This window comes from Peromyscus eremicus, chromosome 4 (assembly GCF_949786415.1).
Source record: "Peromyscus eremicus chromosome 4, PerEre_H2_v1, whole genome shotgun sequence".
Taxonomy (NCBI): domain Eukaryota; kingdom Metazoa; phylum Chordata; class Mammalia; order Rodentia; family Cricetidae; genus Peromyscus; species Peromyscus eremicus.
The window spans coordinates 13,573,255-13,644,544 of record NC_081419.1 but is presented as its reverse complement, the minus strand read 5'-3'; the positions used below and the strand labels follow the sequence as shown (position 1 = coordinate 13,644,544).

Genomic DNA, 71,290 nt, shown 5'->3' with positions numbered 1-71,290 from the left:
CTTTTAATTCACAGCATAACTAAACTTGTAGAGCAGAGGACAAAAGTATGTGTAACTGAGCAGCCTTAGTCAAGATGTTAGCATTGCATCAGTCCTGTCCTCAAGAAGTCTGAAGAAGTCCCTATGTCCTGGGAGAAAATTACAGGAAGAGATAATAAGACCCAGATAATCCAAGTTAACTTTTAAATTTGGTTGTGGGGTTGCTGGAGAGATGGCTAAGAGGCTAAAAACGCATACTGCTCTCTTAGAGAAACGGAGCTCATTGCATTCCCTATAATGGGCAGTTCACAGCTGCCTGTAGGGAATCTGAAGCCCTCTTCTGGCCTCTGCAGGCACTTGAACTGAAATGCCAACAGACAGACAAACAGGGAGACAGGCATTTGTATGGGTGGACAGGGACACACACACACACACACACACACACACACACACACACACACACTCACACACCCCAAAGAAAATAGATCTGAAATAAATAAATAAATAAATAAATAAATAAATAAATAAATAAATAAATAAATAAATAAATAAATTTGGCATTTGGTGATTCCAAAAACAGAAACAAAATAAAGATAGCTAAGGCCCAGAGGAAGCAAGTTACAGGCTCACTTGATAGCTTTGCCCCAGGGAATGAAATATTTCCATAGACAGATAAGCGCTTACTACCTTAAGCAAGCACTAGATTGGAGAAAATTTATACAGAAACAATACTTGCCACAGCTATGGGAAAGCATGGTGCTGGAAAGGAGTTGCCCTCAGTAGGGAACTAGGAAACATCTTTTCACTTTCTGCAAAGAAAGAGGTCCTATTGTTTGAAAGGAGGCTGGGATCCCTTCAAAGATCAATGACACTCATGGCTCCCTAATAAAAGCTCCCCCACCCCAAATGTAATTTCTTTCCCAATATCAGGGCTTTGTTCTCTAACTTAATTGGTGACTCAGGAACTTGTATAGTAACCAGTGTTAGTAAAAAATTGCCCCAAAGCCAAAGGAGCTAAGGGCATCAGTCCCTTGGGAATTGCCCCATACCTGTTACAATAACAGTGGACTCCCTCATTGGGAGTGTCAAAACTCAGACCCGTAGCTTACTTCACCACCTGGAATTTGTAGCAAGTGAATATCTAAGATGCTTATAAACTAGAATAGCTAAAGCAGTTCTGATAGATGACTCTTGTCACAAATATAAATGCCTTCTAATGTTTACTGACACCTCTTTAGGGTGGATAAAGACCCATCCTCCTCCAACTAAAAGAACTCAATAGCTACGCTCTGAATTCTTTACCTTTTTGGTTTCTACAGCCTCGGGGACACCTTAAGGACAAGGCCACTTGCACAGACAGCTAAAAGGCTAAAAGACTTTGAGATTCTCTTCAAACAAAAGGATATCTTAGCTTCTTCTCCTCCTTCTTCTCCTCCTTCTCCTTCTCCTTCTCCTTCTCCTTCTCCTCCTCCTCCTCCTCCTCCTCCTCCTCCTCCTCCTCCTCCTCCTCCTCCTTCTTCTTCTTGTTCTTCTTCTTTGAGACAGGGTATCTCTGTGTAGCTTTGGTGCCTTTCCTGGAACTTGCTCTGTAGCCCAGGCTGGCCTCGAAATCACAGAGATCTACCTGGTTCTGCCTCCTGAGTGCTGGAATTAAAGGCATGAGCCAATGCCGTCTGGTTATTTTAGCTTCTTAAATACAAAGATGGGATCTTTTCATAAGCAAGTAGCTATAAACTCACAGTGTTTTACTTTTATTTATGTATTTATATTTTGATACTGTTGATATTCTGTTACAATCCCACACTAGCTTCCTTTTGATTTATTCTACCATTAGATTCCTTTTTAAAAATTGTAGGTTTGGGTTTTTCCACATTCTCAATCATTAAGTGTTTTTCAATAGTCAAAGGGACCATGCCCCTATGAATAACCTAATCAAAGATGGCTCTTCTGGACCAAGCATGGCAGTGGCTTCCTTGGATCCTGTCTTTTCAGGAGACATAGATTGGCATACCTATGTTACTCTTACTTGGGGCTTGTACTATTGATCTTGTAAAATTTGTGTCTTCCAGGATATGATAGTCTCAAACTAGTTCTTCATGATGCAACTTCTACTAGCTGTGGTTCAAGCCCTCCTCTCCAGTTAGGAGATAAAGTATGGAGAGAGTTAAACAGTTGCTCTTAGGTGGAGTCTCTGTCCCTCATCAGCACAGACAAAATTATAGAAGACTGAGCCTATCATTCAAGTGCCCCCCCAAATATTTCTGGGCTACAGCTCTCAGGGTTGGAATTGGGTCATGAGAGCAGGATGTAGAGAGACATCAAGATTGATGTGTCAAAGAAGCCAGCAGAAGCCTGGACATCTCTCCTAGATGGACTATACGAAACCGAATTGTTAAAAAAAAAAAAATCCTTTGAATTCTGAGTGTGGGAAAATTGGGTGCTATTAAATGACACATAAAGGATTAGGGTGCTGCTGTGGCAGGGGCTTCTGAGTCCTGGTCCAGGCCACTTCCATTCTCAGGAGTGTGTTTCCTCAACAAACTGCTTCCCTTTTGTTCACTACCTGTGTGTTCCCAGCCCAACTCTTCATCCCATGACATAAAAGCTTGGAGATCTTTTAGCAGGTGTCCTCTGGACTCAGATACACACCTATAACAGCATGGTGTCTGTTGGACTTGTCTTTGGAGAACAGTGCAGCGGCCACTGTGGCGGCAGCAGGGTGGAACAGAAAAGAGCACGCAAGAAAGATCACAGAGAACCCATTTCCCATACAGGCATGACCCTTCAGTGCAGGGTTCTTTAAAATCAGTTGGGAAAATACATAGCTAGGAGACACTTGAGTCTGCAGCCTTCTGTGTGGACAAGCTCATGTGGGAGGAAGGTGTATGTGTTGTCTGAGGACATCTGTGCCAAAAACAACAAAAAAACAAAAACAAAAACAAAAACAAAAAAACCCAAAATGATACTAAGAGCGAACTAAGAGTGAATTTGCGTTTTAATATCACAGACACAGACACATGCACACACAGACACAGACATAGACACAGACACAGACAGACAGACAGACAGACAGACAGACACACACACACACACAAGGCTTCAGGCTTCTAGAGAACAGGTCTCTTGTCACAGGCATGGTGTGAAACTTTTTAATGGCAGAAACAGTGAGGCAGAGCTTCTTTAGCGATGTAGAGCTACACTTCCTGTTTCAAAGCGAGGCCGAGATGGGGCACAGACTGAAAGACAGGCGTTATGAAGCGTTCAAAATAAATTTGGTGAAATTGCTCACCAGGACTCACAGCCTCCCAGAGCAAAGCTGAACTCTGTCGCCACCTTCAGTCCAAATGGTAAATTGCACATTCCCCATCTTAGAACTAGGCTTCAAGGATCCGACCTTGCTTAGGAGTCAGCACCTTGGTAGGCAGAGATGAGACTGGGATTTCTCTGGGAGGTAGACTGTTTGTTCACATAGCATCACAGTAAACTGTTTAGTTATGCAAATGTGAAATCCAACTTAAAATGTGGCCAAATAATCCAAATGCCAATACATCAGCTTTTTGATTTTTGCTGTCTGATACCCAGGATAACATGACGCTCCTTTACTTACTTTTTCTTTCCTAAGCCTGGATTGCCTTCGCTTGACCTAACGTGTGTCATGTATCTAAGGGATGTTTTGTGTGTGCTTCATGTAGTTGTTCACTGCGTCTACAGTGATGCTCAAGTTGATTTCTTAAAATAAAAATCTGGTCCAAAGAGAAATATCAGTCAATGTAAAATTTGAATCTTGGTTTGAATGATTTAGGAGACTTTGAACATATTGCCCTCTAGGGTAGAGTTGATCTAGAACCTCTTGAAATGAATCCTGTAAATGAATTGCTGCATACATTAAATTCTTTGGCAGATATACACAGTCTGCATCCAGGGCACTCATGTGTGTGCGCACATACAATGCACACCATACACACACAGCCACATGCATTTCCTTGCCAACCCACCAAGTTTCTGTGTGCCACCTAAGAGGTCTTCACGCTGTGTACCAGCCACTCTTCCTGTCTCCACACCCACCATTCTAAGATGTAGAAGAGTGGATAAGATCTTGAGTGTGCCTCTCCCACACATTTACATAATTATAACATCTGTAGCCTGGTTGAGAAGATGGTGTGGTTTTTCTAGGGAGGAGAAGGAATTTAAGTACGAGTCTTGGTATATGGCAGAAAAGCATCCCTGGAATTCCTGAATTCTACCTGTCAGAAGTAGCTTCCCCCGGTTTTGATTTTTGACACCCTTTCCCCCCCCCCCCCCCCCCCCGCCACTAATTTTACCAGAGCTCTGCAGGACGTGAGTTTTTCTTGATTTTTCTAATTTATTTATTTATCTTGGTGTATTGGGGTGGCAGTAGGGATGCACCATGGCCCACATGTGGAGGTCAGAAGACAACTTCCGGAAGTTGGTTCTCTCTTCCCACCACATGGGCTCCAGAAATCAAACTCAGATCATCAAGCTCATGAGCAAATGAATGCCTTTTCCAAGGAAGCCACTTCAACATCCCCAGAGTGTGTTTTTTTCCCCTAGCGTTGGACATGTCAGCCAAGTGATCTCCCACTAAGCTAAGCTCTCAGCTTCAGTCCTACCCAGTCTGAAACAAGGTGATCTGCTTTATAATGTCAGCTCTCCTTCCTGTACACTGTGTGTCCTTGAAGGGCAGAGGCCGTGCTTTCAAGACCTTTGGGTCTTCTTCCCAGCACCAATGTAAACTTAGCAAATACCAGATCCTGAAAATATCTTTTGTCTGTGCAGAGAATGGGGTTCTGCTGGTGCCAGGAGGCCTGATGTGCCTGGGTGGCCCACGGGCACAGATCACAGAGGCCACCAAGAATGAGTGATTATTGTTAAAATAATTAACTGGGAGCCTATTCTAAGTCTTGAGTTCCTACTTTACCACACCAATGTGCAGCTCAGAGAATGGCCATAGTCTAAGAAAATGAAACTTAGATTAACTAACCAGAAACTGCCAACTAACCTCTAATTAGAAGCTCAAACAATTAGAAACTACTGACTAACATTTAAGCTGGGACTTTCCACTTGAAGCAATCAAATTTTTCTTCCCCTTGTTTCCTGAATGCCTTCTAAAACTATCCCCCATCCTCCAATGAGCCCCCCTTGGTAAATCCCTAAACAACTTGTCATTTGGTGCCGCCTGGCTCACGAATCACTCAGATAAACTCTAACATGCCTAGGCTTATGATTTTATCGTCTAGCTCACAATAGAAGGAGGCATGCACCACTGTGAGAAGATGGGTCAGGGCTACCCATGGGGCCAGAGCACAGAAACTGACCTCTGGAGGTACCTGATTGTGGGGTGAGGTTGCGGGGCTGAGTGGAGGCTCTGGTAGCATCTAGGTCAGGTCAGGGATGATCACAGGAGCCCTGCTTGGAATACCAGATGATTCCTCTGGCCCTCCCAGATACGGCCTAAAGTCCTTTGCAAGTCATTCACAGTTGGACTCCACCCATCTTCCTGTTTTAATTTTCAGCTACTCCTTAACTGCAAGCCTTGGGTTCCAGCCAAATGGATGACACATCATACCCCAGACATGCCTGGGGCTCCCCTCCATCACACCTTCCTGAACTGTTGATTCTACCTAGAATGCCTGACCCCATGTTCTCTGACAGGAAAACTTGTTTTCCTTTGAGTCCAGGGTTAGATGTCCCTTTGTGCAGCCCTGCTCTTCCCGGGTACTCTCCTCATCAGTCCACCTTGCACTGAATCTCCTTTTGGATCATATCCTGAGTATCTAACGAGAACCTCACGGTCACCTTCCCAGTCAAGATTTTGTATGCAGAACCTTTTGTACTCCAGCACTGCTCTAGACACTGGTGACACAGAGTGCCAGCAGCTCACCCCTCACTGAGCCAGGACAGTACAGGCTAGGTAGTGCCATGTTAGAGCAGGGACACAGATTTTCTAAGAAATGAAAAATTGCTGGGGCTCTTAGGCAAAGGGTGCAACTATAAACTCTCAGAAGAGTCCAGCCTGATATTCTGGGTTGGGACATCCCCTCGACACAGGGCCTCCACTGGACCCAACATCCAAGAAAATTTGTGGGTGTCTTTCCAAGAAATCACCAGGGTACCTGTACCCTTTGAATTGCATATGAAACACAGGTCTTACTACGGCTGCTTCAATAAACTACCACAGACTCAGCGGCTTGAAACAATGGAAGTATATTATTGCACAATTCTGGAGGCCAGAAAACTCTGAAATTGGTGTCAGGAGAGCTCTTGCCTTTTCCAGTTTCTAGAAATAACTCACATTCATCATCTCATGGTCCCTATCTCTATCCTCAAATTTAGTAGTGACGTTTATCCCAGTCTCTTTCCGACTCCTTCTTTCTCACGAGGCCTCATATGATTTCATTGGGTCAAATGGACCACGAAGGAAACGTCCCTTTTGCCATTTAATGTAACATAGTTACAGATTCTGGGGATTAAGGCTTTCAGACATCATTGGTGGACCATCATTCTGCCTCCCACAGACTCTGAGCAAGATGGGCTCAGTTTGGGGGCACTAGGTTGGACTTCAGTCTCATGCCTCCTTACCGACTCTGTTCAAAGTAGAACTCAGTGCGGGTAGAGGGTTCACTGTCTTTGGTAAGCTGCACCGGCTGCTGGGGCTCAACGGGGCCACAGAGGAACCAGCCAGGGCAAGCAGCAGCCTCGAGCCTGAAGGCAGAGCCCAGGCTTCTCTGGAAAAAGGTGAAACGGGAGGCTTGCTCACCGCCCTTGTATAGGTCCTCGATGCTCACATCCTGTGGGGAGAAGAGAGCCAGCTGTGAGGTGAGATGAGTGCTCTGTTTGGGGTGTCAGGTCCTAACGGCTCAGGAGCTTGGCCAAAGAACTCAATAGAAAAGAGCTTTACTCAAGGATGTTCCTCCTGTAGATACCGAAAGGCGAGGATCCCCTTGCTGGAGGCAAAGAGAGAGACGGAGGACAAGAGAGGGGACATGCAAGATGCTATTGCAATCTGGGGGCAAGACTGACTTTGTGTGTCCTCCAGAAGGAGGAGGGGTCTCTCACCTCCAGCCTCAGGGATGGCCCTTCTCTTGTCTCAACACACGCCAGGCAGCAACTTCCTCCCTGGATCCCCAGGAAGATGGGCACCTTGGAGCGGTCCAGGCCTCGGTTAGGAAGGATACAGATCTTCTCTGGGAGGTAAGAGAGAGTGCAATTCAGGCAGTGAAGGGACGGCAGATGGAAGGCTTTTTAGCAAGATATGACTCAGCAAGGAGCAGCTGGACCTGGGAACACCCGGCCTGTTTCTGCATGGAGACAGTAGGGTGAGCAGAACTCACCAGGACAGGCTGGAGCTGCCCCTCACCTCTTCTCATTATCATGGGGACAGCATTCTCATGTCTCTAAAGACATGAGAGAAGAAATGAGTGAGGGCCTGTAACAGGCAGAGACTGGGCAAGTCCCAGAAGAGAGGCCCCCGGAGGCTCACCTGGGCTACAGTTGTCTGAATCAGGGTCTCCCATCAGGAGCTGGCCATTCCGTGTATACAAAACCTTTTGATGCGCATCTTTGATTCTGAAATAGGAGGGCAAGGTTAATGGCCTGCTGCCTTCAGGGATCACTGTGTCTTTCGATCCCTGCACTCTGGACCACCACACTGAGCCTTTGGTAAATTCATTATTTCCAGAGAGGAGAGAGACACTGTCCAATAAGGGCAGAAACAGTTCCTAGGCTAATGATAGTCAGAGGCTCCCATAAGTGACAGTGGCCAGTGCCTTCTCGTGAAGAGATAGAGGATGTTTTTATGGCTGTCTGAGTAGTTGCTTTGAGACTCAGGTATCCTGGGGACACAGTGAGTCCTATCCCAGATTTCTGGGCCTGCATTTTTTTTTTTTTGACAGAACCACTCATTAACGAAGGAATTGAGGATGTAATAAGTGTGATTTGCTTTGTAAACTTAAAAAAAAGAGAAATCTGAAAATAAAGTCTATGTCACTAGATTCTGACCCCATTCCGGCCATGGTGAGGTAAACTCTGGGTGGACCAAATGTAGGAGGCCGAACCAGAACTAGATCAGGGCCTGATTAGTCATTGGGGATGGCTGTGTATCTAATGACCTGCCTGGGAGGGTAAGTATGCATCAGGGAAGCTGGGGAGAAACTGTCACGCACGTGAAACATCAAAACCATGCCTGTTATTAGCCTAGTTGCCCAGCTGGTTCCAGAGATGCCCATCAATTGCTCTCAGAGCCCAGGGAGCTCCCAATACCTTTGAGAGCAGAACATCTGGAACAATGCCACCACTTCCAGGAGCCCTTCTGACTCTGCCACAGCTGGTAATGGCGGTTTAAGAACAGATCCACTATTGTTTTTAAAGCAGGCTCACTTGTTCATTAAGAACAAAGGCCAGTGAAGACCTTGCCACCTGGCGTTCTTTGCAGACTTGGGGAACTGGGTGGGACTTAATAGTTCACCTAATGGAGCATTCTATTTAGACACCACTAAGTGTGTCAAGGGAGCAGTATGGTGGTAAATTCTTTAATCCCAGCACTTGGAAGGCAGAGGTGAGCAGAGCTCTGTGAGTTTGAGGTCACCCGAATGTACATAGCAAGTTCCAGGCTAGCCAGGGCTATAGTGAAACTTTTTTTTTTTTTTTTTTTTTTAAAGAGCCAGGTATCAGTTAAGGTCACCATAAAAATGCTTCCACTGGGACTCAAGATTGAGCTTTCTAAGAGCTAGATATATCAGTTCAGAGAACATGGAGTCTGAGCCCACCCTCTGCTTCTGGGTAGTTGTATGGCATGGAGGAAAATTATGCAACCTCTTGGAGTCTCAATTTCCAGATCTGTAAAATGGACTTAGCAATACTCTCCTTACAAATTTCTTAGTCTGCCACCAAGAATGAAGAAGGATGAAGAGTGATTATTCAATGCTTGAGTTTTTGCGGCCAGAGGGAGCTTCGTTCCGTTGACTCAGCCTTTTCCCTTCTCGTGTGATTCCCCCGACCCCTTGACTGAGAAAAATTACTTACATGTAGTATCTTGCCATGGGAAGGGAGCACATTCCTTTAGTTACAGTGTCTGGTCTTTACTGCGGAAAAGAAGAAGAAAGCTGTCAGAAAAACAGAGGTGTGTATTTGGGGGCAGCCATCCTGGGGCTCAGAGTTACCCAGCCACAAGCTGTCCCCACCCCTAGGCATTACGGAATCCACTATGGTCTCCCCACCCTCCCAGCTCTAGGCAGCTCTGCCTTTTCCTTATTCCTGGCCATTAGATCAGGTTTTGCCGGCAGAGGTGCGAGCCTAGGACTCATCCATCTGCTGATGCCAGCTCTCAGAATCTAGAGAGCAGATTCACCTGAATAGCCTACCATCTCACTTCCCAGGCTCAGAGGTGGGTGCCCCACAGATTGAGGATAACCTCAGTGCAGATTCAGTCCCATTTCCCAGCTTGGCTGGACAGTCACCCTGCTCTGTCCCAGTCACCCAGCAGGGAGTAAGACACTTAGCCTAGGGAAGAACAACTTAGCTGGGGAGGATAAGCAAGGTTTGAAGATTAGGAAGCATCATTCCTGGGAACTGGAGCTGCTGACATGTGTGAAGAGTCTGTCCAAATGCCTCTCTCTTTTTTTTCCAGGTGAAAATCAGAACAGGGTTGATAAACCGAGACTTGTGCTTTTGAAAATGAGCACTGTGATGTGAAGAGAGTGACCTATATAAACCCCAAGCCACAGAAGATTCCCAGGACTGTGTTCTTTCCTGGAGGAGTATTCTATCCCAGAGTTCCCAGATAAAATAATCACCCAGAAAGTCCAATCCAGAATAGCACACAAGAAACTTAGAACAGATCTAAGCAGAGCAGCTCCCAAGAGTAAATACAGGGATGACTGGGCCTGAGGCTTACTGAGTAGATCTGATTCACGCCAAGCAGGAAGGGGGATAAAAAAGAAGTAATTATGTAAGAAAGTAGAAAATGAGATAGAAAAGAAGAATGTGGGGAGAAAGGAGACTTGGAGATGGAAGAAGTGATACTGAGGAAGCCAGGTAAGGAAGACAAGGTGGATGCTGATTGCAGGAATTGACACCTTGGTGTCACTGAGATCTATGGTCTGATATGATAAGAAATGGGGCTGTAGCCCAAGTGGCTTTTATTACTGGTTATATGATTCTGTCACCATGGGAAGTAACTGGGCAAAAGTTTAAGACCTGTTGAGAGTGAAGGATAACAGGGCACTGATAACAGTGACGATTCTGCACAAATGCTGGTGTTGTGAGTCAGGCACCAAGCACTCGGTCTATTCTGTGATTGCATGTGTTGTTGCCCATGTTCCAGGGTGAAGTAAGGGATCGCCCAAATGTCTAGTTATAAAAGAGTTCAACTGAATATTTTTACAAGGTTGGGATGTTGGAAATACCCTCAATGTCTAATAATAGGTAATTGGCTGAAAGGGAACGACACATTCAGTAAATAAGAAGTATATGCTTGTTAATGATGACATTTATGGCACAAAATTTCCAAATATATGAAGTGAAAAGTGTAGGTTATAAATAATGTGCTCATTATAATTACAACTAAATTCATAGCTGTATAGAGACACACACATGGGAACAAAGACTGTTGGTACTCTCACAGCACTCATTCATGACTGACAGCATTGTCAATGATTGCTAATATTCCTTAACATTTTTCCTGCAGTAGATTGGATTCTTTTTGTAATGTAAGTATTATTCTTTAAAAATAGGAAGTGTTTAGTTAAAGTCATAGACGCCAAAACATGCCTGCACATCTGAATCACTCGGTAAGTATTTTTTCCCCTGTCCTTAGTCTCTAGTGCTTGAAGTGACTCAAATAATGAGCCAGGCTTAGGAACTGATACATCAGGTCAGTCGTCCTCACTCTGTGGGTTTCATATGTGTGCATGTGTGTAATGTGTTTGTGTGTGTGAGTACAGGCACACATGTGCCATGCTGTGCATGTGAAGGTCATGGGACAACCTTGGGTATTGGTTCTTGCTTTTCACGCCATTTAATATAGGGTCTCTTATTTACTGCTATGCATGCCAGGCTAGCTAGCCCATAGCATCTAGAGCATCTCTGGGTTCACTTCCCATTTCACCATAGGACCACTGTGATTATAGATGTGTTCTACTGTGTCCAGCTTTGTGTGGGTTCTGGGGATCCGAACTCAGATCCTCACATTTGCATGGCAAGTGCTTCACCCATTAAGTCATTTCCCCAGTGCTCACTCTCTAATGCGTATTTCTGTATCCTGCATTCTTGCTAAAATAGTGAGTCTTGTTCTCCACGTCTGGCATGAAGCCTGAGACTGCTTTTTAAACATTCAGCCGGGTCTTGATAATGCTGCTGGTCCCCAGACCACACTTGGAGCAGTAAAGAACAGAGAATTCCTCTAGCCCAGGTAGACTAATAGCAGCACAGCCTCAAGGCCAGCCTGTTTGATGACATGCTCCCTCTGAGCCAGACCACTGAGGCTCCTCTGGCTGTGGCAGAGGAAGTCTGAGCAGCCAGGAAGCTAGACTGAGGTCCAAGAGGGACCAATGAAGTAGGTAGGTGTGTGTGAAGCTGCATATCCAGGCTGAGGGCTTCAACTCTTGGTCAGTGTCAGCTCAAACAGGCAACAGAAGTCTAGTGTTGGTCTAGTCAAGCTGGATCCTCGGGGCTCGAGAACTCAACCTCTTGGCACAGCTCAGACTTCCAAAGTTTCCTATAGACACCCATGTAGCGTCTCTCTGCCTAGGTTATGGCTAGACTGTGTTAAAAGAGTAAGAAGTTACTTGCTTGTGCTAGTTTGTGGTCACACAGGAAGCCTGGGGGCCTGATATTCTTCCCAATGTGCCACACACTGGATTCCCAAAGTTTTCCCTTCCTTGTTAACCCCAAACAGCCGTTCACTCAGTTTGGGTCTGTGCCCCCTTTCCTTTCTCTAATCTATTCCTGGCTGTGGACCTTGGCTGACTCAGACTTCTCTAACTCTTCTGTCCTGGATCAAGTGCCACCAACAGATAGTGCTGAGATCCTTCAACATTCTCCTCATTCTCCTGTACGTTGTCTATACGAAGCCTGTTGTCTCCAAGGACAACATCAACTTTCATGGAGCCAAACCAAAGGCATCTTAAGAGTTGTTTTTCTATTTCTCACTACCTCCTTGGAATCTGACATCAGTTGATTTCTTCACCTTTCCCCTTCTATCTGTTGCAGGCACATGGTAGAGTCCCTTTCATCAGGTCATCCCAGGGTTGACAGTCACAAGGAAGGTTGAGTTAGCTGTCTTCTCCTCTCAACCCAGTTATCTCTCTCAAGTCTGCTTGTCTCACTTTCATAACACTCCTCTCAACAGTGAACCTCAAACCCTGGGAAGCTGAAGATCTGCCTCTCCTCCTCTTCGGGAATTCTTCCTTTCAAATGTAACTTTCTTTTTGTTTTCAGTCACTACTGTAAACATGCTAGCATTCCTGGTTGCTGTAACTTCAACCCAACCTATGTAAAGCATATGGAATTAACTCTTTAAATACATCTTTGACCACATTCCTGCCCAGTTCTAGAATCCACAATGGTCACCTATTTTGCTACCATCTGGCCCTAGTTTGCTTGTGCAATAGTATCTCATTTCTCTTTCCAGGACTCCTTCCTCATCCTCTCCAAGGGCATACAACGCACTGACTTTGGTTTCCCTGCTCAAAAGCCATCCCCTTCATCACTGACCATTCACATCATTCATACTAAGGTCACTACTGGACATGGCTTCAACACACATGGGCTCAGTATCTTGTCGGTCCAGTTACACAGCAGTTGAGAATGAGAGCTCAAGCACACAAGGTCATGACCCCTCATGGCCAATCCTCAGGTTCATAGCATTAGATTATGTGGTTGTCAAGGTTCTTTCTAGGTCAAACTAAGGTTCCATGACTCAAAATTTAACAATTCTCCTGTTTACTATTGTAACACTATTCCGAGCTCCTATTAAACTTTGCTATATTGTTTATTAGTGCACATTAAGGCAATTGTTTGTCTTATGAAAGTTGATAAGATCTTGAAATCATGAAGCATGGCGTAAATAGCTCATCTGAAGCTCTATCCAACCACATGATTGACACACACAGGAACTTAAGACTTAAGACTGGATCAGGCTTTGACTGCAAGGCTGGATTCCAGAAGTAACTCTTCTACCAATTCATCTCTATTCTTTTTGTCCCTGGGCCTCCAATCTATTCCCATTGGAATGAGATGTTGGGTGAGATTATTACTTTTTCAAAACTGTTTTAAATTTCACAAGATTTCTTTCTTTTCTTTCCTTTCCTTTTCCTTCCTTCCTTCTTTATTTCTTTTTTAACAAAGAAACTAGTTGGACATATGATAGATAAAGGGTGATGGAGACAGCTTCAGAGGAGGTAATGGAGACACTAGCACCTTGGTGGCATTCCTATTGTCTACTGAAGTAGTCACAGGATATCTCTAAGGAATGTCCATGTGTCACAAACAAAACACTGAATACCACTGACCTAGATGATTTTTTTCAAGATGATTTTCAAAACTCTGTGGTTCCATATATATAATAACCTTGCTTTGACCCAATCTATACTTCTTAAATTTTACCAAGTGCTCCTAGACTTGTAGAGCATCACAGAACATTCTATAAAAGGCATTCCTTGCTCCTTAGAGAGCCTAGGCATTTTGAAGGCATTAACAAAAAAAATGTGTGTGTGTATGTGTGTGTGTGTGTGTGTGTGTGTGTGTGTGTGAAAGAGAGTAAGAGAAAGAGAGAGAGAGAGAGAGAGAGAGAGAGAGAGAGAGAGAGAGAGAGAGAGAGAGAGAGAGTCTATCTGTCACCACTGACCTGTAGATCCTGGTGTCTGGACCTCTGATGCCTGGAACCTTCAACTGATTTCTTCAGGGAATCAACACTGTGTTTATAATGTCTGGTCAGGGTGGGTCAGGCCTACAGCAATCTGTAATTGACTCCAGATCAGGAAAGAAGAGGCCAGAGATTTCATAACATCTTCAACACAGTACGAATAATAAGGAGGTGGGGAGATTAATGAGTGTTTGTTGGAAGGGGAGAGAGTCACCCATAAAGCCTTGACAGAGGCCAGACAGTGACCTCCTGTCTCTGTAGCTACTGTCATTGACTGTGTTATTAGTGGTTTTGCTGCTAGATAAACAATGCTGGGGTCAAACATCTTTGATGCTCCATCTGAGACTTGGAGATGTCTGAAGGACCAAGAATAGAAAGTCTACTGCTTGCTGGATGCCAGCAGCATCCAGAGAGCCATAATAAAGCAGGTGCTGATTACATCATGAGTGTGGCTCTCTTTGGGAAGATGAGAAGGAACCCTTTGCTTTTCAGATTTAATTAGTTGATGCAAACTTACTCAGACAGAGTATCTAAGGAAACACAGGTGTAGAAGATATTGGTCTTAGATTTGTATGGAGATTGTACAGGAGCCATGTGCCCTGGATTATTAGGGAGTATGAGAATGTGAACAGTGCAGGGTCAATAGACTCAATTCTCTAGTTGACATTACATAACTCTGTCCATCTGTCCATCCACTTCCCCAATTTATCCACTCACCTGCCCAGTTAATTTTCTATCCATCCAACCATCTACATATTCATCTATCCATCTGTACATCAAACCATTTGTCCATCTTTTATATATCTGCCACTAGGGGTAAAATATTGGACAGAATGTTCTCTGGAGATTAACTGCCTTATTGAAATTTTTCTTTTTGGTTCATTTGCAAATTTCCACAAAGGACTTGATGAGGAAGACCCAGATGACCATAGAATAAGAAATGAGGAAAGATAAGATCTCAAATATTAATAAGTTTTGTTTTTTTTGTTGCTGTTACTATTGTTACTGTTTTGAGTTAACAATTTATCAATGACATATATGTCTAGAAACATTTATTTTGTGTGAGGTAATGGAAGCTACTATAGAACTTTGATAGGTTTTCATTATTCTTTTAGAACCCAATTAATGTTTTCCACTATCTTAAGCATTTTTGGAGAAACAAAATCCTTATTCCTTGTTAAAAAATTACACTTTCTCCTTGAATTATATTTCGCAACCATTCATTTCCATGTACTGTGTTGTTCTGAGGAGATAAAATGTTTAATGTATGATTGAGCATCCTTTGGTACATGCCCAAGAATGATATGACTGGTATAGTGGTATAGCTGGGTCTTGGGGTAGATTGATTCCCAGATTTTTGAGAAACCGCCATATTGATTTCCAAAGTGACTGTGTAAGTTGGCACTCCCACCAGCTATGGAGGAGTGTTTCCTTTACTCCACATCCTCTCCACCATGAGCTATCACTTGTGGTTTTGATCTTACCCATTCTGACAGGTGTAAGATGGAATCTTAGAGTCATTTTGATTTGCATTTCCCTGATGGCTAAGGATGCTGAACATTTCTTCAAGTATTTCTCCGCTATTTCAAATTTCTCTATTGAGAATTCTCTTTTTAGAGAGTTGGACTATTTGGTTTTTTGATGTCTAGCTTCTTGAGTTCTTTATATATTTTGGTAATTTGCCCTCTGTCAGATGTGGGGTTGGTGAAGATCTTTCCCCATTCTGTAGGCTGCCATTTTATTTCTTTGATAGTGTCTTTTGCCTTAAAGAAACTTTTCAGTTTACTGAGGTCCCATTTATTAATTGTTGACCTTAGTGTCTGCTCTATTGGTGCCCTGCTCAGGAAATTGTCTTCTGTGCCAATGCATTCAAAGCTTTTCCCACTTTCTCTTCTATCAGGTTCAGTGTATCTGGATTTATGTTGAGGTCTTTTATCCACTTGGACTTGAGTTTTGTGGAGGGTGATAAATATGGATCTATTTACATTCTTCTACATGCAGACATCCAGCTAGACCACCACCATTTGTTGAAGATGATTTCTTTTTTCCATTGTATAATTTTGGCTTCTTTGTCGAAAGCCAGGTGTCCAAAAGGTGTGTAGATTTATGTCAGGGTCTTCGATTAGATTCCATTGGTCTGCTTGTCTGTTTTTATGCCAGTACCAATTGGTTTTTAATACTATAGCTCTGTAGTACAGCTTGAGATCAGGCATGGTGATACCTTTGGAAGTTCTTTTATTGTACATGATTGTTTTAGCTATCATGGTTTTTTGTTTGTTTGTTGTTTTTCCACATGAGGTTGAGTATTTTTCTTTCAAGGTCTGTGACTAATTGTGTTTGGATTTTAATGGGGATTACATTGAATCTGTAGATTGCTTTTGGTAAGATGGCCATTTTTACTGTATGAATCCTACCAATCCGTGAACATGGGAGATCTTGCCATTTTCTGATATCTTTTCCAATTTCTCTCTTCAAAGACTTGAAGTTCATGTCATACAGGTCTTTCACTTGCTTGGTTATTTGAGGTTATTGTGAAAGGTGTTGTTTTCCTGATTTTTTTCTCAGCCTGTTTATCATACCACAAGGACACTTGCCCAACTATGTTCATAGCAGCTTTATTCATAATAGCCAGAACTGGGAAAGAATCTAGATGTCCCTCAACAGAAGAATGGATAAAGAAAATGTGGTACATTTACATAATGGAGTATTACTCAGCTATTAAAAACAATGACATCATGAAGTTTTCAGGCAAATGGAACTAAAAAAAATTCATTCTGAGTGAGGTAATCCAGATTCAGAAAGACAAACATGATATGTACTCATTCATAAGTGGATATTAGCTATAAAATAAAGGAAAACTATGCTATAATCCACTAGGTAACAAGGAGGATTCAAGGGAAAACACCCAGATCTCCCTGGGAAGGGGAAATAGAAGAGATTTCACAGTGTACTGAGGGGAGGTGGAGATGGGTACATGAGTGATCAGGTTTGGGGGGCAGAGGGAGAGAGTACTACTGGAAAGGGGGGAATTTTGGGGTCAGGTAAAAACCTGGCGCAAGAGAATCTCCCAGGAATCTACAAGGATGACTCCAGCTAAGACTCCTAGCAATAGCGATCCATAGCCTGAACTGGTCATCTCCTGTGACCAGGCAAGACTTCAAGTGGAGGGAGTGGGAAATCAACCCAGCCACATGACCTTCGACTTACAGTCTGTCCTGCCTATGGGATGTGCTGGGGTGAGGGTGACCTGGAGACTGAGGGAATGGCCTAGCCTAAAACCCATGCCAGGAGAGTAAGCTCATCCCTGATACTGCCTGGAATACCAGAACCCACAGGCTGGATGACCCAGAGACCTAGGATAGAACCAAACATGACTGGAGGAAAACTATAATGCCAATGTAATGATGCCTAACAATATTCTGCTATACTCATAGATTGGTGACTACCCCAATTGTCATCAGAGAGGCTTCATCAAGCACCTGGTGGGAACAGATGCAGACCCACAGCCAAACATTAGGCAGAACTTGGGGGAATCCTTCTGAAGAGAGGGAAGAATGATTTTAGGAACCAGAGGGGTCAAGGACATCACAAGAAAATCCACAGAATCAACTGGCCTGGGATCACAGAGACTGAACTGACAATCAGGGAGCCTGCATGGGACTCACCTAGGCCCTCTGCATCTGTGTTACAGTTGTACAGCTTGGTTATTCTGGGTTGCCTTGTTCAACTTTCTCTTTATTAAGAAATTTTTTTGTTCATTTTACATACCAATCACAGACTCCCCCTCTTCCCTCCTCCAACCCACCCCCGTTCCTTCCTACAAGAAGATAAGGCTTCTACCAAAATTACAGAAATCTAAAAACACTAGGTTGTTGTCATCTGAATAGCCATGACGCCAGACTCTCTCAGTCCGTACATGCCTCCTTTTTCTGTTACAGTTGTAGCAATGACAAAACAAATGTGTTTCTATTCCCTCTTCTCCTCTGGCTTTGGAAGGAAATGTCAGCTCATCTAGGCTAAAGTCTTTGAATTCTGCCATCCTACAAACGATGAATCAATCACTCTGACTTTTGAGAATAGGTGGGATTTGAGCTACTCTTTCATAAGGGTTTAGATGGGTGGAGGAAAGAGGGAGGATTTCCCAAATTGTGAGTTTCCACATTCTGTACTCACCATGTTCCAAAAGTTTGCCAAGTATTATTCTAGGTGCTCAAAAACATATTGATCCAGCTCCAACCTTAAGGTCATCTGGGTTCCACAGACCCCAAGCCAACTTTTTACGCTGTGATAAGCCCTGAGTATCGTCATAGCAAATGACCAGGGAGCTCATCTCTTCAAATACTTCTTACAGGAGGTGATATCTTAGCAGGGTATTGAAAAGTGAGTGATTTCTGTGGGCAGATGGGATGGGTGTAATGTCCTCAAATAGAAAATGCACCATGAGATTCTTTGACTCACAGACAGACATTGTGAATGGGGGATGCAGAAAGACAGCCTAGCATCCGAGGCCGGTGTCCTCAGTATCCCCAAGGGCCTGTGGTAGAAATGGTGCTGCCTGTTGCTCAGGAAATCTAAATGCATCTGGACTGAAGATTCTAGGACAATGGAGGCTGTCTCTTCTGTCCTGACCACCTCTTTGCTGGTCCTTTTACTAGCCTGCCAACTCTAAACCTGCCAAGCTGGCCTGACAAGTGAGCTATAGCTGAATACTTGGGGCTCAGATATGGACCCCTTCTTTTGCTTTCACTCTTAGTCCCCAGTGTTTTAGGCAGGAATATTAGAGGCGGGAGGTGCAGACATGGTTAAAGGTGAATGAAACCTTATGGCAACAGGTAACAATTAACAAACGAAGCATGCTCAGCTTTTAAATAGGCTATTTGGGTTAATAAAGGTCTGGTGTTCATTTTGAGAAGGAAAATGAAAATACTGGAGAAAAAAGATTTAATCATAATAAAGTGAATGCACATGATTCTTTTTCATTGAATATTACTTACTGCAGCTTATCAACTCACTCCAGAATCTAGATTGATTGTTTTACAGTGTTTTTATGAAGCAGAAATCTAGAGGAGCTTGGTTGGGCAGTTCTGTTCCAGTCTCTCATGAGACTATACTCAAGCCAGCAGCTGGGTTGCAAGGCTGCCAGTCAGGCTCTGCTTCTGAGCTCACACATGCAGCTGTTGTCCATGTCCCATACGGCCTCTCTTTAGGGCAGCTTACAGCATAGAATCTGGCTTCCCCCAGGGTACAGAGAAAGAGCAGGCCCCCAAAGAACTCACTAAGGTGTCTTTTATAATCCAATCCACTCTCTGCAGTAACCTGCTACCACCTCTGCTGTACTCCAGAGTCCAGCCATGACTCTGGCAGAGGGTTAGAGGGAATGAGCATGAGGAAGCGGGGATCACCAGCAGCTCCATCCACTCCCTCCAGCTGCTGGAGACCATTTCCACACACTTGGTCACTTAAAACAGCAGAAATGTGTTCTGTGACAGTGGAGGGGACTAGAAGCCTGAAATCAAGACATCAGCAAGGTGGCACTCCCTCTGAGGCTCAGGGGAGGAACCCTTCCTCCTCTCTTCCTTGCTTCTGGTGGAACACACAGTCCGTGGCCCTCTTCTGCTGGTGGCAGCAACATCACATCAACCTTTGCCTCTGTCACACGGGTCTGTTCCCTGTGCCTCTTCTGTGTCAAGTCCTCATTTTTGAAGGACACCAGTCAAGTGAGATTGAGTCCAGCACTTTAACTGTAAAGCCCCTGCCCAGGGAAGATCCTCATAGATTGGGGAAGGACATGAATTTGAGGAGGGAACTTTCTAACCAGCATAGTGGCCCCCTCAGAAGCTGGCTGTCACTCAGAATCCCAGGGGTTGCAATCATCCCAGATCAAAGTACAGGGTAGCTTTTTCCCTTCTCTTCCGTTCCTTCTTCCTTTCTCCCTCTCTCTCTCCCTCCACTCCTTCCCTCTTTTATTTTCCAGCACAAATACTTTACATTCTTCCTAACTTTTCTGGGATTTGCCTCTTGCGCTCTGCTCCTGCCACTCAGAGCAGCTGAGCTCTGTTTGGATTTCACTTCAGGGCAGCAGAGGGTGAGGACAATGAGAAGTTATGTCTGCTCCAGTTCCCACCATATTGGTTCCTTTTCTTAGTATTATGTAAGTAATGCATCTCCATAATGGAAAAGTTAATAAACACAAATAAAAAGAAACGTCACTTATACTGCCCCCACCTGGACATTGCTACAATTGATGTAAACACTTCCAGACCCCTTTTAAAACATATAATACAGATAAGTATGTTTTAATTAATGTGAAAATACAAGATACATTACTTTGTAGCAAGCTCTTCCCACCCAATGTTCACGAGCATCTTTCTGTGTGAGTAGAGATCAGAATCAGGGATTTTTATTGTACCTCTGGTTTCAGACCAGGACAGTGTGCCTGGCCATCTTCTGTCCTCCATCCTGACATCGCCCTCTCAGTCCAGGGCCAGAGAATGAAGGCAGGGATAAAAGAGGCAGTGGATGTGAGCTGCAGGATTGAGGGAAGGGGCCCAGCCAGCCAAAGATCTCCAAGTGATACCTCCTTCTCCTGCCCAGTAGGGGATAGCAGAGCTTCTGAGGCACTGTGTCAGATTTCACAATGCATGAACCACCCCACCGCTCTCTCACCCGAGAATCTTTTTATGCTATTCTTTGTTTGTCCTATGTGGTTTGTATAGGTTCCACACCAGAGATAGTACCATCCAGTGCAGAAGGAGTCCACACACTGAGCTCCGGATACCGGAAGAATTTGTTGGGAACCGGGAGAAGAGAATGGCTGTGTGCCTCCTAAGTCAGAATGGGAGTCCCGAGGAGGAGGAGGAGGAGGGGAGGGAGAGGAGTACGTCACCCACCATGGAGCTCCTCTATCACTACCTGCCCCCCACCCGTATTGCCTACTCTGCCTCTGCCTAGAGAATTTGGGGGACCGTGCAGTCCTAGTCACACTGCTGAAAGTAGAAGTCCGTGATGGGAGCGTCCCAGGCGGCATCCTCAGGGATCTGGGTGAGCCTGACAGGCTGGTCAGCTTCGGGCGCAGTGCAGAGGAACCAGCCGGGGTAGGCAGCTGACTCGAAGCTGGAGGTGAGTCCCATATCCCGCCGGTAGAAGGTGAAGCTCTTGGATTCCTTAGTCCCGAGGTAAAGCTCCATAATGTTCACTGGCTGTAGAAAAGGGGCATGAGGGATGAGACACAGGAGTGCGAAAGAGAGAGGGCTAAGCTGGGCAAGGGAAAGGTCCCCAGAGAGGGGCCAGCGCTGGCTCAGCACGCCTTCGCCAGCATCCGAAGGTACCTAGGCTGTAGTGTGGCAGAGTGTGCTCGCCTCTCCTGGCTCAGGCCCAGAAGGTGAAGATGCGGCAGTAAGACTCACCTCAAGTTTCAGAGTTGGCTCTTTCTCTGTCCCACAGGACAGGCACTGGCTTCCTCCCTGAACACCCAGGATGACAGGGGACAGACTGGCATCCAGTGCCCGATTTGGGACGACACTGATCTCCTCACCTAGAGGAAAAAGGCAAGATTCGGGAACTTGCTTGTTCTTCTGCCCACTCTCCCCCAGGAGTAGGGCCTTAAAGGGCTTAGAACCAGTGTGAGGCATCCTGCCTTCCAACACAGGGATAAGGCTAATCTCCTGTCACCTGGCCTAGGTTGTAAACCAAAGCACAGGAACTCCAGGTATGACCTCCTACCCCATCCTTCTTGCTCAGGCCTAAACTTTGATAGATTCTTTAAATTCCAAGAGATTACCCCTCCCACCACCGCCTTTAACTCCCTGGACTCCCAGGCCTCTTTTCTGGACCTTGTCTTATCCTGTTAGAGTTACGCAGTGTCTTTATCCCCTGTGGGATTTCTGCAGAAGAGGATTTCACTCTGTACATCACCCATCATCCCGTGTACACATGCACAGACAATCACACACATATTACATCAATACATGCATATGTACATAGCTATAATCACATATGTGTGCACCCCCATACATATTACACATAATCAAAACATGTACATATTGATAGGCACACATACAATGCTTATATGCAAATGCTATGCATATACATACTTAAGCACATAACCACATTTATATACATGAGCTTGTGCATTCACATATAGCTGTACCCTTGTGTGGTGTTCCCATATGCACACGTGTACACACAACGCAGCAAATGGATCTAGTACCTCATGAGGGTGCCCAAGTAAACATGTATGCACCAATGTGGTAAGGCCTGTCAAAGTATGAGGGCACAGTGAGTAAGCAAGAGGCCAGAGCTCCCCCTCAACCCCATCCGGATCTCAGCATTGAAGGTAATGGAGGATTGCTAGAGGGAAGGATGGAGGAGCAGAGCCCACTCACTCGGGAATGAAGAACTATTTCAGCCCTTTGCACAGTACTGTCTCCAAAGGTGATAGAATACCCAAAATGGTCTGTGATGGAAACATAAGTCATTTGTCTTGGACAATATCCCACTTCTACACAGAGGCTTCCCCGGGGTCCCCACTTTCCTTGAAGCCTGTTTTATGCTGCCCTATCTGACATGGCAATTATTGGGTCTGCAAGCCTGCTGCTGGTTTACAGAGCCATTCAAGGCTTCTAAACACATTCCTCAGAGAGTACAGAGGCCTGGGACTCATAGATACCAACCTTTAATGACCTTCCCCGCATGCAGCCCTCCAGCCAGCAGCTGGTTATCGTGCAGGTAAAGTACCTTCAAGGCTGAATCCTTCATTCTGAAACACCAGGAAGGGACAAGACTCCATAAGAGCAGGGATGAGCACTTTACCTTGCCCTGGCTTCACAAGGTCTCCCAAAACTCAGGTGTCTTCTCTTCTTCTGTTTCCACTGTGCCAACCACAGCCACCAGCTTTCAGTCCTAGCTCTGCAAGATCACCCCTCTGCCACCTATCTGTATCTGAGGTCTGCTCTCTCCCCATATTAAACCTTTTATATCCCAGAAAATCTCCTCTCTGTAGGTTGGAAGAGTCTATGAGTTGGAGCCCTGGGCTCTTCAAAGCCAGGAGACCACTTCTCCAACCTTCTCTGTTGTCCTTGACACACGGATTTCTTTTTATTAAACCTGTATTGATGAGCCTCAAGTTGTTTAGACATTTTTAGCCCTGTGGGATCCCTGTGAGCAGAAGAGGGTTTTACCTGAGCTAACTCTGCACAGGAAGGTTTGGGGATGAGCTGCAGCAAACTAAATACTTGCCCTCTCTGGGTATGACTCTCTTCATTGCTAAACCATGACAGTGGGTTAAATAACGCCCAGAACTCTTCCGAATTAAAATCTGATGCTTGTTTTTTTTTTTTTTTTTTTTTTTTTTTTTTTTTTTTTTTTTTGTTTTGTGTTGTTGTTTGAGACAGGATCTCACTGTATAGCCCTGTTTGGCCTGGAACTCACTATGTAGACCAGATTGGCCTCAAACTCATAGTTCTGCCTGACTCTTCTTCTCGGCTCCCTCCATTCTTACTGAGCATTTCAAATCACATTTGCTTCCACTGGTCCATATATTCCATCCTGAGGACTTTCTTTAAAGCTCTATTTTATTTTTCTTTTTCTTTTTTTTCTTTTTTTTAAAAATTTATTTATTAGGTATACAGTATTTTTCAAAGTTACTTTTCAGCTGCTTTTTTGACACTGTATAGGGTGAAATATGTTTAAGTAGACCTTCAGTCGACTTAAGTAGACCTCTGCTGATGTCATATGGGGAAAACTTTGCAGTGTAAAAATTGTTTTAATGTCTGGCAAAACATTTATTTTTTGCACATGTATGTGTATCTGGTGTGGTGTGGTGTGGTGTGTGTGTGTGTGTGTGTGTGTGTGTGTGTGTGTGTGTATGTGGTGTGCATGCCCACAAGTTTGAGCATGTACATGGGGGCCACGACTCCACCTTGAGTGTCTTTCTTAATCTTGCATCACTTTATTTCCTGAGGCAGGGTCTCTTGCTGAACCTGGAGCTTGCCAAGTTGACTAGTCTAGCCATCTTGCCCCAGGGTTCTCCTGTCTCTCCATCCCAGGTACTGAGATTAGAGGCTGGCTTCAGACACCCACCAGGCTTTTATGCAGAGTCTGGGGATATGAACTCTGGAAGTCACATTTCCTAACATGAACTTTATCCCCTGAGCCGTCTCCCTAGCCCCAAATATGATGAGGAAGCAGCATTCTACACCTTACTCAGTCAGAGAACACTGTTGCATGAACTATCTCACGGGACTAAGCTTCAGAGAACACACTTGGAGAAATCCTCCAACCTCTTGGTAGCACAGGGATTGGTTCTGGGACTCCTACAGACAGCCAAACCCACAGATGCTAAGGCTGTTATATAAAATGGCTGTAGTATTCGCATCTAACTGGTGTCCATCCTCCTGAATACTTTACATTACATTTACATCTCTACATTATTGTAATACCTAACACCAGGCAAACAGCACATAAATAGGCAAGCTGTTATTTAAGGAAGTAATAACTAGGAAGCCTGCATATGTTCACCACATATGCAAATTTTTCCTAATATTTTCAGTTCAGTTTGTTGAATCTGTAATTGAAGAAACCACAGATACGGAGGGTTGACAAGTTATAAACTGAGTCCAGTGAGAGTAAGGACCATCCTCATCTGATGCTGTAAAATCTATAGTAGGGGGCCTGACTCAGTGCATACCAGGCAGCAACAGATGGACAAGCTTTTGTGTTATTCCCACCCCCAGAGAGGATCATGGAGGAATTAGCACAGTGGCTGGCCCGATGGCAATTCATGGCCATGGGAGGCAATAGTGGAGCTCTGTAAGGGACACCCAGCTCTCCTTTTCACCAAACATGACTCTAGACTTCCTAGTTCCTTGTCCCATGGAGTAAGGCAATAGTGGAGCTCTGTAAGGGACACCCAGCTCTCCTTTTCACCAAACATGACTCTAGACTTCCTAGTTCCTTGTCCCATGGAGTAAATTTAGAATTGGGAACCTGTGAGAATCCCGCTCAGCCCTTCCCCAGTCTGAAGGAATTCAGAAGAGCTCCAAGGGCAGTATTGGTCCTGTCTTCCCAGCTACCTGTGACAGCCCAGCTGGGAGATTGACCCTTCTTGTCTACCCGGAACTCGGTTTTTTGAGAACACCACCAAATCAGATGAACAAGTACTCACCGGAAGCACAGTGCCCCACTCAGGACCATAATGAGCGCCACAGTATGTAGACCCTATTTCAAAATAAACAGTGGGAAATTTTAGGCAAAGAAAAGGCTGGGAAATTCGAGGCCGGAAAGCAGGCTCCGAAGACTGTCAGCATGTGAACAGCCTGTCCATAGCAGGAAATTCTGGATCTGGAAGTCAGGAGAGACCCCACGAAGGGACCCTCAGATCTCTCCTTCCTCCAGGCAGGAACCTGTGGTTGTTTGCCTGCTCTTCCAAGATGCCTTGGTCCTTTAAGTACATGAAGTACACTAATGATCGGGGAGGAGCCCTGAAACTCACTAGGGAGGAGCAGGGTTTCCCAGAATGATTTCACACCATCCCAAACTCCCCAAAGCACCTCCTGCTGCACCTTCTCCCTCAGTGAAGGAAGCTTCTGTAGACAGTCTTCTTCCTAGGATTCTGAAGGACTTCCTCTGGTCTTCCCAGCTCTCCAGGAACACTCGGCTGCTTCAGGTAGTAGATCCGGGAAGCTAGAGCAACCTTCTTTCTTCTGTCCCTCTCTCCTTCCCTTCCTCCAGGCCCTCCTTCCTGCCTTTGCCAGACCTATAGAACTGGTGGAGGCGGAGATCTGCTTAGGAATGTTTAGGCAACAGTTGTAGAAAAACCAGAAAATCCAGACATGCAAAAAAAAAAATATGCATGCTCACTCGTCTTTGGATACATTAACAAAAAACAAATGTCAACACCTTTTCTTTTGTACACATTTAACCACAGGCAGCTTTCCATATGACAACGCCATAGAAACTGTACTTTTTTTCAACCTCCATTTTTATGTAGGAACATAGCAGAATATCTTTCTATACCAAACATGACATCATAAGTCTGAATAGCTAGATAGTATTTTATGTATAGTTGTAGCATCATTCATGTACATTCATCTACTTATCATTGGTCCCTCCTACAATTGGGTTTGTTTGCTTACTTGATTTTGCTATTCAATACTATGTTATGATAAACCTCTATGATCCTATGCTTTGTCTGTCTTAAATACTTGGTTAGTAAAAGAATATATAGTTATAAAATAATGAATATGTTTTTAATACCTCCACAAATTGTGACAGAATTAGAGCTAAAGATCACTGCATAACAAAAAAAAAAGGTAGACGTTTTGAGTACTACTGAGAAATATCGGTTGTTATTGTGCCAAACATCTCTCAGGAAAGTAAATTTAATGTAGAAGCTGTCTTACGCAAAATTGTCAGATGAACTATTAGTTGACTAAGTAGGAACTACACTATAATATATAAAAACAAAACAATTCCAGGAAGAAGCAGCCCATAGGCAAAGCAGAGCTTTAAGCAAGATTGTTCTTATCTGTCAGAGAATACAACATTGTTTCACCTAAAAAAGCTAGAGAACCAGGACATCTGTTGCCAGATAGTGTCTTCTAGACATGACAGGGATACTGCACCCGAGAAATCTCTATGATGTGGTTGTCTAAACAAGACCTGCTTAATGACTGCACCAGCTGACATGTCATTGTGGATGAGGAAATTCACAAGGCCCTCTTTCCTAGATGAAGAACTATAGGCAGTCATGCCTGCTGAGAGATGGAGAATTTAGCTTTTCTAGGGATGAGCTCCCTAATAGGTTATTCAGTCCCAAATGCTCAGCTCTAAATGCATGTACACACAAGTAACACTAGATATATATACGTGTGTGTGTGTGTGTGTGTGTGTGTGTGTGTGTAACAATAATAATTACAGAAGAAGCAGTCTTCAATTTGAGAGAGAATAGAAGGTATATAGGAGCAGTCACAAGGAGGAGCAGGAGGAGTAGACGTGATGTAAATACAGTACTCATGTATGAAATTCTCAAAAATATACACAGTTAAAAAGTTTAAAAAGCCAGAATACCATCTGCCTAGGCCACCTTCCCTGACTCCTTGCTTCGGTGAACTGTGCCCAAGTGTCCAGTGAACAGTGTCATGAGGCCCTAACGCAGCTGTCTCTACTTTCTGCCTGAGACAGAATGATGCCTATGTGGGGCTGGCCTGCAGGGATGTGGCAAGCTTGCTGGGTGTGCAAGTGGGGATGTCTCTGCCAGTGTTGCTGCGGTGAAATGTGCTGATGTAAAAAGAAAGTGATGTCAGTAAGAGGTTTGGATCTCCTTCTGGCACAACATGAAACAGACTTCACTAACAATTAGCTCTTTTTAGAACACATCCCTTGGTTTGAGTTGTTAATTACTATGGATTAGGTCCCAGTGTATGCCTATGGTTCAGCATTGAAACACATGCTGGTGTTGATCTCTACACCATTCACAATATCCAAGCTGTAGAATCAGCCTAAGTACTCATCAGTGAATGAATGGGTGAAGAAAATGTGTACACATACTATGGAGTCTTATTATGCCATAAACAATAATAAGATTGTGTTACTTCAGGGAAAAAAATGAATGGAATAAGCCAATCTGATAAAGACAAATTATGCATGATTTTGCTCAGTTGTGAAATCTAGCTAGATGAAAAGAACAAGAAGGGAAAAGAGGGGTTGTTAGAGATATGGAAGCAGAAAAGAGGGAGAAGAGATCATAAAGGGTTATGGAAAGAAGGATTACGATCAAAGCATATTATACGCATTGTGGAAATGCCATGACAGAACCCATCACTTTACTTAATTAATGAATGCACATGGAGAGCAAACTCCTGCTGAAATTTAATCCTCATTGTGAGTATTAGGAAGTGGGAATAGTTGGGACCTTTGAGAAGTTATTGAGTCCTGAAGGCAGAGGAATGAGTTAATCTAGTTAAGAATTACAGGTTCATAGGTGCTGGATTATCTAGGGTGTGGATCTGGTATACAAGCCAGCTTGGCCCTATCTCGTGTGTAGACCTCTCTCCCTGGCAGTGCCCTAACCTACCTCCTTGGGTTCCTGAAGAATCTTCACCAGCAAGGGGGGCTTCACCAGATGCAAGTGCTGAGCTTGACTTTCCAGGCTTTGTCATTGAGTTAAATAATCCTCTTTTCCATATAAATCAAGGCAACAAAAGAAAATATATCCACGGATTCTTGGAAATTTCAGAGAGCACTTCTCACAGGGGGAGGGGCAACTTAAGAAAGTGGGTATGAAAAAAGTAGAACAGCATACATGCATGAACATGTCATATGGAAATCTATTATTTTATATGCCAACTAAAATTAACAAAGAAAATAATCCTACAAGAGATGATGCTTCATTTGCTTTCTCTTGAGAGTAGACTAAATCCAGCGACTTCAGTAAATATTGTCTGTGGTGGGAAATGTCAGTGTGTCACTTCTGAATCCAGGGCATAAGAGGCACAGCAGCTTCCTCCTAGCTTGTTCCTGGATTATTCACCTGGGGGAAGTCAGCTGCCACATGACAAAGACACTCAAGTGACCTCACACTGTGGAGAGATGATGTCCTGAGTGAAGGTGTATTGTTGACATAAACACAGCCATGTCAAGGACCCAAAGCCTCAGACTCATGACAATGGCAAGGCCTTTCCCTGGCCTGGATGTTGGTGGACAGTTGACTTTTAGCTAAAAACCACTATGTTCAGGAAGTATCAAACATAGCTTCCTTGTCTCGGAAGACTGCAGCCTGGGATTGCTCCTCTACAGAGACCCATGCCAAGACTAGCTAACTAACCCTCCTCCTTCGGCTGTGTACTGTAAACCTGCCTCCTTGTTCAGCTGTATATAATAAATGTTCTAAATTTCCCACCTGCTGGCTCATCTCCATCAGAGTCCATGGCCCACTCTTTGCCAGCTTTTCTGTATACATGTCTTTTGTTTCTCCATTCCCTGTTGCCTAGTCAGGTCAGTCCCCAAGTGTTGCAGGTCAGAGCACCACACAGTGCAGAACAGAGGTCTCACACCATCACTCTGTGAGGACCAAGCTCAGAGGCAGATCCTTCACCACAGTTTTCAGTGCCTGCAGCCCCAGCTGATACCTTGTGAGAACCTGGTGAAGGAGCCGTCTGATTCCAGAGTCACGCGTTTCTTGCTTTAGGTTTGGGGCTCATTTGTTAAACATAAATACTAACTGGTACACCTTGTCACGATGACTGGAAGTTGTGTCACTGTTGGTTTTTTCGTTATCCACAGTAGTCAGTGGGTTTCTCCCCTTCTCAGCAAACATCTCAATTATTTATGGTCTTCATATGTCCTACATCGTGTCAGATTTGGAAACGGGGCAATGTTTCCCAGGTAGCTCGTTACCACATTCGTGAGAATGGAAGTGTCTTTGAAGGGATAGACATAAAGTAGTAAGATAGTGCATTCACTTTCTGAGCATGTGAGCACAAACAGTCCAGGGTTCCCTGGAGTTAGGCTAATGGTTTGCCTGACGTTTCATATTCTCGTACTTGTGTGGCTACTACTTTACCTGTTTTATGAATGTAGAATCAGACACAGAAGGATTCATTACATTTACTGATATGTAATAAAGCAAAAATTGAGACTAAGAAACCTGAACCTGAAGCCGTTGACTCCAAGCAGTGTCAGAGTAGTCCTTTTACTACCTGAGTCAACCCTTATTATTTTTCTGGTCCCCATAGCACTGTGAACACAAGACAAATCCTCACTATGATTATAAGACCCTACAAAGCAAGGCTCCCATAAAACATTAGCCCCTCCCTTCCTCATCAAGGAGAGTAAGAGCCACCAAGAGGACCTTTTTCTCTTTGTTGAACAAGCCAGGGACGCTCCACCCAAGACCTTTGCACCCACTTATCTCCCTGCCCAGCTAACTCTGCACCAACGCATTAGTATGTGCCTTCCCTAGCCCGCCTCTTCTAGATCTCTGATTCAGTGCCGCCTTCTCCATCTGCTGTCGCCACTGTATGTCTCTGTTTTGTGCTCCCACGCTCCCATCATTCTTCATTTTTTCCCGTGGTACTCACCACCATTTAGCATATGGTATAATCCATCAAATGCGATGGTGAGTATCAGATTCCCCTGCCTAATACTGCTGGATGCTAAACTCACATTAGGAGAGGTTTGCCTGTCAATTCTGTGGATGGATGAAACCCAAGGCCTTTGGATGGCCCTAGTATAGAATGTGTTTCTATAAAACAGATATTGTACCAGGATGAACTGTGTACTTTCTCACATTACAAAGGCTAAAGAGTTGTCTATTATTTCATCATTGCTATTTTACTTCCCAGAGAGATTCAGTGCTGACAGGTATGCATTTTCTTCATGTGGTAGTTAAAAACATGGATTGGGGGACTCGAGAGATGTCTTGGTGGTTAGGAGCACTTGCTGCTCTTGCAGAGGACCAGGGTTCAGTTTCTAGCACTATAGGGCAGCTCATAACCATCTGTAATTCCAGTTCCTTGGAACCCAGTGCTGACTTCTGGAATCCATGGGCACAGCACTCACATGATGTACATACCTACATTCAGGAACACAAACTAAAAAAAAAATCTCTTTTGTTTGTTTGAGACAGAGTTTTGTTGTGTAGCTTTGGCTCGTCAAAAGTTCATTTGGACTAGGCTGTCCTCAAACTCACAGAGATCTGACTGCCTCTGCCTCCCAAGTACTGGGATTGAGGACTTACACCACCATGTCCCCCACCCCACACCACCAAATTTAAAAGAGTATGGATTGGAAAACTTTGGCTTTTGGACCAAGATCAGCCCACCTCTTGCTTTATGAATAAAGTTTTACTGTGATACAGTGAAGTTTATTTGCTGAAATATTGCCTATGAAGACAGATGTAAATATTTGTGACTGAACTATGTGATCTGCAAAAAAAGTTTCTACTTCATTGCCGTTTATAGGCTACCTCAGATCAGGTCTAAATCTGTCACTTCCTAGAATATTGGCCAAGTTACTTAGTATTTATACATTTTAGAATTTTTATATATAAAGTGAGAATTAAATTAAAATGATATCAATATTATTGTTGAGTGAGTCAATACATGTGCTTAGTGCCTGGCACATAGCAAGAACTTGAATGACAGCTGGACCATTATTGCCAAGAGCAACAGCATCACCTCCAACTTTGTCATCACCGCCAGCATCCTCACCACCAGTATAAGCCTTCACTATTGCCATCATAGTCTTGGGAGATTTGTTTCATCTCTCTGGTACAGCATGTTTTTGTTTGAAGAGGATGGTAATTTCCTCTTCACTGAGATCTTGAGAGGACTGAATGAGGCAGAGCCTGTAAAGAACTGGATCAGCAGGTAGTACAGATCCTGGTCACAAACTTCTTGTCCCCTAGGTTTCCCCCACCTCTTCTGCACTCACCCCAAGTATTAAAGAGAACATAGCAGAGGCCTAGATTACTTTGACCTACATCTGAGGCAGGTTTCGAGACTAAATGCCGCCTTGCATGTGCCTGGGCAATTTCTCCACCCAACTCGCCCTGTTTAGTGACCACAGGATTTGCTAGTGGGTCTTCAAAGCTCTGACAAGAAGGGTTAACTTTTGCTACATAGGCACCGTGTTAAAGGACAGCCAGCTCTTATCTTGTGTCCTAGTCACATCAGTCATAGACGGCAAGAGCTATTTTTATTCCCATTTAGTTGAAAAGACTCTCCTAAGGCCGTAAATTTAGTAGGATGTAAGACCGGCTGATGTGGCAGTTCAATTCCATGCCATCTAGCCTGTATTCCTTAACATAGAAAAACTTTGTAGATTATAAACAGAATGGAGGTGGATAAAGGGCAGAACTAGGAAACAAGGCACATCACTGGCAGGAATATGACAGCCCTAAGGACCAATGGACTATTTGAAAACAATGGGGTTTCAGAAACAATAGCAAAACAACTCAGCTGGTAGAGAAAGAAGACTCTACCCAGCACAGCAACATGCTATCTTGTGGGTAGGGAGACTCCTCATTGGGGCAGCTTTGAGGAATAAAGGCACAGAAGAGATGTTGCTGAGGCACAGAGCATGGAGATGTGAACAGAAGAGGATGTCTTATCACCCCGACTCCCTCTTCCATTGAGCTGTAGCATAAAATCATCCTGTGGGGCACTGGGGATGGGGGTGAGGGAACAGCTTTAGAGAATAGACTTGAGAAGATAGGGTGACCATGAAAAATAGGGAAGCTGGTGGGTGGTGTCACAGCACTTCAGCTGTTATGATCGTGACCACGTAGGGGATGTAGGTGGAGGGAAGTGGTGAGGGGAACAGCCAGTTCTACCGGCTAGGATTGGGCAGAACCTGCAGACAACCCACAGGGTGGGTGAGGCTCCGGTGTCTGCAACACCCACAGGCAGTTTCTCCTGATTGAGTCACCGAGGGAAAGGGCCACCCTAAGGTCCCCACCGGAGATCCAGGTCAGACCGTAAGGAGGTCCAGGCACTTCCTTGTAATAAATATCTCAGCAGTCTCCATACCTTGAGGACCCTTCCATGGATTGTAAGGTTTGTCCATTTTGGGGAGGAACCTAATATTAAATTGAAATAAGCCTTAAGTGAAAGACAGAAGCTGCTGGGTCAGGAAAAGCCTGAGTCTGGCTTCATTCACTCTGGTCTGGGCTGCCTCTGCTGGCCGGACCAGAAGGCACGTTGAGCTGCCAGTCTCACACTGGACAGGAGAGGGAGCTGTCATCCAGTATAAACTAGATAGGCTGTGTTTAGTGCCCATCCCAACAGCCACATGATGATTCTTCACGTACCTAATTTTCCATTTCTTTCTGCAAAGGATCTGAACAGCTCACCCAGGCAGGGAACACCCACGGACACAAAGACTCAGCCTGGGATCATGGGGGTGTGCCTGAGGGTGCTTCGTCTCCCCTTGACTTCATCAGCGAGGCCTGGCCCTAAGGGAGGAGTATGGGAGCATCACTTCCTATGAACTCCCCATGACAGACTATTTTTTAATAAAACAAATTTTAATTATCGTGCAAGGTATTAGACATTATTATGGCATTATTGAACAAAGTATTTTAATATTTTTCTCCCTTGTCTGCTTACGCCAACCCATGTTTCTTTTTATAATCTTCTCCAAAGTTTCTTTTCTTCTTTCATATCACCTCTTTTTGCCCTCTCTCAATCCTTCCTCAGTACCCATTTTACCCCATAACCATATATAAGATTATTGTATGTATGTATGTATGTATGTATGTATGTATATTACCAGGAAGGGTCCATATATGAGAGAGAATATGCAAATTTTGTCTTTATGAGTTTGGATCATCTCACTTAATATTATACATCCGGAATCCTTTCATTTCCCTACAAATATCACTTTTCTTTACAGCTTAATAAAATTCCACTGTGAATATATTTCATGTTTTCATTATCTACTCATCTGTTGGTGGTCATCTAGGCTGGTAAGATTACACTATTACTAATGTTCTCCATCTCTTGCTCACTCATTTGCTCACTTGCTCTTTGGTATTTTATGTAGGTGTCTGAACATTTGACTTCTTCATGCATTTCAAAATAATAATACTTTTTATAATGATATACATTATATTTATTCTGTTCCTCTGGAGAACCACAGTACCACATGTTTCCAGGGTCCACTGTCAGAAACATGCTCAGCATTGCCATACATAACTCATCAAAGTTAGTTTTAGGTTGTAATAAAACATGCACAACACCGGAGTTGCTATTTTAACCATCTTATATGTACAAAGGTATTACATTTTTACCCACATTGTTCTGCAACCATCACTGTTATCTGAGCCCAGAATTTTTTTCTCACAAAGCTGACACTCATTCAACAAACATCCACACTCCTCTTCCTCACCCTCAGCTCCTGACAGCCATCACTCTCTGAATTTGGCTGTCTGGGTACCTCAGGCAAGTGGACTCTCAGTTTTGGCTTGTTTCCTTAATGTCGTGTTCTCAAGGTTCTTCCATGCTGCAGATAATATCACACTGTCATTCCTCCTCGAGTCTGGAGGTATCTAAATGTATACACCAAGTTCATGTTCTCAAGGTTCTTCCGTGTTGCAGATAATATCACACTGTCATTCCTTCTCGAGTCTGGAGGTATCTAAATGTATACACCAAGTTCATGTTCTCAAGGTTCTTCCGTGTTGCAGATGATATCACACTGTCATTCCTTCTCGAGTCTGGAGGTATCTCAATGTGTACACCAAGTCCGCGTCATTCTTCTGTCAGTTAGCGGCTGTTGTAAAGAATCCTGCTACAAACATGAAGACTTGGCTTTTCAGTCTCTGCTCTGTATTCTTTCTAATATATACCCAGAAACAGAAATGGTACATTTTTATTTAAACTTAAAAAGTTTGTTTATCTATCTGACTATCTATCTATCTATCTATCTATCTATCTATCTATCTATCTATCTATCTATCTATCAAGACAGGGATTCTTTGTGTAGCCTTGGCTGTCCTGGAACTAGCTCTGTAAATCAGGCTGGCCTCTAACTCAGAGATCCGCCTTTCTCTGCCTCTCCAGTGCTGGGATTAAAGGCGTGGGCCACCACCATCTGGCTTAAAATTTTTATTTTAATAATATATTTTTGAGAATTTAATACAACATGTCTTGCTCATATTCAATGCCCACTCCCCCCGAATTCCTCCCAGATCCATCCTTCTCCTCAGCCCCTCAGGTTTTTTAGAGAGACTGTCTTGCAGCAGATGTCCTGGTCCTCTGGCTCTTACACTGTTTCTGCCTCTCTCTTCTGTGATGTCCCCTGAGCCGCAAGAGTAAGGGTTCTGTTGTAAATTTGTTAATTGAGGACTGGTACTCACAGTCAGTTGTTCTCTGCCTTTTGACCAGTTACGGCTTTCTGTGATGGTCTGCTTTGGTAAGAGGTGAGGCACTTACCTGTGGATATAAGGATAGATATTTAGAATGCAGTTAGGGACTATAGTGTCCATGGCATCAACCAATCACAGGTAGTTGGCTAAATTTACAGTATCAGGCATGAATTCCTTCCTATTGAGCAGATCTTAAGTCCAATTTGGCGTCTGTTGGTTACTCCCAGGGTATAAGCACTACTATTGCACCTTTTGGAATACCTTGCCATGCTGGTCATTGTGGTTCATTGGTATTACAGCCAGGAAGGACTATTGGTTTCTTTTCCCCCTCAGCAGCTTACATGACTCCTTCCAAAACTGAGAGCCAGTTCTAAGGGAGGGAGCTTCCAGGCCAGGTCTAGGTAGATTCCTCCAAGTCCTATGACTGAAGTGTGTGGTATCTTCAGCAATGGCATCTTTCCTTCTTTCTGTGGAAGGCACCAAGCTATGGCAATAGCCTATGTTTTGGGAGTTTCTTCAATTCTTCTGACCAACAACTTGAAAGAAGGCTTCCCACACCTGGCATTGGGGTTTTTGTTAGATAGTCTATAGTTTTGGGGGGAGTACTGTCACCCTAAGTATAACCTCAATTAAATTATGTATACACACATATATACACAGACCTACATAGTACATGTAATTTGTATAACCATAAACCAATATGATTCCTTCTGGGTTTTTCAAATATCCTCACTATTCTTTATCCCTCCTCCTCCCCTCCCCCTCTGTGTTGCCCTCACTCCCCACCCCCAGGTCTGGGATGCTTCTTCCTGTCATCAGGTGAAATGTTGTCTAAATACCACTTTGGTGCAGCAAAAAGCATTGCTCAGCTCTGTATCTTTTCTCATCAGCATCCCTTACTACCTGTCTGCTTGTTTTATTAACATGGAGAAAGGAGTGCTCAGTTCACCAAAGAAGTGGGGGGGGACCTCTATTTGTTCTTTAGCCCCACCAGCTTTTGAATCACATGATTTGCAGCTGTATTATTAGGCAAATACAACATTCCGAATTGTTCTGTGCCTGGGAGATCTGACACGTTTAGCACCATGGACCATTCCTCTTCTAGCATCCATAGAGCCAGTACACTCTCATCTGTCTTTATATTTTAGATTTTTAATTAGGTTTCTTGGAGATATGCATTTTTTTTTTAAAGACAGGGTTTTCTTCTGGCCTAGTCTAGCCTGGAATTTGCTATCTATCCTCCCAGGCTAGCCTCAAACCTGCCTCAACCTCCCCAAATGCTGGTATAACGGACACAAACCACCATGCTTTACTAGATCTTGAATTTTTGTTTTCTTTTTGACACAGGGTTTCTCTGTGTAGCCCTGGCTGACCTGGAACTCACTCTGTAGACCAGGCTGGCCTTCAACTCAGAGATCCATCTGCCTCTGCCTCCCGAGTGCTGTGATTAAAGGCGTGCACCACCACTCTTGCATTTTATGCCATCTGAAAAACCCAGTCTTTGAATTAGTGTGTTTACAGCATCTACATTTAATTTGTATACTGATGTGGCTGGATTAATATCTACCATCTTGCTATTTTCTGTTTATTCCACTCTTATTATCTTCTACCTTTTTTGTGTAAACATTGTTTTATGATTCAATTTACCAATTCACTTATTACTTATATCTTTACTTTTTTTATTGGTTACCCTTGGTTTTATGTGTCCTTAATTAATAAGGCTAAGTTTAAATTGTTTCAAGTCATTTAAAAGTGTCTTATAAGGATTTTGTATAATGGTCTGGTTCTAATCTCTCTTGTCCCTAAGGAGATAAAAGTATTCTAAAAGCTTAGAAAACATAATGCCTGGAAAACTCATAATTCAGAAAGCATGGGATACATTATTTAGAAGGACTTATTTAAGAAATAGAAAACAGGCCTAAATCAAATGCTCCCAGGTTCACCTATCACAAGGGTAAAGTTCTTTCCAAATACCTTAGTTGTAGGCCAGAATAAATTGTACCCTCCAAATAATCATAGTGATAACCAAAATATCCAGCACCTCTGGAAAACAGTTGGCAAGAAATAAACAGACTAGTCTCCATCATCCTAGACAGAAAACAACGACCTGTTATTTTAAAAACTTGGTAATGGTGAGTTTGTTTTCAAAGGAAACAAGAGCTAAACACAAACACCCAGGAACAATCTGGGAGAATCAGCATCAGTCCAGTGTGAACTAAAGGCAGGGAAATCCTAGCGTAGGAGCCGAAGCAGAAAGGAAAGAAAGCAGGGACGAGTTCTGTGGGCTGGGGTGGCCACAGGAAGAGCTCTGAGTATCCTACGATGAAGTGACACTGTTAGTGAGTTTTGAGCACGGAAGCAATGTGACCATGTTTCTACCTTATCCTGGTGCTGGCTGGGCGGCCATTTAAATCCAGGGAAAAGCACTTTCCTGGTGTGTGCTCTGCTTTCGTTTTCCAGGAACCCAGACCAGTCACACCTATATTGCCTCCCTGCCTCCCCTTAAGATCTTCACAGGTCCTCTGTGCCAGCCCAGGTTTCTTGGTTCAGTGGGTACACCTAGGGCCAGATAGGGACAGTAGTTAGGGACTATGGAGAGATTCCAAAAAGAAAACTTAATGATAGATTTCAGAGAATACAACCGTGACCCACATTTGGAAGTTCCCTGAGGGCAAATTTTGGAACAGAATGAGTGGGGTTCTTTTAGTGTTTAGCACTGATCCACAATATTATTTCAGGACTGAAAGTTTCCTTCTGTCGTCAATGTCCAGGCTGCATCTGACTTGTGCTGCAGAGTTAGGAACTCACAAGCCCGAAACTCTTTCATAGCATCTTCATCTGCTCCCTTGGACACGAAGTGAAGCCCAAGGCCTCCTTGGTGTTTCTAATACAGTACACGGAAGATCAAGCCCCTCAGTGAACACATCATACGGTACCCAAGAGGAAACACTTGCCTGCACACTGGCTGGACAGTGTGACTGGCACTTATGTGGCTTTTTTTTTGTCATCTCTCGGGGCTTGGTTTCTTCTGTGAGAAAGACCAAAGGCCTGTAAGGCACTATTGTGAGGGTTAAAAGATTACTTGGGAAATGAGAGCCCTTACGACTTTACCAGAGACAATAAGCTCTCCACAATAAGTGGAGCTGTGGCATATTAAATATGTAAAACTCCTGAGATCAGGACTGAGATTTGCCATATTTACATTTACATATGCCTTGTAAAGAGCGCTCTGGTGTCATGCTGTTCACTGAGTCAAGACAGCCACACCTCTGCTCTGCTTCAAGGCAGTCCAGAGCCTGAGTTCTCTACCCTGACTCAACTTCTAGCCTATGCATTTCCTCACTGTTGTTTTCTGGTGTGTGCTCTGCTTTTGTTTCTCCAGGAGCCCAGACCAGTTCCACCTGTATTGCCTCCCTGCTTCCCCTCCAAGGTCTCACAGGCCCTCCTTGCCAATGCAGGCTTCTTGCTAAAGCGGGCACACCCAGGGTTGTGGTCTTGCTAATTTAAAGTCCTGGAGTCCCAGACTGGTTCTCAGTGCCTGCAGACACAGCTGCAGCCAAAGCTTTGATTCCAGAGACAAGAACCTCTTTGGACAAAGGTAATTTTTGCTATTTGAGCCTTCTGAGGGAAAACTTTCACTGCTTTTTATCTAGCCCTGTGTGCGTCTGGAGACCTTGCCATGGATGTTATGATTGTATAAAGAAGGCTCTGATGGGTAGAGAGCCAAGGTGCCCAGCACAGAAACACCATGCAGACAGTGCTCAGTGAAGAGGTATTTAGTCGGGGCGGGGTGGGGGGGTGAGAGAAAAAGGGAGAGAGAGGGAGAAGGAGAGAGAGAGGAGAGGAGAGGAGAGGAAAGGAGAGGGGGAGAGAGAGAGAGAGAAAGAGAGAGGGGGGAGTTCGAGGGTACGCACACCTTGTGGGAGGCAAGCGGAAGGGGAGAGGAAAATAAGTGGAGTTTTCCCTTAAGATACATCAGGGCATAGGGTGGTGCCAAGGGGCAGGATCAGAATATTAACTGTAGCTGGGGTTATCTCCTGGTCCTGCCTGGTTCACTTGTAGAATCCTTGGTGGTACCTCTCTGGATGAAGAGTAAAGGAATACACAAGTCAGAGAGGCAGGTTTGCTGAAAGATGCTCAGGAATTCTCAACTTAAAAGCAGGAAGTAGTCATTCACTAGCTGTGAGGAAAGCTAGAACACAGATGGACATGCACACTCTGCTTTCCTCTAAGCCTGGTGCACAAAAGGAACCTGGGGTGATGGAACTTCCTCACCATCGAGATGTGGCGGTGGATGGCATTTCAAAGCCATCACAGCCTGGAGACCTAGGACCACACCAGTCACTAAAGGGATGGGAGCATCTATTCAGGGCTTGCTGGCCTTGAAATTTGTTCTGTCTAGGTACACTTTAAAACATTAATCTGGGGACTAGAAAGATGGCTCAGTGCTTAAGACCACTTGCTGCTCTTGCAGAGGACCAGGGTTCACCCACACTGGGCAGCTCACAACTGTCTATAATTCCAGTTCCAGATGATCAGACTTCCTCTTCTGATCTCCACAGGCACCTGGCACATACTTGGTGCACATACATCCAGGCAAGCAAAACACTCATATATATAAATACAATAGATAGGTCATTAAAACATTTTAACCAAAAAAAAAAAAAAAAAAAAAAGGCCGGGCGGTGGTGGTGCACGCCTTTGATCCCAGCACTCGGGAGGCAGAGCCAGGCGGATCTCTGTGAGTTCGAGGCCAGCCTGGACTACCAAGTGAGTTCCAGGAAAGGCGCAAAGCTACACAGAGAAACCCTGTCTCGAAAAACCAAAAAAAAAAAAAAAACAAAAAACATTTTAATGTGAATATGGGGTGAGGGCTTAGGGAAGCTCTTACTAAAGAATTTTCATACAATTCTGGGAGCCTATAAGAGAAGAATATTTTTTCTTTTCTCTTTCTTTCTCAGGGCCAGTCAATGATGGCTTCCTATGCACCCTTTAGTGAACTTTATCCTCCTCATGAAAGCTCTGAAGCGGGTGAGATGCACAAAGAAAGTAAGTGTGAATCACAAACCAGTTCGGACCAATCTCCATTTACTCTCACCAAAGACAATAGGGTTGAAGGGGCCTGTTTCACTTTCTTTCTCCCTCCCCACTCCCTGAGACAGGGTTTCTCTGTGGAGCCTTGGCTGTCCTGTAACTTACCAAGATCCTCCTGCCTCTGCTTCCCAAGTGCTGGGATTAAATAAGGCATGCATTACCACCGCCTGGCCTGTTTCACTTTCTTAACTACAAATCTATTTGCTCTGGCTGAAATACCCAGAAACCTACATATTGAAATCTCAAGGCACTTAGTTCTTTTCTTATTAGTTATATGCAGAATTGTTCCTTCGCGCATTACAGCAAGCCATAGATGGGGCAGATGTTAAGGGGGGCCAACCAAGGCCCAGGATGTGGGTCTGGGTGGTAGCTGAGCTGGTTGGTCCTGGCCACTGGGATCCCACCCGCTCAGGCGAGAGGCAGAACCAGCTCTCCTAGGCCCGTGCTATTGGGGCCTACTCTCCCACACCTGTGGTGAGGGGTGGGGCGAGGAGGGGACAGTGTCCCTTCTCTCGTGGTGGATGGGATCAGCTTTCCTGCTGCAGTGTCCAGCAAGGGCCAGGGCCAGCTATCCCAGGACCAGTGAGGGGCAAGGCTGGCTCAGCACAGCCTTCAGGTTTCAACACACACAGTTTCTATGACCCTCTGTGGTAACATGAGCAATGAACATGACGCAGACATGACCCACTGAAGTAGCCTGGGCCTGGATGACACCATGGCCCTGTGTGGCTGTGTAGGCCACCCAGATCAAGCTGGCCCTGGTGGAGGCACAGCTCTTAAACACCAACACGGCCACAAATTGCTGCCCAGACCTCGGGTATCCATGTGGCCTTTGATGGTTACTTGGGCCACAGACATCAACACAGACCTCGACTGTGGTAGGACCACAGACCCAGACATGGTCCTTGGTAGCAGCTTGTACTTGGATGTCACCATAGCCCCAGGTGGTAGTATATGTCAGATTGGCATGGGCCCTGTTGCAGTGAGGTCCTCGGACACCAATAAGGCCACAGGCTGCGGCCTAGACCTCTAGCATTGGCTTTGATGGTATCAGGAGTCACAGACATCAACATAGACCTGGCTGCTGTAGGGCCACACAGACCCAGTCATGGCCTTCTACAGCAGCTCTGGCACAGACCACACCATGGCCCCAGCGGCAGCATGGCCCTAGGACACCAACATGGCCACAGGATGTGGCCTAGACCCTGGGCATCCATGTGGGACTGGTCCTGTGGAATGATAACCACAGGATCTCCATGACTCAGGGCAACAACAGGATATCCGAGAGGAGTTTAGTGAGGGCCCAGTGATGATAGTGTGCCAGAGGCCAGAAGTCTTGAACCAGACTCATTGCAATGAACGTTTTGTTGCTGGGGCTGATTGGACAAGAGGGTATACTGTGTGACACACTGCAGCTCCCAGTGCCACTAGGGTGAAGAAGGTGTCGGAAAGATGGAGGAGCGAAGTGAGTTTTTTTGTCTGTTTTGAATTCAGTTTGAAGGGGCATGCTGCGGGGGTGAGGTGCAGATATGGAGGGACTGGGAGGAGAGCAGGATTGGGGTGCATGATATGAAGTTTCCAAAGAATCAATAAAGGATTATGTAAAAAAAGAATTGTGTGTTTATTTTGATTAAAGCGATAAAGAGGGAGATTACACACATACAGATGACTGGTTTAAGTAGTTTTGGTTGTTGTTGCTATGCAGAGACTTTGTAAATCAGGAAAAAGTAACCCCAGAAGAACTGGCAAGAGTCGAACATCTCTTGCAATCAGGAATGTATTCAGTTCTTTTCTGCGCCTTGATCCATAAACGAGCCCTGCCCTGTTTCCCTTCCTTTGTTTTTACGGCCATTGCTTCTCAAAACAATATCTATGACAGAAATTCATAACTCATTGTTATTAGAACGGAGCCCAAACCTTAAAGCTAATTATACCCACACCTGTGTCTTGTGCTTTTCTGTTATCTGGCAGGTCAACTATATCCCAAAACCTACAAGATCCATGACTCCCAACATATGGTGTGGGTCCTGACAGGAAATTCTTTAATAGCAGTGCCTGCTAGCAACAACGTCAAGCCTGGTAAGTGACATGCGAGGGTACTGTTACTCCTGAAAACCCATCAGGTCCACTGCGAGTGGACATGAGCCTGCACAGGCCTTCTGCCGTTCCTTACCTGGTCACCAATCTGGTGTTCAGAGGAAAGGCAAGGCTAGGAGAAAAAGATTGTCCCCCTGCTACAAAGGAAAGCAGACATAGAAATGACAGTGCAAGGGCCAACAACTCCCCTCACTAAAGTGTCTTCAAATAGGAAAGATTTGTGTTCACAATTCCTGTTTCTTTTTAGAATGGCGTTCCTTTACATTCCAACTAGCACACACATACTACATACATACTACACAACTACCCACATCCATAGATTCAAACTGTCTCATCTTTCCACTGTCAAAGTTACATGCTCTTCTCTCTTGGCATCTCTGCTTCTAATAACGGTGAAACATTCCCTCTTCCCATCAAAAGGAAATCCATTTTAGCCTTGTCTCACGTCTTTAAAACTTCCATGTTTTATTTAATTCCCCTCTTAACCTTGCCCATCACAGAGAGGCCTCTCATATCATATCCCCAGTCTTAATACTAAAACTTCCTCTTCATTCCCACTTTCTATTCCTTCTACTATTTATAATAGTTGGTTTTTCATTAATATGACAGCCTGTCCTCACCATCACCAAAAATAATTTAAAAAATACTTAGAGGTTGATTTGGGCTAATAAATTCAGAGTTTGCAGAGCCTTCTGCTGGCTTCATTGCCTTTTTAGGCCTGTGCCAAGACAGACACATGGTACGGTAGAAAAGAGCTACTATCCTCATGGTGGACAGGAAGTTGGGGGGAGGTTCCAACCTTGTTGCTTTAAAGGAACATCACCAGAGACCAATTATGTCCTGCATCTAATAACTCATTCAACTGTGAACTTATTAATGGATTAATACATTGATGGAGTTAGAACTCTCATGATCTGATCATGTCTCAATAGTGCCACCAGGTTATGTGCAAACCTTCATTAAATGAGACTTTGAGGTGAGTATTTCATATCTTGCCCTAAGCCAAATCTCCAATGTCCACATAATACTTCGTCCTAGGTGGGTAGTTAGTAAGTAATTTTTGAATGGATTTGTTTCCTGTCCTCTGCCAAATAGATACAGAATGCCCAAACTCTTGGGAATCTCTTCCTAAATTATTAGATAATTAAATTCACCAAGACTGATAGAAAACTCACACAATGGGAACTTAAATAAGATGTGGTTTATTTCTTCCATATATGAAACCAGTGGGTCAGGCCAGGCTGGGTTCCATGTTGGTTCTATGATGCTACCAGAGGCCAAGGATTCTATCTTTCTTCTTCACCAATCTTAAGATTACCTAAGCTATCACTTGATCTAGGTGACAAGATGTGACACATGAAGTATTTCCAGGTGAGTCTAATCTCTGAAGGAACCATTTTAGAAACCCTAGAAGGATACTTCCACTCATATATCAGGGGCCACATTAAGTGCATGACTATATTTAGATGCAAAGATAGTAAAATATCTTATTTTTATTTTTGAGAACAATGTGCCCAGGTGACAACTAAGGTTCTGGTGTCAAGAAGAAAAAGGAAATTGGTCTCAAAAAAGCAGCTAATAATCATCATTATGTGGCTAATGTGGGGAGCTTTGATGGAGAAAATGATGATGATAATGATGATGATGATGATGATGATGATAAAGATGATGATGATGATGATGATGATGATGATGATTGGGAGGGTTAACAGGGTGTGGGTCAAAGGACTGAATTTTTTTTTTTGTGAGGGAGTGTTGGTTTTAGCAGCACTCTTACCCTGTGAGGAAAAGTCACAGAACACAGCAAAAACCCACTAACAAGAGTTTTATTAAGAAAAGGAGAAAAGGACAGGGTGTGATCAGGCCTGTTGGAAAGACATGTGAAGAGGAGAGGGAGGGTACATGGGATCTGCCTTTTAAGGACTACCTTGCACATGTACACATGGGCCCATGTGGCTACTCCATGCATGCACATAGATCACATGGTCCCACTGCACACAATTTACATGACCATGCAGCACATGGATTACATAGAATATATGACCCTGAAATGACTAGGTGGAAATGACTGTCTCACTGGGGCATCTGTGATCATGGGGTGTGGCTGGAATTCCTATCATCCCAGACTCTTTGTTTTTGTAAAAGATGATGGATGAGCAGGTATGGGGCTTCGTTTCTTCTGAAAACTGCTTCCAGGTTACTTGATGGTCATTGGTTGGCTCTTGGGGGGATAGGGAAGGGGGCTTTTGACATCTTCCCCATTTTCCTTGTGTTTCTAGTCATCCTTAGCATGATAGCATGTAGAGATACAGAATTCCAAGACAATGAAAAAGGTAATCTAGTTTTCCTGGGAATCGAGAGCAAAAGTCTCTTCTGCGCTGAAATCGGGGGCACACCAACTTTGCAGCTTAAGGTGAGTAACTGCAGCTGGCGAGGGAGGCATATCAAATAGACTTTTATTTAAGGTGACTTACCAGGTTACAGAATAAAAATAATATCCCTGCAAGTTTGCACTCTTCAGAGTAGGAAAGGAACTCTCACCTGGCTGGTCCCCAAATAAGTAACAACGCCACTGAGTAGATACAGCACTTTTTTTTTTCTTACCCCAGAGAACAGGATTTAAATGTGAAAAGCAGAGCATCAAACCATGGAAATGTTTCTGAAAAGTGAAGGAACAGTGGCTTCTCCATCCTTAGTCATGAATAACTTTCTCCTAGACATCCTCAGAGATGCTAATATGCCACACTTAGGCAAAAGATTGCTAATCTGGAGTTTTCATAATGCATATTTGTATCTGTGTGCTAAAAGAAAAGATTTATAGATAAAAGTCTCATCTCTTGCTAATGATGGAAATTGCAATGCATAAATTCACTCAGAGGTTGGGAATTCAGGCTGGCTGGCGCAAAACTGTAGATGGATGCATATCCGAAGCTCTCCACTGCTACCCCATTCTCTTCCAGGGAACACAATGTCTCAAAGAATCCATACCCCCTTGTATCATGGGATGGTTGGAAAAAGCCAGGCTATTTGGAAACTATTGGGTGCCTGTTCTGAAAGCTTGCTGTCTTTTCTTTTGCTGCATCCCTAACCCGTGTCCCTCCTATTGGGCATAGCATTTACTCCCATGATGTGCACTTCGTGCTCAGTTACTGTAGCCCCTTCCTGGTCCTCCTCACTAACAAGCCTCTTTCTTATCCTAGGATGTAGACATCATGGACATATACAATGAGAGTAAAGCACAGAAAGCCTTTCTTTTCTACCACAGCACAGAGGGCTCCACTTCTGCCTTTCAGTCAGTCGCCTATCCTGGCTGGTTCATAGCCACCCCTTCCACAGCAAGACAGGCAATCATTCTCACACAGCAGAGGGGTGAAGTTAATAACACTAACTTCTACTTAGAGTCTGAGAATTAGAATCCAGCATGGGACATATGTGGCTGAGTCCAGGACAAAGACTCAAACGGTTGGAGAATCTTTTACTTGAAAACACAGCAAGGCATCTTAAAACACCACCATGTCACCTCTTCTCCAGACATCCATTTCTGAAATGCCACTCACCTGAACATCATTCCAGTGTGAAGCCCAAGAATCACTTTCATCCTTTCCTGATCTTGCCCCACCATCTGTTCAGCTACCAAGTACAGACAAGTCACCGTCTTCTTACATGCAACTTTCCCTCCCTGTGCTCACAGCAGCCCATGGTGCAGAGATGTGGATTCCAAGCAGTCAAAGCAAGAGTCTTCCTTCTTAACTTTATGTATGTTTGTTGTAAATATGACAAATACCTAAAAGGTAAATATCAAGAATGAGGCAATATAAAAGAATATTTTCTGTGTCTTGATGATCACAATAGATTCAGAACATCATCAGCTAATAATTTGACACACAATGTACACTTTTATTATGGTGACTGTTAACCAAACTGAATATAAACTGAGTCCAAATTTCAAAGAGTAATTCACATCTATTTGGATTTCAAACTAATTATACTGTCTTCATTTAACTTTGTAAAGTGATTGGAAGTTGAAGGGTCAGCTCTGATATTTTCTTTGTTTTCTGGAATCTCAGGAGTGTCTGTGGGCTAGTTTAAAGTCAGTTGGCTGTTGTGTGAGGGTGTGGTGGTTCGAATAATAACGACCCCTACAGACTTTGAATGCTTAGTTACCAGGGAGTGGAACTGTTTGAAAGGATTGCAAGAATTAGGAGGTGTGGCCTTGTTGGAGAAAGCATGTCACTGGGAGTAGACTTTGAGGTTTCAAAAGCCCATTGCCAGGCCCAGAGTCTTTCTCTCTGCCTATGTATGGATCAGGATACACAACTCTCAGCCCCTTCTCCAGCACCATATTTGCCTGCATGCTACCATGATCCCTGCCATGATGATTGATGATGGACTAACCTCTGAAACTGTAAGCAAGCCCCCGATTAAACATTTTCTTTTATAAGAGTTGGCAAGGTCATGGAGTTTCTTCACAATAGAACAGTGAGTGACTAAGATAGAGGGTTACCTTAGCTAGAAGCCACATGGATTGCAATAGACTATGAAATCCTGAATACAAACATGAGCATGAGCGTGGGCATCTCTTTTTTCAGACCCCAATATGCAAAGCAGTGCCTTAGGCCTTGTCATGCTGCAAACCCACTGCTGAGCTCAAAGTTCTTGGCCAGGAGAAATACGTTCCAAAACCTGTGTTGGCATTATTTCCTGTAACAGCATCACCAGTGATTCTGTTCGGGATGTTCCTTGAGTCCTGCCTTACATCTCATAGCTTACCTCTTAGTCCTGTCATTTCTATGCAACAAGCTTCAAGAAGGCATTATATGACAGTGTCTTAGTTAGAGTTTCTATTTCTGTGAAGAGACACCATGATCACAGCAATTCTTTTATAGGAAAACATTTAATTGGGGCTGGCTTACAGTTCAGAGGTTCAGTTTGTTATCATCATGGTGGGACATGGTAGTGTGCAGGCAGACATGATGCTGGAGAAGGAACTGAGAATTCTACATCTTTGATTTGCAGAAAGTGAACTGAACCAGGTGTAGCTTGAGCAAAATAGACCTCAAAGCACACCCCTACAGTGACACACTTCCTCCAACAAGACCACACCTACTCCAACAAAGCCACAACTCCTAATAGTGCTACTCCCTATGAACTTATGGGGGCCAATTATATTTCCATTACCTACCACAGAAGCTTGCTATCTCAGTCACATTGGTCATCTCTTCCTGTTCCCTAGGACATCTGGGGAAGGACAGCTGCAGGTCCTGCTTGATGCTCACACATGCACAAACGTAGATGTGTTCTATGAAGAACCCTTGACCAATGTATGTGGGAACAGGTCAGGGATAGCTACTCTCTTCCTCTCTAGCACAGTTCTGTGATGTTCACTATGTTGTCCCTCAGCAGGTCTCAGCAGGAGTAAGGTGGAGTCCCAAACACTGAACTGAAGAACTCCCTTCATTTTCCTTTTCAGTTCCCCAGCTCCAACTCTTCTTCCCTGGAGTAACTTTTCTTTCTTTCTTTCTTTCTTTCTTTCTTTCTTTCTTTCTTTCTTTCTTTCTTTCTTTCTTTCTTCCTTCCTTCCTTCCTTCCTTCCTCTCTCTCTCTCTCTCTCTCTCTCTCTCTCTCTCTCTCTCTCTCTCTCTCTCTCTTATTTATTTATTTATTGAAGGAATTTTAAAATTCATTTTACATACCAACCACAGATCCCCTTCTTTTCCTTCCTCCTGCCCCTCCAGCCTCCCTCCTTCAATCCATCCCCCATTCCCTCTTCCAGCAAGGTATGGCCTCCCATGGGGAGTCAGCAGAGGCTGGTACATTCAGTAGAGGCAAGTCCAAGCCTGTCCTCCTGCATCAAGGCTGTGCAAGGTGTCCCACCATAGGTAGTGGCACCAGGAGTCTGGTCGAAGAGAGAGAAGAGGGATTCTGTGAGCAAGGGGCATCAAGATCATGATGGGGAAACATACAGAGACAACCAAACCAAACTAGTGGGAACTCATGAACTTTAGATCAGCAGCTGTGGAGCCTCCCTGGGACTGGACTAGGCCCTCTGCATAAGCGGGATAGTTGTGTGGCTTGATCTGCTTAAGGGGCCCCCTGGCAGTAGGATCAGGATCCATCTCTGGTGCGTGAGCTGGCTTTTTGGATCCCTGGAATAACTTTTCTTTGCCTTCACATACCTTTACCTCAGGATCTGCTCTGGAAAGGGAGATTCTATTTTTCTTTTCTACTGTCCATACCTGTGTTGGATTTCTTCCTTCTATATAGAAATTAACAGAAGCTAATGCCTTCACATGTTACTCTAACATATACACCGCTGCATAGCCCAACTGTTATGACTTCTCTCTCTCTCTCCCTCTCCCTCTCCCTTCCCTCTCTCTCTCTCTCTCTCTCTCTCTCTCTCTCTCTCTCTCTCTCTCGACAGGGTTTTTCTGTGTAGCCCTGGCAAATTCTGTAACTTGCTCTGTAAATCAGGCTGGCCTCGAACTCACAGGGATCTGCCTACCTCTGTCTCTCAAGTGCTGGGATTAAAGATGTGCATCACTACCATTTGGCCTGTTATCTCTTCTTCTTTCTTTTTCCCCATCATATCAGTTTTATTCATCATTTGGTAACTTCATACAATGCATCCAATCACACCTACTTCCCATTCCAACTAGGTCTACTCTTCTACCCTTGTGCCCCGCCCCCCAAAATACACCAAATACAATTTGTGTTGCCCATGTACTCATCGGAACATGGTCAAACTCTTAGTGGCCAGCCCTCAAAGATAACTGAGTCCTTTCCCATCCCCCCACTAGCAGCCAACAACTGTGAAGAGCCATGCCTCAGCATCTTTATCACAATTTTTAAGAACTCTCCTCACTGGTTTCCTGTCTAGACTGTTTCTTTTTGGGGCAGGGGAGGGGTAGAGGTTGTTGTAGAAGATTTCAATGTCTTTTATTCTCAGTTATGAGTCTGCGGTCATCAATACCACTGCAACAGATGCTTCCTTGCTCATTACAACCAGTGGCAGCATGGATCATGGACTTGCACATGATTTCCCACATGTGCATGGACCATAGACATCCATACAGTCTCCAGTGGCATAATGGATCATGGACCTCATTCTGACCTCCGGAGGCAGCATGTACCACAGACATTAATACAGTCCTAGCATGAATCATGAGCACCAATATGGTTTCTGGTGGGAGCACCTACCATGGACATCAACAAGGCCTCTTGGCAGTAGCAGTGGCCACTGACACCAACATGGCTCCCTGCAGTAATGCAAACCACAGACGTCAGAATGGCCCCCAGTGGCATCACTGATGAGGGACACCAATATGGCCTCAGGTGGCAGCACAGACCAAGGACATCAATATGGCCTCCAGCAGGAACACAAACCACAAATATCAACATGACCCTTGATGGCAGCATGGACTTTGGACAGCAACACGACCTCTGGCAGCAACACAGACCACTGACATCTGCTGTGGGATGTCATTCTGTATGCTGTGCATATGTGTTGCTCTGATTGGCTGATAGATAAAACGCTGATTGGCCAGTAGCCCGGCAGGAAGTATAGGTGGGGTGAGCAGACAAGGAGAATTCTGGGAAGAAGAAGGGCTGAGTCAGGAGTCACCAGCCAGATACAGAGGAAGCAAGATGACAAGGCAGAACTGAGAAAAGGTATCAAGCCACATGGCTAAAAATAGATAAGAATTATGGGTTAATTTAAGTGTAAGAGCTAGTTAGCAGGGCTGGAGAGATGGCTCAGAGGTTAAGAGCACTGACTGCTCTTCCAGAGGTCCTGAGTCCAATTCCCAGCAACCACATGGTGGCTCACAACCGTCTGTAATGAGATATGGTGCCCTCTTCTGGCCTGCAGACATACATACAGGCATAACACTGTATACATAATAAATAAATCTTTAAAAAAAAGAGCTACTTAGTAATAATCCTGAGCTAATGGCCAAGCAGTTATAATTAATATAAGCCTCTGTGTGTTTACTTGGGGGATGTGAGTGGGAGAAATTTGTCCTGACCACCAGCTGGCTCAGCCGGGACACAGGAAAACTTCTAGCTACAGACATCAATAAGGTCTCCCGCAGTAGTGCAGGCCACAGAGGCTGATGTGGCTTCTGACAGTAACAGGGACCATGAACATCAACAGGTGGCATCTTGGACTACAGACACTAACATGGCCTTGGGTAGCAACAACGGGCATCAACATAGCCTGCTGTGGCAGCCCAGACCATAGATAGCAGCACAGCCTGGGCTTTAGCCTGGACCATGTATAACAACCTGGCCTCTGGTGGCAGCATGGACCATAGGGGTTTTTTGAGAAGACCCAATCCAGAAAATGAACCATTCTCCATCTTAGACATCCTGCTGTTGCTCAGAGTCAGGGTGACCACAAGGGAGAGTGTGTTCAGAGGCAGAGCCTATGAGGGCTCCAGGCTCCGGCTCACCCCCTGCCTGTCCTACTGTCCTACTTGGGAACTACATGCTCCCTGGTCCACAGCAGCTGTGCTCCCAACACCTGTCACTGCTGTATCTCTAGTTCTGTCTCTCAGACACATACACACACACACACACACACACACACACACACACACACACACACTACTCCGTTCTTCCACTCTCCCCATCTCCCCATCACACCATTATTTATTGAGGTGGCAGTGAAAACTATAGTGTGTCACACAGTATGCCACATATTCAGACAGTCTCTGGTGGCATCACAGACCATGGACCTCATTCTGACCTCCAGAGGCAGCCACAGACATTAACACAATCCTAGCATGGATCATCAGCATCAACATATGTGTGTGTGTGTGTGTGTGTGTGTGTGTGTGTGTGTGTGTGCATTGTTCAAAGAGCTTCCCATGCAAATAGTCATTGTAACTAGTCTTTGGTCTGGTTCAAGGTCTCTGGTTTCTGAAACACCATAAATACTGGACTATGACCAAGACTCTTCTTGGATATCCTATTGTTTCCCAGAGTCAGGGTGATCCTTCAGCTAGGCAGGTCAACTGTGGACAGGATCCGCGAGAGCTCCAGGCTGCTGCTGGCTCACGTGGTATGACCACCGTGCCTTCAGCCCTCAGGCAGCTCCACAGCAATAGAGGCTCTATGCTGTAGGCTGGGTCTGTTAACCCAAGGTTGGGACTGAGAACCCTTCCTAGAAGCTGCTTCATGGTCCCGATGCTCTTCTCTGAGTTTCTTGCTGCAGGACAGTGCTCTGGCTGGGGCTTGAGTGGTGGCCCAGCAACTGTGGCTCCTCCTGGTGGCTGCAGGGGTGACAGCAAGAGGGAAGGGGCACTGGTTCAGCAGCAGCTTCTCATCTGTGCACCGAGCCCCATATGGCTGCTTCAGGTCATCAGCTGTGGCCTGGTGCAGAATTCCCAGAGCTGGGGGATGTGGGAGAGACTCCTACACTGTGCTTCTTCATAGAGATGGCCAGCTCCTTTTGTTTGCTTTGTCCTGCAATGCCTGTTATTTAGGGTCTTCTTAACACGCCAAATCTGAAGTGTTTGGAGGCCACATTTCATCTCTCCAGCCAAAGGCAACACCTTTTCTTCTTTGAAATCACAACAATTTTACTTTCTCATGGAAGATTTCTTTTGTTTGGCTTTATACTGTTTTTGACTGCTGCATAACAATTCCTCAAGAAATGTCGCTAAAATAAATTATCACTGCATAGTGTGCATCTTGCTTCAATACCAAAGTGTGTTGGCAAGATCTTACATTGTAATGTCGGGCAGGGGCAGCATCCAACTCCAAGAAACGTCTCAGTAGATATTAAGCTCCTCAAGGAACATGGAGCTGAAAAGCACAGAAAGGCTGCTTAGTAACATCTCATTTCATTTCCTCATCTTCTTTTTCATATGGTACTTGTGACCCCAGGGAACTGTGGCTATGAAAGGATGTCCACTCAGGAAGGGGTGGGTGCAGATGGAACAGAACTGACTGTTCCTGGAGCCGGCCCCTCCCCGGCAAATAGTGTTCACTGCCTGCCTCTCAGAGTGTTCTGGGTATAGTCTGAGGGTTTGTACTTTGTCCAAGCGCTCTGTCACTTACCTTTAGGTACATGCACAATATCCGAGTGATATGGGGGAAGAGTCCAAAGAATTCGTTGAGACAATGTTTTTCTAGGACGGAGCAAGGACTAAGAACAAGATGGCTCCAAGGATGAGCAGGAGGGACTTCCAACAATGAAGGCCAACACACAGTAGGGCAGGCTACAAAGATTTTGAGTTCTCTGAGCACAGGGGTGCATAGAAAGAATGGCCAGTGGTATTGAAAACACAATGTAGTCCTGGGTCGTGTCCATAAACAGTCCAGAAGTGTCATAGACACTGGACATGAGTAGGAGAGAGACAACCCGTCAACCTGAACTATCTTCGGTGTTTGATACAGGAGGGGAGGGTGGTGCCATGGTGAAGGAGGAAAAAGAAGGGAGCAGCAACAGACTCAGGAAGTGTCCAGATAACCCGTTTGCCTTACTGGATTGATGTATACAATATTTGTCACTTGAGCTTAAGCTAGGGACCAGAGAAGGAGACTCAAGAGTAATGGTTTTCTGCATGGTCAATGTCTGAAAGCAATTCCATAAAGCCATGCCCTCGGCTTTGCAGGAGAAAGACAAATTCCTTGTCTGTCTGTAGCCTGAAGAGAATTGGTGTATGCGCACTTGTGCACAAGAAAAAACAGATGGAGGAAGGATGCAACATGGTGTCATTTCTCCGGTTCTAATCTCTGACTCACATGTCCTGATGACTTTTCCTGTAGTTTATGAAATAGTCTAATACTGCAAAGATGCTGATGCTATTTTGCCTTCTTAAACTGGAGGCATGGTGACCATATTCAAGCCTAGGACTGCTGAGTGTGTCTAGAGAGGAGATTCACCCTTGTGTTCCAGTTTCCTCCTGAATTTCTTCCATCCAGCAACCTGACTACAAAGCCGTTTAATCTGTTCCATAGGCTTTTATTCTCTTCCATCTATTCTTTCCTCCCATATGTTTGAGATAACATCTATACCTTTCCCTTTCCTCACATCCGATTTCCTTTGTTATTTGGAAAATCCATTTTAAAGTCTCTACAACCCCTGTCACTGACTTGGGTCAAGAAGAGTATCTTGATTTTGTTTATAATATAATATAAACAGCAGGCAATGAAACCACTTGTGCTATTGACAACAAAGGAGGAAAAGTGGACATGCTGAAGAAGTAAAAGCCACCTTTGGGTCACCTTTAGGGATGGGAAGTAGCCACAGAAACAAGTGGGCATCACACAAGGCACAAATGCACATAGGCATCACAGTGTGTTCCCATAAAGATGAATATTAGTGCATGTCAACTTAAAATGTGTGGTAACAAAACGCTATTTCTCTAAGGCAAGATCTTCCAGTCCTAGCATAAGGGAGAAGTGACAGCTTTCCTCTCCTTCTTACTGGCAGACATTCATTACTCACAGCACTTCATACAAAAGGACACTTGCACTCAAGTATATAATGTACTTTGGTCATATGCTGCCTCTACCCGCTTGCCTTCCTGTTGCTTAACAACCCCCTCCTGGACCTTTGTCTCAAAGGGCCATTTCACTTCTGCTTTCATGATGTATATCTCAACATGCTTTATGTAGCTATAAAAAAATCTAGGAGCCACAAACTAGAGGAATATTTTTCTTTCTGAAACAGACTTCATTTGCTTAATATGATTATCTCAAGTTGTATCTCAAGTTTTTCTGCAAGTTACAGAACATTATCTTTGATGTCTCGAAAATTCATATATGTGTATGTGTGTGTCTATTACACTTGTTTTGTCCATTCTTTTGTGGATGGACACCTAGGCTTGTTCCCTCACTTAGTTATTGTGAATATTGCTGCATCAAATACTGATATGCAAGTATCTCTGTGACATGTTGACTTGGGCCTTTCAGGTAAATACCCAGGAGAGGCAGAGCTGAGTCACATGGTAGATCTACTTTTAATTTTTTGAGAAACCTACATACTGATTTCCATAGTGGCTGGATTAGTTCACATTTCCATCATTAGTTTACCCCTCTCCACATTGTCGTCGTCATTTATTGTCATTTGTGTGTGTAATGACTGCCCAGTACCTTGCTGAGGTAACCAAGTGCCAGTTATCTTACTAGAAGATATTCAGTCACCAAGCACATGGCAAGGATCTCAGGTTTTGAAACTCACAACTTCTATTAAAGCTAATTTCTTTTTACACTATTCATTCTTTTCGCTTTAAAAATGTTGTCAGGCTAGTGAGATGGCTCAGAGGGTAAAGGTACTTGCTGCCAAGTCTGGTGACCTGAGTTTGACCCCCAGTACCTGCATGGTGGAAGAAGAAAACTGAAGCCTGCAAGTTGTCTTCTGACCTTCACACACACGCATGAACACCTACACATGCACACTTACATACACACACAAATAACTGTAGTAACTCTTTAAAATATTGTTGTTATTAAAAATACATTCATCAAATAGATCTAAATTGTATACCCCCAAATACTAATTTCTCTTTTCCTCAACTCAGAGGTAGCCACTATTATGTGTTGATATCATTCTGGTTCATTCAATATGAAAATATGCTGCCAGGTGGTGGCTCACGCCTTTAATCCCAGCACTCGGGAGGCAGAGGCAGGCGGATCTCTGTGAATTTGGGGCTAGTCTGGTCTACAGAGTGAGTTCCAGGACAGGTTCCAAAGCTACACAAAGAAACCCTGTCTAGGGAGAAAAAAAAAAAGAAAGAAAACACTCAGTGCATTTCTCTGTGTGCCGTTGTGTGTCTCTAGTTTGTGTGTTACTTATTCCCATGTATTTCCCTGGTTGGTATGATAGACTACATGTACTTCCCCACTCAGCCATATGTTTGAATAGATGTCTATCCTGGCATGGACAGCTTTAGTCCACTCTCCACAGTGGCTGCTGAGTTTCCAACAAGCTTGTTTCAATGTCAGTTGCTTGGCCATTCCTTCAGAGATAGACAGGGAGGTTGTGTCATAAACAGTGGCGATGTGTATCCTCCTGAAGCCCTCCTTGCAGATCTGCATACCTTGCATATGCATGAAAGGCTTTCTTTAGAATAGAAGAGTGAATTGAGGGGCGGTGGAGTAGGTACATTCTTTATTTTCAAGAGAGCTCTCTGTCTTAGGTATGGCTTTTTCCCATTTAAACACTTCCAAGGTGTCTTTAATCTTGCTTGCCTAATGCTTGCTTTTAGATTATAAGGGTTTTGTTAGCTTAGTATAACAGATGTATATCTTATTGTTATTGTAATTTGTTCACCACCTATTAATAAGCCACTCACTATTGAGCACACTCTATGTCTGATTTTCCACCCAAACCTATTTTTGGAGCATCATTGATAACACCTCTGTCTGTTGCCTAATCCAGAGGACACTGGCATTTCACCTCAGACAGTGCTAGAAACAGCCCCACTCCCCTCACACCTTTTACTCATATACCAAATATTCTGCACCAAGGCCTGCCTTGGTTTTCCCAACCTAACTAGGTGTCTGTTCCCAATCCTGCTTGCTGATTGCTCCTTGTGTGACTTCTAGAAGTTGAGGCTGCTCTGGAGTCACCTCGATTGCTTCTTCTTCCATATTATCTCACTAGGTGGTACTACTTGTCCCATGAACTTAAGTTCTAGGTGTAAGCTAACAGATGATCTTTGGCCTAGAACTCTCTACTACACGGCAGATTGGAACTGTGCTGATTTGTACTGTCTCATAGCTTACAAATAGATATGTGGCAAGCAGAGCCATTAATGCTCCCCACAGCCTGCCTGTTCCCACACCCAGTTTCCTTCTCAGTTTCTCAAGACAGAAACCAAAGAGTCATCACTGATTCCTCCCTTTCCTAAAGCTCAACACTCCATCAGAAAGCTCATTTTTCAGATTGCCTCTGAACTACATCCTCATTCTACCCATCCTTGTGTAAGAACCCTGCCACTCACCACTCACCAGGCAAACACCACAGTTCAGCTGGATTGGGGGTCAGCTGCTGAATGATGCTCTCAGTCCTCAGCTGCACCCATTTAATCAGTCTTCTACATGACTACCAATATTTAGACTCTCCCAGTCTTTCCATCTGCACATACTTGGCAGACTTGCCTAGATAATCAGGCACAACCTCCCTATTCTGGGAATCTTGTTCTCTAACAGTTACGCTAATCTTTCAATTCCTTGAACATGCCAAGTTCTTTATAGCCTCAAGACCTTTACATGTATGATGCTCTTTCACATCCCCACACCTGGATGGTTGGTTTATACTGCGCTGTCTCCTTTGAGTCATCTTCTAACCACCATGCCCTAAGCTCTCTTCTTCCATCACTTGTATTTTCTCTCTCCAGTCTTTCTTTACACAGCTTGTCTGTATTTTTCTGCCTTTGTCTTCCCTTTCTTTCCCCATTACTTTATAAGGAACCTGGTCACTGGGATGTTTGCCAGTTTAACCACTGTGTTACCAGTCCCCAGTGTAGAGTCTGTTACATCCTTAATAAATATCTTTTGATATTTATTTAAATATTTAAATATCTTTGATATGCACTAGTCAGTTAAATGAATCAAAACCTCCGGAAGTATGAGCTCAAGCAAAACTTTCCTCTTTGTAAGTTGATTGTCTCAGATACTCAATATGCTAATGAAAAACTAATGTGACTAGCTGTACTCAAAGTAAAATCCACCATCTTGCTCCTAACCTTTGACGTCACAGAACAACAGAATCTCTATCTGTGCACAACTCCATTGTAATCACTGACCCTATTCCTGTTTCTCTCAAACATATATATTATGTGAAACACATTGCATGGCCAGGCTGCTGTCTACCTACTTCCCACTAAGAATCAGATGATATGAAGAAATCCTCCACATTATACTGTTCCTTCATTGTTTCCACTGTTATGAGGGCCATCCTCACAAGGCAGGGCGCATGGCACTGAGAAGCTGCCCACAAATGGGTGTGACTGCTAGCCCCATGGTCTTTGTAGAATGAACTCACATTCTTCATCATAAATTAGTCTATATAAAACCTAGCCTTGGTCTTAATTCCCAATTGGTGCTTAACTCGATGATGGGGTGAAGGATTCCTACCCCTTCCCAAGAGACTAGAAATTAATATAGCAAAAGTCTAATCCTTGGTCCACTCCACAATGCATTGGTATTAATGGATGCTTCTTACTCTAGATAGGCCTAATATTTGGGTTCAGCTTTAAATACCAACTAGTCATAAGCATCTTAACAGTACTGGTGAAGGAGAATGGAATATTGGTTGGGACAGCAAATGTGGTTTAATTATTCAGATAAAATATCATGATGCATACTTGAGTTGCCACCAGGGTCCAGTTGTGATGGGCTCAAGCCTAATTATCACACTGTCCTAACTGTATGCGTCTAAAATCATCAGAGACACCTCTGAAGTCCAACAAAGTCCAACTTTTTGACTTACTCCTGGAAGACAGTCATCAGAGAACTTGGAGAGGAGTGGTATTTAGGTGGCATTTAGGTGAAACAATGTTTAAATATCAAAGCAAAAAGTGTGCTGTGGACAGGGTTTGCATCATGGTTAGGAATGTGAAGTTGACCCAGGGACTGTGTCTTCTCAAAGTATAAAGGTAAGACAGTCATAGAGTGCCTTTATCTGGTACTGTGGGCCCAGGATGGACATAGTGGCTGTGGTGGTTTGAAAGAAAATGCCCCCCTCCACTTTAAAGTGACACTATTAGGAGGTGTGGCCCTGTTGGAGGAAGTGTGTCACTAGGGTGGCAGGCTTTGAGGTCTCTTTGCTCGAGCTTCCTTCAGTGTGAGGTTCAGTTGACTTGCTGTTGCCTCCGAGTCAAGATGTAGGACTCTCAGCTCTAGCCTCCCTCAATTAAATGTTTTCATTTATAAGAGTTGACATTGTCGGGGCTGGAGGGATGGCTCAGCGGTTAAGAGCACTGACTGCTCTTCCAGAGGACCTGAGTTCAATTCCCAGCAACCACATGATGGCTCACAACCATCTATAATGGGATCTGGTGCCCTCTTCTGGCCTGCAGGCAGAACACTATATATGTAATAAATACATCTTAAAAAAAAAAAAAAAAGGTTTAAAAAAAAAAAGAGTTGACATTGTCATGGTGTCTCTTCACAACAATAAAAACCCTAACTATGACTGTGGCTGTTTCTCTGTGACCATTGATTATTATCTCCAGCAAATTTGGGAAGAGATGCTTCATTCTTGGGGCTCCTAAGAATCCAAGCAGTCCTAGTTCTGACTGCCCACAGTGGGAAGAAATAAAATCTCTGTATGAATAAGAAAGTAACAGTCATTCATCATGCTTTTTTTTGGTTTTTTGAGACAGGGTTTCTCTGTGTAGCTTTGCGCCTTTCCTGGAACTCGCTTTGTAGCCCAGGCTGGCCTCGAACTCACAGAGATCCGCCTGCCTCTGCTTCCCGAGTGCTGGGATTAAAGGCGTGTGCCACCACCGCCCGGCTTCATCGTGCTATTTTACACGAATAATTAAATCATGTGTTCAATTTTTTTTTTTGTGTGTGCCATTCTCCTCTACCAGTAAATCCTTGGATTAAGAAATATGGTTCCTGATACTTTGCATCTAGCTTTGTCTGTGCCTTGTCAATACAGCCTCATGAGTAGTGTGCTGATTTTTCCTTTGTTGCTATATGACGCAGAATCTTCAATCTTCCTCAACCTTAGCCTTGATATGAGGAACAATGACTATGGTCCCATCAACTCTCTGCTCAATGAGAAACAGTAGTTCCCTTGAAGTCAAAGGCCTTATCCATGGCTAAAGTTTATTTAATGGTGGGATTTGTAAGAACAGGTACCAGCTGCCTCCTGATGAGCAGTGCTTAGGGGCCCATATACAGGTATCCATGTATTTTGGTCTTGGTGGCTTCTCTGACAACAAGCACGCTGTGTTCTGACTGCTGAGGCAGGGCTTCTGGCCTTCGGCTAAAAGGGCATGTGCAGGTTCATGTCTTTAGAAACTTATTCCTGGTGAGGCTTTGGAAGGGGACATGACAGAGCAGGTTACAGACCAGGTCAGAGAATATCAAAGGAAGAAGATGAGGGAAATCCCCAGAATAGGAAATCAGGGAGTGAAATGGCAGAACCATTTGGCAGATTCTACCAAGCCAGGTGCCTGGAAGTTTTTCTTTCTGAACATGGGAGCTCCCTGCAGTCAGAGAAGACATTTTTCTAGGCTTGTGAAGTCCTGGTAAAATGGCTCCTTCCAGCAAGCTTCACTTCCTTAGAGCCTAAGGCAGGTCACCAATGGCCAACTTAGTGTCTGATGATACGCTCAAATCCCTTTTTCGAGAGTCCAGAAAGTTCTTCAAACTCTGGTTCCTAACTCTTCCCAGTGCTCTTTCTTTAAATACCATTGACTGGAAAGGAAAGTATTCCATTGGGATGTAGTCATGTTATTAGCATTGTGTATGGAGTATGGAATTGACATGAAGCAGCTGTGAAACTTCAAATCATGATGCTGCCCCTACAAGATGGGAGAATTCAGCCATGCCTTTTCACTCACCTGAACTCTAGACTTACTGATTTTTTTTCTCTGATTTTTAAAAAGCACCACAAATGTTTTCAGTGGAGACTGATTGGTTTTGGTATAATTTGGATAAAAAGAGTCAACCCAAAATCTTTGATTTATCTCTAATAAGAGTTACTGGAGTCGAAGTTACTCCTATGTAGACAAAAGACTACAGGGTTTCCAGGAACCTTTCATTCCTTGGCATTTAACATCTGGAATTTGAGTTCATTAATTAGAGATTTTATGTTTGGTAGGTATGATGACTTCCTGTGCTATGGGACATCTAGCCACATGTATATGACAGACGGTCATCAGGATCAGTGATATGAAATAGAGGTAACTCTGACAGATTGTGATGTCTATAAGTTTGTTGTATTTTGACATTTTAAATGTCAATAGCAACATAGAAATTAAATTGGTTGGACCACTTAATCCCCCCTTTTTATAGGAAGTGTTATTATTTGTGGGTCTAGGAGTTTGGCTCTAAAATAGAGGTGGCTTTAAAATAGAAGGTTCTGGGGAAAGGCTTACAATAAGTCTCTGTTCACCTAAAACCTGGATGTTTTATATAGTCTACATTGAATGATAATCATTTTAGTAACAAAAATGTGAATATTTTTAAATATCAAGTCTTGGTTTAAATACAGTAGACTGTTGTGGAATATTAGTTTACACTGTGAAGATGTGTCACTGTGATTGGTTTAATAAAGAGCTGGATGACCAATTTAGCTAGGCAGGAGAGGTAAGGTGGGACTTCTGGGCAGAGAGAGGAATTCGTGATGAATCTAGGCATGCAAGAGAGATGCCAACAAGACACGGAGGGGGTCAGACATACAGAATGGAGGAGAGGTAAAAAAGCCACATGGTAGAACACAGATCAATAGAAACAGGTTAATTTATGTTAAAAGAGCTAGTTGGGAACAAGCCTAAGCTAAAGGCCATGCTTTCATAATTAATAATAAGTCTCTGTGTCATTATTTGGGGGCTGGAAGTCCCAAAAGAAAGAAAGTCAGACAAGAAAGACCTGTTATAGTCAAAGTAGGCAAGCAGTCATAGAAAAATCTTGACGAAGAGATCATACTTGTTGGACTGGCTCAGATATTTGGCCCAAGGGGGAGTCACCTAAGATACAAGATGGGTGACCCGTGTGGGATCCAGCCCTTTCAGGGCAATGAAAATGGAAGAATGTACACTTCTCAGAGGTCTGATGACCCCTTGTCTCAGCAGAGCAGCTTGACCACAGCCTCCAGATCCCCTCAGCTTCCATAAGATTTTGCTTATTGCAGTCTCCTTTGCCCGAGACAGTCCCTTTTCCTTAATACTCTCCTGTCTTTCTCCTACCTAACTAAAAACACCCTGTATAATCCAAAACTCCCCTTTGGTGGTTCTGCAGTCCCTTTTCTTGGGGACAGCCTGACTATCATACCTCGAGTAAAGCTTTGCCTTGTGGTCTGGTTCTCTCGTTAAGTGTCACACAGTAATACCATTCTCAGGTGTAGTTTTATAAAACCAAGATCATTGTTATTTCTATTGTTTAGAAAATGAACCAGGGAAAGATGTCAGATAACTTTTAAGAGACCTAACTAGAAAATGGTTTAAAAACATATTAAAGAAGAGCTATCTAGCAGAAATGTGCAAGGGGGGTTTCTGAGTTCTGGTTCTTCTAGTGCTCAGTTGTCACTGTGGTGGAAGATGAGTAACACCTAGTTCTTCTGAAGTCTACCTGGATATGTTCTCAGAAGGATTTGGCACAAATTTTAGGTAAAAAAAAATATGGCTCTAACAGTTTCTCTCTTGAAGTTTTGTAGCATTGGATGAGAGAACCTGATATGGCCCTTTTCACTGAAGGTAAAGGGGGCTCTGACTTACTGTCTTTTCCAGCAGGACTGAAGAGATTATTTTATCAACCACCACACTGCAAAGAACTAAACTTCGTGCGTGTGTGTGTGTGTGTGTGTGTGTGTGTGTGTGTGTGCGTGCGTGTGTGTGTGTGTGTGTGTGTGTGTGTGTATGTGTACGTACATAATAAAAAGAAAGGCATCTGCCTCCTGCTATGCAGCAAAAACTCAATGGGTTTAAAAATAAACAAACAAACAAAAATGAGGACACAAAGTTGGGTGGGTAGGGAAAGAGAGGTGCATCTGGGAGGAGTTTGGAGATGGAGTGAATGTGATCAAAATATATTATAGGAAATTCTCAAGGAATTACTAAAAATATTTTTTAAAGAAACTTTAAAAGAATACAGGAAAGGATAAACCTTCAAAAATGAATATGCTCACCACACATGAAAACCAAGTCAGTTAATGGTTGATGAGTTCAAAGAAAAAACTCAGAAGATATTCACAGAAACACATTCCAGGGTGGGGCAGGAGATTTTCATTCAACTATGTATCTGCATTGTGCACTGACATATAGAATACAATTTTTATTAATGGAGCCCTGTTTGTCCTAGCCATCCATATTTGGGCCTTGAAGAACCTGCTTCTGGGAGAGACCACCTTCCTTAGAAATCTCGCTAGTTCTAAAAACTAAGAGACTTGGGACTGAGGAGATGGAATGGAGGGTAAAGTAGTTGCTGCTCAAGTGTGAGAATTAGAGTTCAAATCCCCAGTACCCATGTAAGTGCTGGGCAGGCATGGTGGCTGTGGTAGTTAGCTTTCTACTGCTTTTATAAAGATTATGACCAAAAGTAATTTGGAGAGGAAAAGATTTATGTGGCTTACACATTCTAGTCATGGCCTATCACCAATGGAAACTGTTTTGGTTACTGTTCTATTACTGTGAAAAGACATCATGACCAAAGTGACACTTATAAAGAAAATCGTTTAATTGGGTGTTAGCTTACAGTTTCAGAGGTTTAGTCCATTATTATCACGGTGGGAAACAGACAGAAATGGCTCTAGAGCCATAGCTGAGAGCTTTATATTCTCTCAGATCCTCAGGCAGCAGGTAGAAAGAGCGACACCGGGCCTGGTGTGGGTATTTGAAATCTCAAGGCCCACCCCTAGCAACACACCTCCTCCAACAAGGCCACACCTCCTGATCCTTCCAAACAGTTCACCAGCTAGGGACTAAGCATGCAAATATATGGGTCTATGCGGCATTCTTATTCAAACCACCACAGAAGCCAAGGCAAGAACTCAAACAGGTCAGGAACCTGGAGGCAGAAACTGAAGCAGACACCATGGAAGAATGCTGCTTATTGGCTTGCTCCTCATGACATTCTTAGCCTGCTTTCTTATACAACACAGGATCACCAGCACAGAGGTGACACTTCCCAGAGTGGATTGGACCCTCCTACATGGTCATTAACCAAGAAAATGCTTTATAGACTTACCAATCTCTTGGGGGTATTTTCTCAACTGAAGTTCCCTCTTCTCAGATGACCCTTGCTGTGTCAAGTTGACAAAAAAAGCTTAACTAGCACAGTGTCCCATTTGTAATCCCAGTCCTCTGAAAGTAGAGACAGGAAGTTCTCATGAACAAGCTGGCTAGCTGCCCCCTAGCTGAATTGGTAAGCTCTGAGCCCAAATGAAAGACCCTGCTTCAATATAAAAGGTGGGGGGTGATTAGGGAAGACACCCGGCATCATCAGCTTCTGGCTTTCACATGCACATACATGCAAACACACACACACACACACACACACACACACACACACACACACACACGAGAAAGAGAGACAGAGACAGAGACAGAAACAGAGTCAGAGAGAGACAAACAGAGAGATCAAGAGGAACTTCATGTGAATCTGCTTTTCAAGCTGTAGCTCCTTATAAATGCAAAGATAATACAGCTATTTTATTCCACTAAAATCACTGTAGTCAATAAAGCAAGTGAGATAAATGATTTTATTCCACAAAGTTTACTCCTTATAAAAACTAGCAGTAAAGCTTTGGATGAAAATGTGGTAAGATGTTCTGCATCTGATCCAGCCGACACAGAGAGGGAAGCCAGCCACAGGAGGGTTCAGCTTTCCTTTCAGTCTTCCGCTTTGTTGGGGTGTATACGGTTGCTTCTTCTTGTCAGGATCTGAGAGATCTTGAGTGCCACAGAGCAATGTGTCTGAAAACCCCTAAGTGTGGACACAGATGGTTACATTCACATTTCTTAATTTATGTATTAACAGCTATATAATATATATTATACATAGTATATAGCTGGAGCTCTCTTCATTAGTTTTGTGATGGTGTCATGATTTAACTATACGACTGTGCCAAAGATACCCAATATTTTACCACTATTTCCCCAACAGCCTACACCAGCATTTAGATCATTGCATGAATATATTGGAGGACATCAATCACCTTTGAGTGAAAGACCCAACAACTTCTTTCTTCCTATTCTAGGCTCAGATTTTATTACCCTTTAACCTGCACTTGGATGTATGTGTTAGTTTGCTTCTTTATTGTTGTGATAAAACATTTATCAAAAACAACTTGGCAAAGAAAAGATTTACTTCATTTTACTCTTCCGGGTACCAGGTAACAGTCCATCACCAAGGAAAGTCAGAACAAGAACTTAGGACAGGAACCCAGAGACTGGAACTGAAGCAGAGACCACAGAGGAATGCTGCTTTCTCTACACAGCTTGTTCAGCTTGCTTTCTTATACACCCTAGGACCCCACCACCACCACCACCACCTAGGTGTGGCACCAACCACAGTGGTCTGAGACCCTCCCACATCAATCACTAATCAAGAAATGCCCTGCAGACTTGCCTACAAACCAATATAATGGAGGCATTTTCTCAATGAATTTTTTTTCTTCCCAGATGAGCCTGGCTTGTTGTAGGCTGACAAAAACTAACCAGCATAGCATGAGCAAACCTGCTTCCCAGTAAAGGATGGGCCAGGACAACAATGCTCATGTAAGAAGGAAGAGCCTTGAGGGCTAGGATGGTGGAGGCAAAGGCAAGGTTCTCTTGGCAGAAAACACCCATTAGAAGACTGACCTTAGTGCACCACAATCATCTCAAAGTCAGTGATGTGTGTTTTTCCCAGATCTTGGGTCAGAAAGAGTGGACAGCTTCCTTTGGAGCAGACAGCGATGAACCAACCAGGGAAGGCTGCGGACTCGAACGTTGAGGTGGTGCCACTCTTGTTTTGGTAGAAGAGGGAAGCTTTTACAGGTTCCCTTTGGTGGTACAGTTCCATTATGTCCCCTTCCTGGTGGGTGAGAAGGAGATCCCAGGAAGAAACATCACCACCTCAGCTGTGCACTTGTCTGTAACACCAGTCCCCACCTATTAAAGCAGGCCTGGAGACTTCGGGTTCTTTCTAGAGTATTAAGAATCACACACCCCAAATACATGTTAAGAGTAGAGTAGCAACATTAGGACACGAGTTTCAAATTTGCTTGTCTGGAGTTTGATATTTCTAGTGTTTTAAGATAAAGTCTTTCTGTGTACCTCCAGTGCTGAGATGAGAGGCAGGTGCCACCATGTCCAGCTGTTTCAGCTATCCCTGCCCCCCCCCCCCCCCCCCCCCCCCCCGCAGCCAGCCTAGCCTAGTTGGTGAGCTCCAGACTTAGTGAGAGATCCTGTCTTAAAAATAATGTAGGGAGGGTGGTGGTGGTGGTGGTGGTGGTGGTGGTGGTGGCGGTGGCGGCGGCGGTGGTGCACGCCTTTAATCCCAGCACTTGGGAGGCAGAGGCAAGTGGATCTCTGTGTTTGGGGCCTGGTCTGAAAAGTGAGTTCCTGGACAGCCAGGACTGTTACACAGAGAAACCTTGTCTCAAAAAAACAATAATAATAATAATAATAATAATAATAATAATAATACAGGGAGAGATGAAGGAAGATACCCAGTGTCAACCTCTGACCTATACCCACATGTGCACACACATGCACATAGACACATGATCATATGAACACACACACACACACACACACACACACACACACACACACACACACGAGTAACTCTAAAAACCTTCCTTGACAAAACTTACTTTTGTAAAATAAAACAAAAACTTACTTTGGAAAGCTACTTTCAAATACCCTATAACTTTTTCTTGTTCTTTGGTGATGCATGTACCCTCGGGGGAACAATAAATTTGTGTGAGGATAGCCTGTGAATTGCCTTTTAAAAGATTTGGGAATCAGGGTTTCTGTCAAGTGGGAGCTTTATGGGACAGATGGGCTCCTCACCCCTGGCCAAACGAGAGCCGACCCTTATTTCTAAACTCACCTTGAGCCGCAGCACGGGCTGCTCCCCTTCCTTTGTGCAGAACAGGCAGCGTTCAGGCTTGCTCAGTCCCAGATACATGGGATCCCCCCTGCCCTTCTCAAGAGTCTCCAGATATTGGCATGGGAGTAAGGTGACTGTGACTGGGAATGCAAGAGCAGAAATCGGGGTTCAGTCCATGCTTCCAAAGCACCGCTCTAAACTAGAGACAAAGAAACAGGGCCTTGCCAACCTTCATGTCCCCCGCCACTCACCACCTGGCTCACACAGGCATCCCATTTGGGTAACTCTTTCCGTTAGAGAAGATCGGCATCTCATAGACTCAAAGATTAATCTCATAGATCTTTCTCTGCGATTTGGTTCTTTGAAATGTCACAGAAAACAAGACTTCCACCATTTCCTCAACCTTCCACTCCTGGGGTCACCTCTCTTTCTCTTGTCTCATCCTATAGCTGTCCAAGCCTGTGACTGCCCTCTATACTACACTGCCCTGCAATGCTCCTCCAGGTAAGGATAGCCAACACATGTGCAGGGAAGTGAAAGGCTGAGGACAGACCCACAACATGAGCCAGAGGGGCTGCCACAAAGGGCCTGGGCTACTCACCCGGGACCGTTTGTTCTTTCCTAGGGACTGCAGTAAGGATATCATTATGAAGAACCCACACACGACTACTAAGGTCCTGAATATGTCTTAGCCAAGGTGTCTTTCTGCTTAGTTCTGTAAAGAAAGGGAAAATGCAGATATGTAAGGAAAAAAGGCACAGAACAACCCCTTCTCCCCCCCGCCCCGCCCCCATTTTCCAATCTTTCCCACTTTACGTTGTCCTTGATTTATGACCAACATTAAGGTGATGTTGTTTCAGAACTGCCAACCTAGCTCCAGTGTTACGTATGTGCAGATTGACCCTAAGGGAGGAACAGAGTTAGAACTAAGTCCCAGTTTGACCCCGGATCAGAGGAGCTGGTGATCAGCCTAATAGCCAGTCAGACTCTCTAACCCAAGTCTTACCAAGATCCCTCTCCATCCTTAGACTCAGCTTACTGCCCAAAAGAAACAGCTCCCCTATAACTCCCATGCAGGCAGTCCTGAGGTCCAGGAGGACATTGAGTACCAAGGCCAGAGCCAAACAGCAAGAGATCAGAGATCAGGGACTGAAAACCACAGGCTGCGTCTCCAACCTGGTTACAGAGAAACTGTGTCTGCACACTACAGAACAACGGCTGCCTGCTACTGTACCTGTGCTGCGTAACTGGGGAACTAGAGCTCCTGCTGTGCTCAGCTTCTCTGACAGGCTCTACTGGGGCCCATGCCTTTTTATCCAGAACATGAAGGAAGGAAGTTTTGCCTCAGAGGATCTGGGACTGCCTGGCACCCTAGATAATTACTAGTTCCTTGTGCTAGAGGACTCGCTAAGTCTTTATTGGAATGAATGTCAACGGTAGCATGGCTGTGACTTATCAGAGTGCCGTGCGATGGGAGGGCATGCTAAGCCTGTGAGAGTAGCAAGCAGGAAATACAGTTACAGACTCTGACTGACTGAGGAAAGAAACATTATGGGATTTCCCCAGGGTGGATGCCTGGGCTAGGTGATGTAAGATGAGGTACTAGAATATTGCTCATTCGGAAGGAGCCTGTAGCAAGTGCTAGGGTCAATGTGGAGAAGACCCTGTCCTGAGTCCTGTGAAGCTTTTAACCTGGTACTAGTCACCTTAGGCTGACTGGAGGGGATGCTCCTCTTTCTCCCAGCCCACGAGCCTGCTGCTTCTCCACCAACAAACTTGACCCAAAGCAGTGCCACTTCCTGGACTGCCTGCTCACACCTCAGCGGACTTAAGTCATTATCTTGTTATAGGATAAGGAAGCCTGAAGGAAACTGCACACCTCGGGGTGCTCCCTTCTGAACCCCATTTAGGCACAGAACACACCCAAACACCGATTTCCAACACAAAGAGATTCTTTATTAAGCAAGATGAAGAGACAAGGTGGTTGAATTGGACAGAATCAGCAGCAAATGGCTCTGCAGGAGTGATGTGTAAAGGGAGAAAGGGGAGGTTGGTGTTAGGATGAGCCAGGATGAGTTGGTAGGCTCTTATTCAACATGTTACTTGGTGTAGTCAAGTGGGAAATTTTGATAGCTGGACCTTGGTGGTTAGCCTCAGTGTAGCCAAATAGGAAGTTTTGATAGCTGGACCTTGGTGGTTAGCCTCAGGAAAGAGTCAGGCATAAGGAAGTGGCTAAATAAGGGAATGGACCTTGATGGCCAGCTTTAGGAATGTGGAAGTGCCTAAGAATCTACTGGTTTAGCAAGAGAGAGGGAAGTGGGGAGGGGTGGGGAGGCAGGGCCTGACTATGCCATGTTTATCTTGTTTGGGCCTGTTAGAGCTCTTCAAAGCCTAGCTGTCAGATGGTCTGAGACAACAGTGCCTATCATTAGATAAATCCAAAAGGAAACTGAGGCAAAAATTTTGATGCTTTATCCCATATCTGAGTTCACAGTCTGCCTCCAATAGATCCCAGAACATGTCACCTTCATACCTTATTGGCTTCCATCTCAGGGAACATGCTACCAACAAATTAAGGGACTAGTGGATAAAGTCCCAGACTCCCTGTCCTCTGGTGGGAGAATGTTCAGGCTTCTCAGAGGGCCCCTAGCTGCTCCCAGCCATAGTTACCTATAAAAGTAACTAGTATTCATGGCGTCATTCTGGAGTCATCTCCTAATCAAGTTCCCTGCTATAAGGACAACCCCAACTAAGACAGCAGTTCAGTGTTCAAAAGGAAGATACTTGTGCTCAAATGATAGGTGTTCAAAATAAACCTTTCCACAGTCCCAGTTGCGCACACACTTGATTCTAAAGCATAGACTGTGAATGATGTTTGGGCATCATCTGGCATCTTGTCAGAAATACAGAAACTTGGGCTTTACTCCAACCTATAGAATCAAGATCTGAAAGAAAAGAACATTAAAATTGCTATATCATCAGGAGTGGTGGCACATGCCTGCCTTTAATTCCAGTACTCATGAGGCAGAGGCAGGTAGATCTCTGTGAGTTTGAGCTCAGCCTGGTCTACATGGTAAGTTCCAGGACAGCCAGGACTATATAGAGAGACCGTCATGCCTTCTGTAGTTTATAGCACACATCCATGCTCAGAACATAATCAAATCAACACAAAAAGAAAGAAGTGTGGGCTCTGGGCATGCTTGGGGATGGGAGGAAACAGGTCCAAAGCCCTGAAGCCATTTTTTCCTTTAATCTCTGAAAACTATGCAAATGGGCTTTGTTGGTACCAGACAGAAGGATAGAAAGATGAAAAGAAGCCATTTCTGGAGAGTCATGGGACCAGGTACAAGGATCTTGGATTATATAAAAGAAATGCACTCATAACTTCACCGAGATGAGATTTCATAAAATTAAAGACAAAAGTCAAATAGTAAAACTAACAAATAGTAAAAATGCATTTCCTCCACGGAAACCAAAGACTGACAATAATGGGAGTGAGAAGACAGTAGAATAATATCCCAAATGCTGAATTCAGTTGGACTTTTGGGTAAGGAGGCTGAGTACAGGCTGACGGTTTGAGGCAGGAAGGAGTCACGATTTAAAATAATAGGCTTTATCTTAGAAAAAGAAACAGAGAAAGAGCCTTGGGAATCCAAGAAGGAAGTAAAAGGATTCCTGAAAAAGCCAGAGAGAGAGAGAGAGAGAGAGAGAGAGAGAGAGAGAGAGAGAGAGAGAGAGAGAGAGGAGAGGGAGAAAGAGAGAGAGAACACAGAGAAGTAACCTGAGTACAACCTCAGCCATAGAGTTCCATGGGTGGGAAGGGGAAATAGAAGCACCTTCCAAAAAGGTAAATGATCCTCTCCTGGGGACAAATCACAGCCCTCATAAGCTTCAAGTACAGTTGCAGGTTTTAGTGAGAAGGGCAGACAGCAGTGGAGAGAAAGCCTAGGATGTCAAACTGTATTACTTAGGGGACTGCAGGCAGGCAGTATCTGAGAATCTGGTGGTCAAAGCTGAGCTACCCTAGCGTCCTAATTAAGGAGCATCCACAGGTCAGAGACTCAGTTAGGTCTGACCCAACCCCTGAGTGAGGAAAGGCACATGCAGGCAGGTGTGCAAAGCAGGAGGACCAGTCACTGGAAAGACAAAGGATATAAACAGCGAAAGGACTAGCTCAGTCTGGAAGTGCACAGGAAGAGACAGCCCACCTTGGATGGTCAGACACTGACCTCATCAACCAAAACTAACTCGAAGAGTTTGGTGGCTTTGAGCCCAAGGCCAGTATGTAGATCTAATTTGGGAGTCTCCTTTGTTCACTGCGACAGAGTCTGAGAACTCTGAAGTTCTAGGGTTGTACAAGTGTCTTAGGGTTTCTATTACTGTGAAGAGACACCATGACCACAGCAAGTCTTAATAAGGAAAACATTTAATTGGAGCTGGAATGTAGTTCAAAGGTTGAGTCCATTGGCATCACAGCAGGAAGCATGACAAGGCACAGGCAGACCTGGTGCTGGAGAAGGAGCTGAGGGTTCTACATTCAGATTGGCAGACAGCAGGAAGAGAGTGAGATACTGAGCCTGGCTTGAGCATCTGAGACCTAAAAGCCTACCCCCACTGACACACTTCCTCCAACATGACCACACCTACTCTGACAAGGCCACATCTCTTAATAGTGCCACTCCTCATGAGTCTATGGGTGGCATTTTCATTCAAACCAAAACAACAAGACACCCACAACTGTATTTCTCCATCAGGGCAATTAATACCAAGCATGTCTTGAAAGTATGAAGACTTCTGTGCTGCTTGCTTCTCATACTCTTAATGCACTTGGGAGACATGCCAGTTAAAATATTAGCCAGACCCTCCAATCTGGGGAGCCTCAGGAGAAGATAATATGGGGACCGTGCAATGTAAAGCTGAGTACTGCCAGCAAAGGCCCCTGTTATATGGAGAAAGAACGCTACCACTGTAATGACAGCTCTGGTGGACACCAAACACTTGTCCAGACTCAGTCCAGACTCAGCAACAGCATAAACCATTGAAAAAATGTGCATTCACCAATGCAATGGACCCTTGGCCCACTCTTTGGATACAACGAGCAGTTTTCAATTTTTGAGGGACCAGAAAGAAGCTAATCTGACACCCCATTTTCCTCCTTTTACTTTTTATAATTCTTCTCTCTACCCTCACCTTCATGTAGAGCAAGATTTTAACTTTGTTGTATTTCTCAGTTTTCTGGTTTGTTATTCTCCTGCATACATCCATCCAATTTTATTTATTAATTTTTCCCATTTGGGCCAAATATTTTTCTTTTCCTTAATTTCTTTAAAATTTTTTTTTTTTTAGTTTTAACATTTTCCCTTTTTGCCCCATCTGTGTATTTGATAGTACTCTGACTTTATCTTATTAAGGGGACTAAGGATTAATTTTGATATTCAGATTTTTATTTTTAGTAACTTATTTGTGTTTTTGAACTTTGTCATCATTGGTAAATTTTTTAATTTCCGTTTCTGAATTTGTTTCTTTTCTAGACCTTTCCTCCTTTTTCTATCCTTCCATATTCATTTAACCTAGCTTCTCTATTTCTTTTCCACCCATCCCTTTCTTTGTCATTAATTTTCTATGCCGTTGTTACTCTAAAT

At 44.1% G+C, this 71,290-nt stretch overlaps 4 protein-coding genes across 4 annotated transcripts in view; 1 reads left to right on the top strand and 3 right to left on the bottom strand.

Annotated features, from left to right (window-relative positions):
• Positions 1-6,575: 6,575 nt before the first annotated feature.
• On the bottom strand, positions 6,576-9,053 carry Il1f10 (interleukin 1 family member 10). Its single transcript, XM_059259080.1, has 4 exons — positions 9,022-9,053; positions 7,481-7,566; positions 7,057-7,184; positions 6,576-6,788 (listed from the first exon to the last, which is right to left on the bottom strand). The coding sequence occupies exons 1-4, from the start codon at positions 9,051-9,053 to the stop codon at positions 6,576-6,578; spliced, it is 459 nt and encodes a 152-aa protein (XP_059115063.1).
• Positions 9,054-20,835: 11,782 nt separating this feature from the next.
• Il36rn (interleukin 36 receptor antagonist) lies at positions 20,836-25,054 on the bottom strand. The gene is made up of 4 exons (XM_059259079.1): positions 25,026-25,054; positions 22,534-22,619; positions 21,268-21,395; positions 20,836-21,060 (listed from the first exon to the last, which is right to left on the bottom strand). Exons 1-4 carry the CDS (start codon positions 25,052-25,054, stop codon positions 20,836-20,838), a joined length of 468 nt encoding a protein of 155 aa, XP_059115062.1.
• A 16,222-nt stretch (positions 25,055-41,276) lies between these two features.
• Positions 41,277-45,334, top strand: Il36b (interleukin 36 beta). The gene is made up of 4 exons (XM_059258799.1): positions 41,277-41,289; positions 41,796-41,903; positions 44,201-44,334; positions 45,122-45,334. The coding sequence occupies exons 1-4, from the start codon at positions 41,277-41,279 to the stop codon at positions 45,332-45,334; spliced, it is 468 nt and encodes a 155-aa protein (XP_059114782.1).
• A 17,961-nt stretch (positions 45,335-63,295) lies between these two features.
• The window catches only part of LOC131908009 (interleukin-36 alpha-like), a 14,391-nt gene continuing 6,396 nt past the window's right edge, over positions 63,296-71,290 (bottom strand). The window contains exons 2-6 of the mRNA XM_059259078.1: positions 66,465-66,551; positions 66,250-66,363; positions 65,649-65,788; positions 64,412-64,625; positions 63,296-63,533 (exon numbers count right to left, since the gene is read on the bottom strand). Of these exons, the coding sequence (XP_059115061.1) occupies positions 64,413-64,625; positions 65,649-65,788; positions 66,250-66,363; positions 66,465-66,489 (492 nt within the window). The 5' untranslated portion in view covers positions 66,490-66,551 and the 3' untranslated portion in view covers positions 63,296-63,533; position 64,412. The remainder of the gene's footprint in view (positions 63,534-64,411; positions 64,626-65,648; positions 65,789-66,249; positions 66,364-66,464; positions 66,552-71,290) is intronic.

Bases quoted from the DNA above. Each gene is read 5' to 3' on its own strand.
- Il1f10 (XM_059259080.1), bottom strand. From the start codon at position 9,053: ATGTGCTCCCTTCCCATGGCAAGATACTACAT. The intron at 7,185-7,480 runs GTGAGCCTCCGG...CTTACCTCCCAG, and splicing joins TTCAGACAACTGTAGCCCAG to AGAAGATCTGTATCCTTCCT. The intron at 6,789-7,056 runs GTGAGAGACCCC...TTCTCCCCACAG, and splicing joins GGCCATCCCTGAGGCTGGAG to GATGTGAGCATCGAGGACCT.
- Il36rn (XM_059259079.1), bottom strand. From the start codon at position 25,054: ATGGTCCTGAGTGGGGCACTGTGCTTCCG. The intron at 21,396-22,533 runs GTTGGTATCTAT...TTTTTCCTCTAG, and splicing joins TGCGGGGAAGGTCATTAAAG to GTGAGGAGATCAGTGTCGTC. The intron at 21,061-21,267 runs GTGAGTCTTACT...CCTTTTCTACAG, and splicing joins AGCCAACTCTGAAACTTGAG to CCAGTGAACATTATGGAGCT.
- Il36b (XM_059258799.1), top strand. The intron at 41,904-44,200 runs GTAAGTGACATG...TTGTGTTTCTAG, and splicing joins TAGCAACAACGTCAAGCCTG to TCATCCTTAGCATGATAGCA. The intron at 44,335-45,121 runs GTGAGTAACTGC...TTCTTATCCTAG, and splicing joins CACCAACTTTGCAGCTTAAG to GATGTAGACATCATGGACAT.